Genomic DNA, 72,089 nt, shown 5'->3' with positions numbered 1-72,089 from the left:
CTGAGTGGAGGATGTTCCGACTCAGAGAGTATCAGCTGATGGATTTTCCAGCAAGGAGTGGCCAGGTCCCTGGGGTCAGTGAGCAGCCTAATCTAAGAGCAGATGCTCTGGGGGTAGAAGAGCGTTCTCTGCGCCCCATGGGCCCAGGTAGGGTGATCAATTCTCCTGGTTTGCCCAGGACTGAGGGGTTTCCCGGGACACAGGACTTTCAGTGCTAAAACCGAGAAAGCCCTAGACAGAGCAGGACAAGTTGGTCACCTTATTCCCAGGACTCTCTCTGCACCTCCCCTCACCAAAGCCCCATTCAGAACTCTCCCCAACTTGCCCTGGAATAGCACAGATTTCAAGCCCTCAAGCTTGGATTTCTTGCCTAAAGCAAAGGTTGGCAATGTTTCCAAACCAATTGCAAATACTGTCCATTTGTTGAGGGCTTTACAGTATGCAGAGCGCTTTCACATACCTCAGCATGTTCAGTCTTTAGAGCAATCTCAAGGTCAGAGAAAAGACAGCTGTATTAGGAATGCTTTATGTTGGAAGAGACAGAAAGCATGACTTGAGTGGCTTAAGCAAATAAGTTGTATTTTTTCCCCAAAACAAGAAGTCCAGAGGTAGGCAGCTGCTGGGTTTGACTTAGTAGCACAGCGAAGTGAGGGTAATTGCCTACAACTCTCCTGGTCTTCCCTCATGGTTGTAAGATGGCTGCCAGAGCTCCGGGCATCTAGTTGCATTCTAGGCAGGAAGAAGGGTGAAGAAACAACACCAGCAGAATTCTGCTTATGTTTTTTGGCCAGAACAGTGTCACATGGCCACTCCCAACTGCATGGCCATCACGTATTTAGCTTTCTAACCTCTATAGTAGAGCAAAGTAAGGGATGAAAGGCTTAAGAATGGTTTTGAATGAGTTACCTACAGTATCTGCCACGATAGGAAGAGAAGACCATTTACTAGAGGCTAGAAGAGTCTAGAATGACTTAGGATGTCATGGAGCCCAGTGGTCTCAACACTTTGCTGCACATTCGAATCACCTCAAGATTTTTTAAAATAATGATGCACAAGCCAAACCCCAGACCACTTAAGTCAGAATCTCTGGGAATACACCCTGGCATTGTTATTTTTAAAGTTGCCCTAGTTGACTAAAATGCACAGCCCATCCTCTAGAGCTGCTCTGTCCAACATGGTAGCCATGTGGCTATTGACATTGACATTAATTAAAATTAAATAAAATTTAAAATTTAGTTTCTTAGTCATACTGTCTATATTTCAAATAGTCAGTAGCCACATGGGGCTAGTGGCTACCATATTGGAGAGCACAGATATAGCACTTTCCATCATCATAGATGATGCTGTAATTGGATGGCTCTGTTCCAGAAGAACCTGAGGGTAAGAGAGCCTGTTAGGAATCTCAAGGCCCCTTAAATCTGGTCTGGCTAAATGAGGCAAGCCAGATGGGCCTGACCTGGAGGCAGTAAGAAAGGGTGGTCAAGGGCATGAACTGTGAGACCAGACAGCTTAGGTCTCAATCCCAGATCCCCCACCTACTGGATGGGTGACCTTGGACAAGTTACTTATCCTCTCTTTCTCCATCTGTAAAATGGGAGTGATAACAGGAAAGCATCTCCTGGGGTTGCAGTGAGAACTCTGAACTGACTCACGTACCGTGCTCAGAATGCTGCCCTGACACATGCCACCTGCTGTAAGTGCCAGCCATCACTGTTATCCAGGAGACCTGACAGGTGGCCAAATCCCCCAGAGGGGCCCTCGCTGGACACACCTGCTGTGTTGCCCCTCAACCCTACTCAGCACGGCACCAAGGCTTCCTGACTGGGGCCCCGATGCTGGCATTTCCATGCCACCCCTAACTCTGAGTCTGATCTTCTGGTGCTCAGCTGGTTGGCCCACTGCAGTCTCTGGCGTGTAGGGTGAGTGAGGAAATGAATGAACACGTCCCTGTATTCATTAACTGAGTATAAGCAGGCCCTTTGACTTGTAACTCGGTCCTGGGTGCAGCGGCTGCCTGCCGAGGTATAGCGGAAGGAGGGGCGGGCTGTGTCGTCCCGGCAGGTCACTGGGCCTCCTGAGCATGTGGCACAGGGTCTATAGAATTAAAGGTTCGAGCCAATACAGAGTACAGCCCCTGAGAGGCATAAAATCTCTGAAACACAGGGTTTTCCCTCCTGGGGGAAAATGAAACTTCCTAACCAGGGTGGCTGTGTACGCATCTTCTTCCCAGGTTTCTGATCTCCCCGAGGTGAAATGAGACTCCTATCTCAGCGCCCAGAGCTGCCCTACACTCCAGCCTTCCCTGTCCCCTCCATCTCTCCAGGCTGTGTTAACCGTGTCTAGGAATGGGGTCCTGGAAGGAAGATGTCATTTACTGCACCAGAAATGATACAAGATGCCCCCCCTCTGAGCCAAATGAGGGTTCCCAGAGAGTGGGGGATGAAGCCCCCCAAACAACCCGCTTCCCAGGGAAGGAAGGACATTTTCAAACGCAGCAACCTTGAGCCTGAGCACATCTGCTCCCCGAGTGCGCATTCCACAGCCTGGCAGACACGCCGCGATGGGTCTCAGTCATTAACTGGCTGTCAGGTTCCTCAGATGATGGAGCTAAAAATAGCGCGCTATAGATAGAACCTTCTCCCACGCAGGCAGGCACAGGCTGCCAGTGGAAGTGGGGAGAAGGGGCTGTGCGGATCTCTCCCCTAAAGGGAGGTTCGTGCCCATCTCCAGCCCCGCGCCGCGCTCGTGGGCAATGTCCTGCTTCCTTCGGCAGCATCCCTCCCTCACGACCCGCAGATGGGCCCTAATGTTCCAAATGCGCACTGCCGGGCGGGGCGCACCACGGTGGGGTTCATTTGTATGCCGCAGCCTGGATAACAGTGATACGGCCCCGAACACTCCAAAGAGACGGCGCAGATGAAACCGGCGCTGCTCGCTCGGCAGGCGAGCTATTTATAGAATCCAAATATCAGCATTTTCCACCCATTTACACAAAGCAATTTCAGCCTTTTCAGATGAGAAAAGTGCAGCCCGGATCGTCATTCATTCCAGTGCTGGAATCACATTTGGGGCCAGGAAGCCCTGATTTTACAGGAAACCTCGAGGCAGGCTCAGATTAAAGATCAATGGCAACATAAAATGTAGGCTGTCATATTTTCGCTGTGAACATGTCCTGGTAATAAAAAAATGTTGTTTTAGTAAATAAACTCGGGGAGATGCATTGCCGACTGTTCTTTATCCCCGCCGACCTCACCCTGAGCGCTTGGAGCAAAGGACTGAGAGGGAGAGAGACACACACACAGGCATACAGTGCGAGTCCACAGCAGAGCTGCCAGCCGCCCGCCAAGCCTCTAACACGCTCTTCACCTTCAGAGCCAACGCCGCGTGCTGGGTACTTCACTGCTGAGATGCTCACTTTGCTGATTCTCTCGAAAAGTGTGAAATGCGTTTCTTAATAATGATGAGGCTGGCAGTCGAACTGGCTGGCTAGCAGTGCAGATCCTGGGGACAGATGGACTTGGGGTCACGTCCGGGTTCTGCCACAGCCTAGCTATGTGATCTGGGAAGTTACCTAATCCTGCTAAAACTGTTTCCTCACCCGTCAAATGGCACTGTGGTCCTCTCTCTCATTGGACAAAGGTCCTTGTACTTTCAGACCCATGCCCTCCAAACCCATCTGGCATTTCTGACACCACCCCCTGATGTGACAAACCAAAGGCAGAGGGGAGCTGCCATTGAGTTGTCTATTTTCCAGGTGCCATCTCCTCATTCTTTGCTTCCACGCCAACTCACCTTTCTCCTCACTGTCCAAACCAGTGGTTCTCAAACCATAGGGTACCATCAAAATCATCAGGACAGCTCGCTAAAGCCCAGAGGGCTGAGTCCCACCCCCAGTTTCTGATTCCATAGGACTAGGGTGGGGCTGAGAATTTCCATTCTTAACAAATTCCCAGGTAATGTCAAATGATGTTGATCTGATCCAGGGACCACACTTTGAGAACCAACAGTCTAGAGAAACCAGTATGGAGGGCGAGGAACTGGGAAGTTCTGCTCCAATTCATCAGGTCGTATAGAGTCTCAATGCATTTAAGGTCTTTAGGGTTTGCTGAGCCCGGACCTTTGAAACACAAAAATAAAGATATATTTAGAAACTGTGATGAGTGCTATGTAGGAAAACTCAGCATATCTTGAGAGAGTACAGGAGCCCTGGTTCAGGATGAAGGACTTTCTGAGGACGTGACAATGGATTCTGAGAATGAAGGTGCATAGAATTAGCTAGAAAAGGAGCCAGCAATGAGCCTTGCCGGAAGGGGTCCCAGTAGATGCCTTGGGAGAGAAGTGAGAGTGAAGGAGAGACTGCAGTAAGGATGAATTTCCAACCCAAAGAAACTAACCACCAGCTGTGGTCTCACTGAGACTCACTGACAAGAGGTCAGAAAAGAGGCTCAGACCCTTGCTTTTCACCATCTGTCCCTGCCATTTGCCCCTCCACTGGGCCCCCTCCCACCTGCCCCAGCACCATCAAGTCCTGCGGCTGGGTGCCCTACCTTTCTTGACTGTTCTCTTCATAATACCTTGTTCCACTTGTCGACGGCTACATAATAACCCTCAACATTTAATTCTCACAATTCGATTGGTTGGTTGGTTGGCCGGTTGGCTGGTTCTTCTGCTGGACTCACCTGGGCTCACCTATGCAACCTACTCGGCTGGCAGGCAGACTGGGGCAGCTGGGCTGCCCCACACCCCTGCCTTTCCACCATCGCCCCGTGGCCACGTCGTGTGTGTGTGTGTGTGTGTGTGTGTGTGTGTGTGAGTGTGACTGTGTGTACACACTGAGGTTTGGGGATCCCCAGGGCCATGACCTCTCCTGAGGGCAGCCTTTCCTGAGCCATGATCACCCAGTCCAAAAGGTCCGAACTCCATGTTTCCTAGCATATTCATGCCTATCCGGCTATTTCTAAAGCTCCCTTCTCCACCAGCAGCCATCAGGGAACAGAAAAGCAAAGACCTGGGTATGTGAACTTTTCATTCTCCCTCTGGTGCCATTTTCCTCCATGACCCCTTGGGGTCAGAGAGGTGGGAGAGGGCTTTCCCTCTCCCTTATATCTCCGCTCAACTCCAGCTAAGCCTTCGTGATCCATGCTGGTCGCTGCTCTGTTCCCAGGGCCCAGCACAGTGCCTTGCACACAGTGGGTGCTCACCAAGTGCGTTCTGGAGGAGTGAATGCCTTTGCTCCCTTCCCTGACTCTGATCCAGGGGTGCCAGGCCCATTACCCGCCTCGCCAGCTCTCCTTGGCAAATCCTATTTATCCTTCAGACTCCAGCACACACCCACGTTTTCCAGGAAGGCCTCCCGTCCCCTCCAGCAGTCGGAGTAACTTGGGGAGGTCCTCTTTCTTCCTCGGGTCTCTCCCCTATCCCCTGACTCTCTGTTTAGAAAGGTTTTGTTCAGCTCTGTGCTAGAGCGAGTTGCCTATGCATCCTACTCCCATTCTAGGTGTTTGTTACATGTCGATGGGAATGGGAGACATTTTATTTTGCTTTATATTTATTCCCCTTCCCTCTTACCCCCATCTCCAGTGGCCAGCACCATGCTTGGCACGTGATAGGTGCTTAATGAATATCTGTTGAACTAATAATAATTATTATTATATTACATATATGTATATATACATTATATATACTATATATAAAGTATATATGTAATATTATATTTTATTTAATATATATATAGTATTTTATGTATATATATATATACATTATGGATGTGTTATATATATTATATATACAGTAAGTCCCCTACATACGAACCTTCAAGTCGTGAACTTTCAAAGATGCAAACGTGCATCTGGTTCCAGCAAGGAACGAGAACCTGTGCCGTCAACGTCAGGCATGAGTGAAACTGCAGCTTGCCCTCCATCTCCTATTGCTGACGATCCTTCAGCTCTACCATCTCCCACCTCCTCTCCCTCCTCCAGTCAGTAACTCTTCTTGCCTGTTCACTCGATGCCAGCCCTGTATGCCGGCTGTTGTACTGTACTACTGTACTTTTCAAGGTACTGTACTGTAAGATTAAAAATGTTTTCTTTATTTTTTGCGTTTGCTTGTTTTTTATGTATTGTGTGAAAAGTATGAAAAGTATTATATTTGTGTGAAAGTATTATTTGTGTGAAAAATGAAAAGTATTATAAACCTGTACCTATTACAGTACAGTACGATATAGCTGATTGTGTTGGTTAGTTGGGTACCTTGGCTAACTTCATTGGACTTACGAACAAATTGGACTTATGAATGGGCTCTTGGAACAGAAGGTGTTTGTATGTAGGGAACTTACTGTATATGCACTATATATATCATAGATTCTAGTTACAATGAATGCACCTCCATTCCAAGGACAGTTACTACATTCTTTGCATGTTAACTCATTCCATCCTCCCAGCCGCCTTGAGGGTTGCCCCAGGCCATGCATTTAGTACCAGAAAGAGCTGGGACTCTAGCACTGGAGACTGTCTGGTTTTAACAGTGCATGCCAAGGAAAGCGTATTGGCTATTTGGGCTCAGTAAATCCAGGAAGGCTTCTTGAAGGTGGAGGTAGATTCCCTGGTCATCTAAAGGAGAGGAAGAAGTTTTCTTGGTGGTAATGGACAGAGAAATAAAAGGAAGAGTAGGAAGTCCATGGGCAAAACCATTTGCTTTTTTTCTGTTCCTCACTCATCAGGCCTTAAGTCAGCAAACTTGAAAGAGGAACTGCTCTATTTGGTTCCAGGGAAAGATGGTTCCACCGAACATTATCTTGATATGCTGACTGTACAAAGCATCATCAGTGCTGGAAAAGGCGCCCCCGTCTTGGCATATCAGACCTTTAGTAAGAGTTCACGGTCAGTTATCAAGGTGAATTACTTTCGCGTAGGTATTCAGTGAATGGCAGAAACACCATCCACTGTAGCTAAAGGGTTCCTTCTCCATCTGCATAATTCCCCATGCTGTCAGTCGGCGTGACATATGTGCGCCAGGCCTCTCACCGCCATCTGGCAGCCTCTTTGACATCGCAGCTCCCCCTGCACCCCCGACCCTGCCCTCCATCAGCAGCGGGTCCCAAGACAAGACTGTCAGTAAAGCAAGATCAGGATGTATGGACGCCTCAGCGATGACAGCCGTGATTTAGCTGCACCAATTGCTTTCTGACGTTTCCATAGCTCTTCCCAGCCTTACCTTCGTGGCTGGCCAGTGGAGAGCTGCAGGAGGCAACAAGCAGAAATTGAATTTTCCACAGTGCACTTATGTGGGAGGCTCATTCTTCAGTTCTATAGGCAGCTGCCTGGGAAGTTTCCAGCAGCTGCCGCTGCCCTCCACGCTCTGCCCTGGCCAGCCGCCCTGGGGGGAGCTGACCCCACCCAGGAAGGGCAACTTGGCTCTGGGGACAGGAGAGTAAGAGTGTGCTCTTCTCTGAGGCTACTGGAGGGGGTGTCTGGAGGCCCTCTCCTGAGTTTCCTGAGAAAGCCCGGGAGAATTTCCCATTTTGTTGACAATTTGACCACACAAAGACTCCCAAGGGTGTCACGGTGAGTGTTGTGGGAGAGACACCTCCGCACCCATACTTAGCCAACATCAGCGTGCACGCCGGCCAGTTCTCTAAGTCCCTCAGACAAAAGCATATTTGCCCATGGTGAGGTTACACAAGAATCAGCAAGGAGACATTCCCTTTGTCGACCTGACATCAGAACAATAGGCTGATGTGCGGAGACACAGGGGAAGTTAGGGTGCCAGACAGACTGGTTATTTGTTTTTCTGTCACCCTAAATCCTCTTCCTCTGTTTCACTCTAACACCTTTGACATGTGTAACATGACCTGAGAGATGGCTCCCGAGTTTTGGTGTGTAAAGGAATTTTCCTGATGGCCTTGTCAAGACCTGTCTAATCTCCGGCGGTTCTAAGTTGCTTTGAGGTGAGCCCAGAAAAATGAATTTTGAACAAGTACCATGCGGGGCTCTCTTGTAGGTGGTTCTCAGCTGTCGTGCAAGAAATATGGTCGCTACACGCAGTCCCTTCCTCCTATATCGAATCTGTCCTTGAGGGAGACGACAGGAATGCCAATTATGGGATGTTCCTTGCTTCCCCCTTTCCACCCCTTAGACATCGTGTCTGCTACCAGGACACATTCCTGTGGTCTCCCTCCTACAGCATGACTTGCTTCTCTCCCAAAGCGGGTGCCCCCCTCACCAGGTCATGTGCTGGGTCTCCATGTGAGCAGCGGTAGAGACAATGCTCTATTCCTCTTCATGTCCGAGGTTGCCTAGCATGGCGGTGGGCTTACTAAATATCCTCGAGCAACGACATTACCTGTGTATTAAGTACTCACCTTGCTTCAGGCCCTGGGCTAGCTGCTAATGAGAAGAAAGAAGGTAGACAACAATTTTAACCCAAATTGATAACAGGGACTAATAGTATAAAGCATCAAACCTATTAGATCTGCAAAGACTGAAAAAGGGAAAAACTCCGGTTTGCAGAGATGAGGCGAAAACCTGACAATATAAGTAGGATTGTAAGTTGGCAGGACCATTCTGGAGGGCAATCCGACCCTATGTGACTAACATCAAAATCTCTATTCCTTTCGTCCTAAAATTCTAGTTCTAAGAACTTTTCCCAAGGAGACAATAGAATAAGGACACAAAACTGTTCATTTAGGTTAGTCCCCAAACATCTATTGAGAGCATACCGTACACAGGGCATGAGCTAGGGAGCAGGCAGAGTGTAAATCTAACAGGCAGGGGGATGTGTGTGAGAATGGGTCCACGGAGAGTCGCCTCAGCAGGGTTTATCAAAGCAAAAGGCCGGCAGCAACCCAAGTCCATCCAAGGAGGGCTGAGAGTACACTGTGCTACAGCCAGAGAACTGAATTCTAAGCAGCCCTTTAAAATGTTGCTGTGTGTCTATAGTCATTGGGGGAAGCTCTCGGTGACATCGCGTGAAAAAAAGCAAATTGGGAAACGGAAGAAGTCTCACTGTGTTGAGTGACACATAAATGCCTACACAAGTACATACATAGAAAAAAAGTGTCAAAAACTTCACTGCCAAACGTCAGAGCGATCAGAGGATTTGTTTCTGGTTGATGGAGTGTTTTGCGTTCTTTCGACCCTTCTGTATTTACATTTTCTACAAGAGCATGTACACAGAATGCAAATGTTATCTCTGTAAACAGAATGAGTGAATGAATGAATGAGGAAAAAGCAACATAACATCAGAGTTCAACAAGAAACTAACTTCTGGGGAAAGCAAAATAGCCTTCCCGGAAGGCCTGGTGCCCTCTTATACTCTCCCGGTGAGGATCTGAGCTCCTGGAGGGTAGGGACTGGGGCTGGCACAGGGCAGGTGTCCAGCAACCGTCTGTGTAGCTGTGTGGCTGCTACCCTCCTGCTGTGTCCCAAGGTGAAACGCTCTCCCCTAGGAAAGCTTCACGGGTCTCCTCTCATTTGACAACTGCTGGACTCTGTGACCTTCCTAGGCCTCTTCCAACTCAGAAGCTGAAGCGGCTGTCAGCCCACAAGTGAAATCAATCCTGGCCCGACGTCGGGCTGGGAGCTGGCCCGCTGGCCCTGGCCCTGGGCTGTTGTTTCTTATCCGCGGAGGCTCCGTTGAACTGGCCAACCGACGGGGCACAGCTGAGGCCGTTAAATCTTCCCCAGCAATGCGTGTGCTGTCAGTATTATTCACAGTAGCTTGCGTCCCCTGCCCAAGACCCCTTTTCCCCAAAGATACCCTTCCAAGCCTGAATCATGGCTAATAAACCCATACCCAAATTGATCTCACAGCTGTTCTTCAGATGCCGTGGCCAGCCCCTCATCAGAGCCAAGCTGTTTGGACCTGCAATAAATAGGGGTGATTTTTCATCTGGGGCTTGTCATTGGTTTCAGAAACTGTTCTCATTCAGCAAAGGCCTTATTAACACAATTTTTTAGAGCAGTTTTAGGTTTACAACAAAATTGAGAGGAAGGTGCAGAGATTTCCCATACACCCCCTGCCCCCCACCCACACATAGCCTCCCCCATGATCAACATCAGTTACCAGAATGGTCCACTTTGTACCAAGGATGAACCTACATTGACATTGTAACCACCCAAAGTCCGAAGATTACTTAAGTGTTCACTCTTGCTGTTGTACGTTCTGTGGGTTTGGACAAGTGTCTAATGACATGTATCCATCATTATAGTATCATATAGAGTATTTTCATTGCCCTAAACATCCTTGGTACTCTGCCTATTCATCTCCCCCCAGCCCACCACCACCCCTGGCAACCACTGATCATTTTGTCTCCACAGTTTCAGCAAAGGCTTTTCAGTGGAGCCAGGAACACATCTTGGCAACATCATATCATGAATTTGGAAAACTGGCTTTCTCCTACCAACGGATATACTGGCCAAAAAAGGCCCCTCAGTCTAACATAGTTTGGTTATTCCATGGCTGTATGATTTGCTCATGAGAAGGCAAAGAGGACAGTGAATGGCCCCTCCCCATAGCTTCCTTCCATCGATTGAGGCACAACTTCAAACAACATGGCGCCGATGTGAGAGGGACCTGGAAATCAAACACCGCTAATCAACTCAGTACTAGGCAGTTGGAGAGAGAGAGGAGGGGTGATTATTTGGAATGAGGTATCTGGTGGTCCACGAGGACAAGAGCTGCAGACCACTTAAGGACAGCAGTGATACAAGTCCTAGAAGCGGTAGCCACAGTGGTGAGAGAAATAACAATGATAATAACAAACATTTGTGTAGAGCTTTGCCCTTTACAAAGCATGTTTCCATACATAATCCTATTAGCTTCAGTTGAAAAGACAGTTTTTCCCTTAGATGCAAAGCACCCAATGGCCATTGATCCATCCATTCATTCATTCATTCATTCACTTACCGACAAACACTTACTGAGCTCTCTCCTAGGTAATCGTATTAGCCAGGGCACTCCAAAGAAGTGGAACTTATAGGATATTCATATATAAAGGGAGATACTTATATTAAGGAATCTACACATGATTATGGAGGCTGGCTAGTACAAAATCTGCATGGTGTACCAGCAGGCTGGAGACCCAGAAGAGCTAATGCTGTATTTCAAGTCCAAAGACCACCTGCTCGCAGAATCTCCTTTTGCTCAGGGGAGGTGAGTCTTTTGTTCTATTCAGGCCTTCAGCTGATTGGATGAAGCTCAGCCACATTATGGAAGACAATCCACTCTAATCACTGTCGCCCGATTTAGTTAATCTCGTCAAAAAAACACCTCACAGAAACATCCAAAATTCTGTTTGATCAAATGTCTGGGCACTGGCCCAGGCAAGTTGACACAGAAAGTTGACTTAAAATTAAGTATCGTGGTAATGGAGGCACTGAGCTGAAGAAGCCCAGCCCTCAAGAAGATCAAAGACTAGTAGGGAAGCAATAGTGTGTGCTAGAATAGTAGTACAAAATAGAAGGCAATACGTGCTATAAAAGAGACACAGATAACAGTGCTAGAAATTGAAATATAACTCCTTTGACCATGGGAAGGAGGTAAAGGAGCAAAGAGTTCACAGAAGCCTTTCTGGAGGAGGAGAATTAGAAGTGGGATCTTGAAGGATCTTGAAGAATTTGGATGGGTGTATATGGAGGAAGGATCCTGACACTAAGCAGGTGGGAGAGCATGAGCAAAGAGAGATATTAGAATCTGTTCAGGAAGCAGCCAGGAATTGAGTGTAGTTGTGGAAAGAATTAACAAGCGATATGACAATCAACCGAATAGATGAAGGCCATTGCACTCTGTTGGAAAGTGTTCTCTCTTGTCCCATTCCACCTTCCTGTTCACTGTGGTCTGACTTATTTCTCAGCACAGTTATGGTTGGCCATGAGCATGGCGGGCTGTGGAAGGCAGGCATCTACCGTGTTTGCCCCAGCATCCAATAAACCCTACCCGTGGCTACTCTCAGGGGAACCGCTCACTCCCTTGTGGATCTCCAGCCCATACTCTTCAGTTTGAACTCTACCACTGGCTTTGACATGAACCATGGGACCCAGTCCTGAGCCAATCAGAGCCTCACACTCTCAGGGCTAGAGTGACTGGTTAGGAATGAACATGTGACACCACTGGGGCCAGTGGTGTGAACTGGATTTTCACGCTTTTATTCTCACCATGAATATGAGGTGATAGAAGTAGAACTAACATCCCATGGAGTCTGAGACTGGAGCCCACAAAGTGGTGGGCAGAGCACAGAAGGGAGAGAAGATGGGTCCTTGTACCTTCAACTACAGCCCACAGAACATGGAGGAGGCTACTGCGAGACAGAGTGTGAGCCCAGGGTCCATAAGCATCTGGAGATGATTAAAATCCCTGATAAGAATATTAACAACCACTTGCTGAGCAGTTACCATGAGTCAAATGCTAACATATTTTGTCTTATTTATCCTCTCAACCCTGAAAGGTAGTTACTATTATTCCCCATTTTATAGCTGAGAAAACAGCCTCAAAGAGTTTCAGAAACCTCTAAAGGTAGCAGTAAAATCGAGTTTCAAATTCAGGTCTCCCTGATGTTGAACCCCAAGCTCTTGGCACCTTTGTGGTTCAGAAACGCCTGGGAAGATTTTAAGAAATTCCAGAAACCTAAGCCAATCCCTAAAGATTTGCACCACTTGGTCTGGAGTGGGTCCCGGGCATTGATATCTTTTCAAATCTCCCGTGGTTCTTACTCCTAATGGGAAGCTGGGAGGAAGAACTATTGCATGAGATCACGGAGACACAGTTCCTATTTCTGTAAAGTACTTTCAGCCACTTGCACAAAAGCATGTGACCTCCCAAATTCCCAGCAACTCAGGGCAACCCTCAGCTTGACTAAACATCGCCATTTGGATTACACGATCCAGTCACCCCTGAGTGATAGAACCACCATCTGACCTAAAGGCTGCAAATGAGGGGTGGAGGGGATGAGTGAGGCGGGAGAAGAGAATGCTCCTTTCCTTTTTTAATGTGGCCTTTCATTTTTAGAGAACACGCTTTACAGGACTAATGAAGTATAAAAAGTAGCCGCAACGAGAAGAACTCAGGGATATTCGCTCCCGGCTTGTCCCAGCCATGATTCATGCTCTGTTCCACTCCTCTTATAAGCACAAATGTCCCTGTGATGTGCAGGGAACAGTAAACACAACTGAGCCCAGCACACACACATACCACAGTGAGGGCCAGGAAAGGGACTGGCTAAGGCAGGGCACAAGCCTGTGCTCCACGTCTAGGGGCTGTTTGGTTTTTGAGTTGTTGGGCGGGGCGGGCAAGGGGGAGGTAGGGGCTTGTTTGCTTCTTTTCCAGGGTTGGCCAAATGTAATCATTTAGGACTTCCTTTCTGAACATTCTTCTTGCTTTAAAAAAAAATTAAAAAAAGATGCCTGGACTGCAATTTTGCCTTTATGGCCTCTCCCATGAGATCAGCTTTTATTTCAAAAGTAAAACCCCAGCACAAAGGGTAAGGAGCTTGCAAACCTTTTGAGGATGGCTGTATAGCGCGGGCTTGCATTAAAATGCTTCTGCAACTCCTATATTATGAGGAAAATGCCTTTTGCACTTGCTCTAAAAAATCTCCAGTTTCCTTCTGATTTTATGATCCTGTGATTCTCTCATTTCTAGCACAGTGCCTAGCACATAGTTGGTATTAAGCAAAAAAAAAAAATTATTTTGAAGGAACAAAAGCAGAAAAGAATGCTAACTGACCAACTAGATTCATTCCTTCTTCAACAGCAAGACACTGCAGGGACTTTGGTATTACATGAAATGATTATCGAACTTTTGAATCTGGATGAAACATTTCATTATGGGGGTAGAATTTAAGAAAAAAATGCAAATACAAAACGATCCCAAGTTTGTTGTTAGTCTCATAATGTGCTTCTCAAACAAACAAAAAAAGCTTAAAACTATATTCAGAGGGAAAAAATCAGAATAATAGGAATAGTGCTGGGGAGAATGGTATCTATTTCTAAAAGACAACAGAAGGATGTTTGGGCCCAGGACTCAGCTTTTAAGACTTTCCTCTCAAACTGGTTATTAATCAGCATTATTTGGCTTTAACCAAAGATGAATCAACCTGTTTGGGCTATATAGCCAGAACACATTTCACCTTCTTGTCCAAAAAGCTATCATGGATGCCTTTGATAAATATTGCACAAGATCAAGGTCCACCAGGGATTTAGCATTTCCCAAGTCCATATTAATCCATCCTTAAAAGATCTGAAGTGGTTTAGCATAGGGAACCCATAATAGTACTCAGTGATCACTCTTTTCTTCTATAAGCATGCTCAAACTAATAATTTTATAAGTGATGGTTGTCACACTAGTCTGGAGTTGCTACAATTCACCCTTTTTTCCTTAAAAAAGAACTAGAAAAACTCTCCTCATCCCTGACTCTCTCCCCTATCAGTTTTATGGCCATGTCAGCAAGTTGTTTAGTGTCATGGGGTGCAATTTAATTGAGCCTTGGGAATGGCACTAATTTAAAGTAGCTCAATATACTCTCTCTGTCCTCCTGCTTGTAAGGATCCTTTCACTCCTTTCCTGAACAGTTGTTTAAAGGTGAGCCTTTCCGAAGAAGCTAGAAGTAAACTAAGTGTGGTCACGGTCTGTTCAGGGCTCCCACATATACTAACATTCTATATAATAACAGCTACATTTACTGAAGAACATACTGTGTGTTCAACATTGTTCCAAGGGCTTTACTCACAGACTCACAGTGATTCTTGGAACAACTCAATGAAGTAGCTATTAACCACCTTGTGCGGATGAGAAAACAGAAGCCCAGAAAGGGTGAGTAATTTCTCCAAGGTCACACAGCTAAGTGGCAGAGCTGGCATTCAAACCCATGTCCTGAACCACAGTGCTACACTGATCTGTCCATTCTTTGTCACTTTTTCTGAACTTAACTTTAAAGACCCTTTGTAACATTATGGAATATGGGAGATTATTTTCAGTTTTCTATTAATATTTTTTGCATCAGATGAGTAGTTGTTTTTAAAGCCCATTTAGGTCACTCTAGCACCACTGTTTGGTCCTGACTTTATGGAAACTTAGCCTTCCTCCCACCAGCCCCCTAGTTTCCCTGCCTCTTTTGAGGTCCTCCTGGCCAAAGCCCCATCCCTGCTTTGCCCATCTCAGCTCATCACAAACAAGGCTGCTGCCCTTCTCCATCCTTCACCAGGAAAGCCAGTCAGGCTCCTTTCCTGCCTCCTGATTCATTCCCCATCAGTCTTTTCAGGAGTCATAAGCCCAGACTAAGACGATGGTAGAGACGGAAATCTCTTCCCTGGAAGCGTCATCCACAAGGAAAGACTTGGTGTTATGGGTTGAATTGTATCAGTTCATATGTTGAAGTCCTAACCTCCAGTATCTCAGAATGTGACTTTATCTGGAAACAGGGTCATCTCAGATGTAACTAGTTAAGATGAAGTCACACTGGAGTAGTGTGGGCCCTAATAGATTGTGACTGGCGTGCTTATACGAAGAGACAATTTGGACACAGACACACAGGAAGAATGCTGTAAGGAGGCATGATGATGAATGCAGCGATCGGGGTGATGCGACAGAAGCCAAGGGATGCAAAACGCTGCCAGCAGACCACCCGAGGCTGGAGGAGGGGCATGGAACAGTCTTCCTCAAAGCCCTCAGAAGGAACCAACCCAGCTGACACTTTGATCTGGGACTTCCAGCTTCCAGAATTGCAAGACAATAAATTTCTGTTGTTTAAGCCACCCAGTGTGTGGTACTTTGTTACAGTAGCCCTAGGCAGTGAATACACTGGATATCAAATAATAGAGAGGAAACGTGGCCATCCCAGCTAATGAAAGTCTCCGACTCCCCACTTAGGTGTCCCTCTCTCAAGAAGCCTTCACGGACCCCCTGACGGTGGTCTACAGAAGAGAGGATGGCCAGGGGATGGGGTTGAGAGACTATTGTGCTATAAGTACCTTTCCTTGTGGTGCTTTTGGGTGGAAGGATTGTGAAGCTGGGAGGGAATAAAGTGGTTTACCAGGCTCCATCCTGCCCCCACCCCAGTCCGGGTGAGTTGTTCCTTATCCTTCCCCTGTCCTCACTTCCGGACTGAAGCAGGACCCCGCCCATGTGGTATCTGTACCATTGTATCTGTACCATCAACTGCGGGCTTGGCCCACAATGCATTTCTGTCAGGTGGATGGATGGGCACCTGTGTGCACAGAGAGCCAAACAGCTAAGAAGAAGAAGGAAGGCAAGGAAAAGAAGAAACAGAGTACCCTTAAAAGCAGGATTTTTTTAAGTGGGGAGAGAGGAGGGAGGAGGACAGAGATAGGAGAGAAGGATGAGAAGGGTGTTCTCATTTTTCTCAGGCGGCTCCACAGTTTCTTACCTGAAACTCCTGCAACCAGAGGTTTTCCATATTTGGGATTCTGGGGGGTCTTAAGAAAGGTACGATGGGGCATAGTCGTATTGGGGCAGCATCCTGTACAAAAACACACTGACATTTCTGCAGCAAAAATAGATGACTAGTCACACAAAGTGGGATAAAGGAAGATTGAGAAGAGCCCCACATAGTTCAAGTCAGATTTTTTTCAGCTTTAGGTTTTCCAAGGTTTGGGGTTGAGAGTAATGTTAACGGAGTGTGGCTCTGTGACGGAGCAAAGCCAAGCTGAGACGCAAATCTCTGCTCACCAGTCTCATTTCTAGGAAGGGAAGTATTCAGACAGAGAGCCTTTCCCCAGCCGTTGTGTTCTAAGGTCACAGCCAGGGTGAGTTTGGGGTGCGGGTTCCCAAGAACTGTTGGGGACAAACCATTTGTTCAACATATGAAAAGATGTTGCTTTGTTCTCAGTCAAAGCCAGTTGGAGAATGAGAGGCAGGGAGAGAAGTCTTCTCGTTGAAACTTAAATCCTTCCTTTAGTTCCAGACTCCTTTCCACCTTTTCCCCACTAATAAGCCACATTTTCCTTTGTTCTCCTTTTCTGGGAATAGTTCTACAGGCATCTCCCCAGCTGCCCAGAGCCCTGCTGTCCCAAGCTGCAGATGGTCTGGGCAGTGTCTGGGTGGAACCAGATCCGTGGGGCCTCCAGGGCAACACCTGGGACCTGCTGAGCAAGGAGAGTTCTCCCCTCCTGTAGGACGTGTCCTTGACCAGGCCAAGCTTACTCTTGAATAACTCAAGGCAGCTGCAGAGCTATATCCACTGTCACTTAAGGATCTCAAGCTCGTCCAAGCCTGATTTTCCCTCTGTCTCATCAACGTGTGAGGGTTAGAATAAGGCAGAGGAAGAAAAATAAGACTCAAAACCGGGCAGGTTTGACTTTCCGTCCTGTCCTTGCTGCTTGCTTTGTGACCTTAGGCATGTGACTTACTTCTTTCTGAATATCAGTAACCCCCTCTGTAGAAGGGGGAAAATGATGGTCTCTTGCAGGGTTGCAGTGAAGATTAAGCCAGATAACATATGATAATATATTTTTATAATATATGATAATATATATAATACATATATAATGTGTAATATATGATATAATATATGATAATATATATTCATTCCTATGTTTGCTATTCCGTGAACCATCTAGTAACACTTCTTGGGGCAAGTGGCTCACTGTCTCCGAGGTGATATGAGGGGGTGGAGGTGATGGGGTGGGAGGACTTGGAAGAGTTTTGGAGCAGGATCTCAAGCTTTTCCTGCCCTGGTCCATATTCCCCAAACCTCAGGCAATTCCACAGCTTTGGGGACTCTCCAGGGACTTATCTTGGAAGGTTGTCCTGGATTTGAGGCTGATTCCTGCAAAGACAGTTTGATTTCAAAACCACCACTTCCAAGATGTCAATGATTCAAAACAGTCCATTGATGCTCCCACCAGCTCATCTATAAATGGTCTTGCTTATCTGGCCCTGCCCTGGTACAGACACTCCCCTGCGCCTGGGCACATCTAAATTGGACACAGCCCCTGTTATTTCCAAGTCAGGTGGTGCAATGGTTGGCAGTTCACAGGGCCCTCAGGAGAACGAGGGGAATTCAGCCAGCACTGATCACTGGAATTGATGCCTGGGGCAGCACAGAGGCCTCCTCAGCATCCCAGATTCCAGAACCTAGCCATGTTAGGTTAGGTCTGGAAAGACTGACTGCACACAGTCCCAATTGTCTGTGCTGTGCTCTTGGCTCCTGGTGTCTCTCTGTGGAGTCTTCATGGCCCAAGATGGCTGCTTGAGTTCCAGTCATCACATCTGTGCTCTCCTTTCTTCCCAGGTGCTTCCCCAACCAGAGTGGCCATTACTGAGTGCATGCCTTACTGATATGTGTGGTGATTTTAAATATGTCCACAGATTCTATGACACTCCTATATAGAAAGGTAGAGGTCTAAATTTGGGCCAGTATTTGTGACTCACCTGTAACCAATAATATGCAATGGAAGAGAGACAGCGTGACTCAGGTCAGAAAGGTCATGCAGCTTCCAGATGGTACTCTAAGGATGCTGGTTCTTAAGAAGTCTCACACCCCAGGACCACCATGCTGAAAACAGTATTGATATGAAGACCATTGGACGGGAATAAGAGGGCCCAATGCCAGCTGAGTGGCTTTCTCTCTTTAGCCTCTCAGCAGGCAGCAGGGCCCACTGTTAAATGGTGTCGGCTCTGGAGGCTAAGTGCTGGGATTCACATGCTGCTTCGTCCACTCACTGGCTGTGTGTCCTTACACAGGCCACTGTACAATGGGAATATTAATAGCCCCTACCTCATAGAATTGGCATGAAAATTAATTTGGCTAATACATGTGACAGGCTTAGAATCATGTTTCACTCAATATTACCTTGTTTTCTGTACTTCATAGCACTGATTATTTCCTGGAATTATTGTGTTTCATCATTTGTGGTTCTCTCTCCACTAGAACGGGAGCATACAGGGCAGGTTACCACATGTACCATCCTCACTGCTGTGTCACCATCACCTGAAAGAGTATCTGGCACACAGCAGGGTCTTGTATCAGTTTAGCTGCATGTAACAAAGGAACTCATGATAATAAGAGTTTTAAAAGGTAGAAGTTTATCTACCTCTCATGAAAAATGTCTGCAGGTGTGCAATGTAGGGAAAGTTTCATGGCACTGTCATCATCAGAGGCTCAAACTCCTTCTACTTAGCTACTCCACTAGGCTTGGTGTGTCTACTTCATGGTCAAAGACGGTTGCTTGAGCTCCAGCTATCACGTCTGAATTCTGCATTCAGAACAAGAAAGCACAGACATGTGTACTACTTCTTCCTTAAGGAAACTTTCCAGCAGTCCCACACAATAACTCAGCTTACATTTCATTAGCCTGACCTTACTAGGTGGCTACACTGAACTCCAAGGCAAGCTGGGAAATTTAATCCATTGGAAAGGTGCCGTTATTCCCAGTTAAAGTCAGGGTTCTAGAGGAGAGGTGGGAATACTGAGAAGAAACTAGCTCAGTAAATCTCAGACAGATAAACGGTCCAGAAAGGGCCTCTGCCCTTTCTGACTGTGCCATGGGGAGTCCCACTGAACTGAAACGCCAGTTGACCTGTAATTTTTGCCAGCCCTGCCTATATAAGACTGACTGAGTGGGAGTGGGAAGGTGGGAGGCTGGCTCTGGAGAGATGGATGGGCCAGGCAAAAGCAGCTCCTCTTCAGTCTGCAGCACCACCCGCCTTCCCCTATGCAGGCCCCAAATCACTGCCAGTGCAGCCCCTGGGCTAGAAGGCATGACTGGCCGGCAATGAAGCTGTCTGAAGGGACAGCCAAGGACAGGGCTGACCTTCCTCATTTGTACCTCCCAGGACTTCATCTGCTTGGTTACCAATGGTCCTCACCATCCACCACTGCAGGATGCAGAAGGTCACCTTGCAGCATGGTCAGTGCAAATGTCAGGAGTCCTCTGGGTGCGGGCCGAGATTCCCACTGACGAGCAGGGAACCTCAGGCCCAAGAGGACAGACACCCTACTCGGCCTCTTGGGTCTCGAGAGCCCTGCTCTCGCCTCGACCTATCCTTCCTACCTCAAGGGTGTAGCATCATCTGAGAAGGTCTGTCTATGGAGGCTTCCAGAAGCAGGTGCCAAGTCACAAGCTTCTGCTTCTGAAGAGGGAGAGCAGAGAGCCAGATCTGGGCAAATCTAGGCCAGGTTGGCACATGCTGAGCGGACAGACTCGGCATTTTTTCCTGGATTCAGCTCCTCAGCTGCTTTCTGTGCTCACAGGCGTCTTCTTCCTGCTGCCCTCCCAGCCTCCCGTGGTGATGCCGGGGCCCCGCAGAACCATGACCCCAGTCCTGGGGCTGAATCCTCTAGGTGCCTGGAGCAAAGGGTTGCCAAAGATCTCAGTTTCTTTAATGCTCAGGAATAAAAGGTGCATATTCAGCTAATAGGCAATTCCCTCCCCACCTCACCACCACCATCAGCATCAACATCGGTCTCTTCAGAACTTGAGCTTGGAGGGGAGCGCCAGTGAGACACAGAACATGAAGTCCACCTGCCCTGGAGGAGTGCTGACCCCGGGCTAAGCACCGCGCTATGCCCTTGACACCTATTATCCTGTTTCATCTCCTCCTCCATCCTATGAGGTAGAGACCATGGTTATTATCCCTATTTTACAGATGAAGAAACTAAGGCCGGAAAGCAGAAGCTCCTTATCCTGATTTTGTCAGCAGGCCAAACATGCAGCCTGTTTGCATTTCGTTTGGGTCTTTCTTGTCACCACGAGTTATTATTTTTTAAAGGTTTATCTTTGGCTTAAAAAAAAAAAGTATTTCTGTCCTGTGGACATATCTGGATTTCCCTTTAATACACAAATTTTCATTAGGACCAGGTGTGGAAAAGGCTGAGGTTGTTTGAGAGAGAGTAGAATCCCCTATCAGTATATTTTGGGAGGACAAATGGTTCCCTAGAATGTAGCATCATCAAATTATGACACCTCCCATCCACTGAGGGCTAATTGTATAAGTGATTTGCTAAACACTTTACAATTATTGCATTTCATCCTCTAGTCCCTGCAGGTGGAAATCATTATGACTTTTCCAATCTTGTCATTGACAGCTCTGAGGCTTACCTAGGTAATCTGCCCGAAATTACATGCTTAATAAATGGCAGAACCAGCTCTAAAAGAGGGTCAGCCCACCGTGGCCCATGAGCAAAACCGAACCAGCCTCCTATTTTTGTGTGGCCCATGAGCTAAGAATAGTTTTCACACTTTTAATGATTGAAAAAAAAATCAAAAGGCGAATATTTCACAACTCTTAAAATTATATGAAATTCAAATTTCAGTGTCCATAAATAAAGTGTTAATGGAACACAGCCATGCCCATTCATTTACATATTGTCTGCCGCAGATTTTGAGTAGTTGCAACAGAGGCCGTGTGGCTCACGAAGCCTAAAATATTTACTACCTGGCTCTTTACAGGACAAGTTTGCCTATCCCTCTTCCAAAGCACAGGATCTTAATCCTTGTTCCAAAGTTTCCAAGAAAGCTCCAAGGCCAGCATCAGAGCCCTGAGTGCCAGGGTTTCTAGACCCTCCTACCCCTTGGAATGAGGCCAGACAAGCTATCTAAATCACCAAACCTCTCTGGGGCTTAAATGCAAAAATACACATCATCATTACGCCCTGCCCAGCTCCAGAGACTGACAGCAGATGAAAACAAAATAGTGTACGTGCAAGCATTTTGTAATCCGGAAAGCACTCTATAGAAATGGGCAGGATTACTAAATTATTTGATGGGAAGAAAGGAGGTTGGCATGAGGAAAATAAGCCAGTTTGGGGGAGGGGAGTTCTGCTTTGCTTTTGCATGATTCGTTAATAAAACAGAGCAAACCTGCTAGAAATGGCCTTTGGTGTAAACCCTGTGCCCCTCGCTCATCTAGCAGTTTCTTTGGCCCTGCAGAGAGGAATCATCCCTCAAGCATCCGTATTCCTATTTGGCCAGTGTCTCTGCCCCAGAGAAGTGGCTTACCTGGCCTTCCCAAGTTTGACCCACTTCCCAAGGAGTGGGCTTCCTCCCCGGGGAATCTCAAGGTGCTAGGAAGACTTCCCTATCCCCACATCCTCCCTGTTCTTTCTGTTCACTGATTTGCAAAAGATCACAGAGATTCATTTCTATCTTTATTCCGAACTCTTTAAAACACTTGTTTAAATATTTCTGGAATAGGCTGCCGTTAAACCCTACTGTTTTTTTCTGTAGTGTGAACAAGTCAGTTGATCACTGGACCAACAGATATTTACTAAGGTCCTCCAACGTGCCGAGGGAGGAAAATATAGTACGTAGATCGATGACCCCCAGGAAGGAGGCAATTTGAGGGACCAGCAGGGGAAGCTAGGAGGGTGAAATTAAAGCTGGTACCATCACCACAGTACTGAACCAACTCCATTTTCCGAAGTGTCTAAGCAAGTGAAAGGTGGAGAGGAAGGTACAGCGAGAGTTCCTGAGGTAGAGAACAGTTCTGTCTAATAGAGAAGATTAAAGGTGTGAGGCACGTCTCGAGTAGGAAGGGATATTTGGAGCTGCCGCCTGGTAGTTCAGGGGTGGGGTCCACTGCTGCAATGAACCCCCTCAGCCACCTACAGGAAACCTGCTGTCCTCGGGGCTCTCAACACAAAAGCCAATCTGGAACCCGACGGCAGCCCTGCTTGCCTACACCCCGACCCGCCCAAGAGTCCCTGCTGGCACCGAGGATGCCTGATGCTCAGCCGATCTTTTCAAAGTAAGAGGCAAACAAAACTGTGTGCAGAATTGGATGTTTATTTCCACCATCTGCGTGGCAATACAAGTTCAAGTAATAATGGCATCCGCTCTCCATCGTATTAGGGAACCATTTAAACATCCACAGCCATTTACTGATTATAAACACACACTAAAAAAAAAAGCGGCAAGTGGCATGTGGCCCCGCACCTGCTGCCTTTGTGTGTCAGTCAATTTCATGCCTAGGAAGCACTGGGCTCCATGGGAATGGCTATACAAGCAGTTTGGTTGGTTGTGGATTTTCTTTTTGTTTCCTGGGGAACAGCATAAACCAAGTTGGCCGCAAAATGCACTTGCTGCAAATAGATGGGAATAAATGGAAAATAGACAATGATCATAAATGCAAACAAAAATGCTGAATTTCCTAAGGTTAAAATGTCCATTTGCTTATAATTAGTAGATTAAAACTAATGAGTATTTTTACTGGCTTTCAAGAAAACTTAGCAGGGGTCACTGTGCAAAAGGCTCCTATCTCCCACCTGCCACCACCTCCACCCCAGAAGGTTTGAGTCACCAGGTGATGACAAATAGGGCATAAATTGAACATGGTGAGAGCAGGCATGGGAAATGGAAGGCACAAAGAGAAACTGATGCATTTCACAAGGGAAAAAAAAGAAAGTTTACCCAAAAGCTGTGACAATGTTTACTAGATCAACTTTTTATCTTGCAAAGGGTTTCTTCACCTCCTTCAGACCTGCCCCTGCCCTGTCATAGGCCAGTAGGTGGCTCCTGCCTCAGTTTTGACCTTAATTAGCTGTGTGACTTTGGGTAGTCAGCCATTCTCAGAACTGTGTTCTTACTGGGGAAAGCTTAAAAGGGGGAATTTCATTTCCAGGTTAACTTCTTCAAGGAGAGGTTTTGCTTTTGTTTTTTGTTCTGTTCTCTTTTTGTTTTTGTTTTTGGACAGCTTTCTAGCTAAAAGTACTTTCTGCCTTTATGGTGTAAAGGACCAATTTACTGCCTATGAACACATTTTTTGGAGGGGGGAACACTCTCTCAGCTTTTTATCTGGTCAAAAGCCCCAAGTACTTCTTAAAAGTTCCTGTCTCTCTAAAGTGGTCCATGAGATACATCAGACATTCTTCTCATTGAGCGTCACACTCAGCTCCTCTGATCCATCCCAGAGGGGGGCCCTGTCTGCCTCCCTTCTCCTCTGAAAACTGGTTTTGAGATGGCACTCAACCTTCCACTGCTCATTAAACCTGGCTGGCTGGAGCCCAACACAATGACTCAACTAGCCTTCTACACATTTATTTAGAATAAGGGTTCCCTCTATATATCTAGAATGATTACCCCCACTGCCTTATAGGCTTAATCTAATTTGGGGTTCTAACTCGCAGCCTTATGTAAAGGAAGTTAGCATTGAAATTGAATTGTTATACACGACTATGGACTGAAGTCCATTTCTTATGATAACCAGTGAAACCTGGAGCAGGTCAAATGGGAATTTCTCCAGCATCCTGGAAGATCTTTAGGAGCCCATTTGGAGTACATCCTTCATAAATCCAGTATTATTAATCCATGGGAAAGTCGTTAGAAAAACACCATCTCAAGCCTTCTTCTCTCTGCACTTGTCTAATTTTCTCTGGTTCCTCAAGCCATCTGTTTCTCACCTCTTCTCCCTTTTCCACTAAAATCTACCCTTAGGGGATCTTATTTGGATCATGACTCAAATGTAAAAAAAAAAACAAAAAACGGTAATTAGAGAAATGAACAATGATAGCATATTTGATGATATCAAGATATTATGTTAATTTGGGGGGGTGATAATAGTATTGTGACTTTTTAAAAAATGAGTCCTTTACTTAGGAGATCCATGTTGAAATGTGAGCTACACCTTGAAATGCCTGAGATTTGCTTTCAAGTAAGAGGGTGGTAGAGGGGACACGAAATTGGACTTGACAAGTGCCAAAGATGAGTGATGAATACTGGGCCTCATTATATGGTTTGCTCTACTTTTGTATATGTTTGAAATTTTCTATAATAAGTTTTCTTTAATAACCCACTCTTAGGGAAACATCTGATAAACTCATACAAACTAAGATGTCACTAACTGATAAGGATAAATAGCAGTTATCTATTTCCTGATGTATCTACACTTTAACAGGAGAAAGAAAGACTTAAGACAAAGAAATGAATCCAACAGTGGCAAATACGACGGGAGCAAAGGGGAGAGAAGGGAGGGAAGGGGCCACAAGGAAAACAGCCGCTCGAACCAAGAACTCTGAATACAGTTCCAGTCTCAATTTTCTTTTTTTCCATCTGACCTAACAGGATTTAATCAAGATCAGGCCAATAAACACAGCTACAGTTTTTCAAATTGAAGTATAGTTGATTTACAATGTTGTGTTACTTTCAGGTATACAACAAAGTGATTCAGTTTTATATAATATATTCTTTTTCAGATTCTTCTTCAGTTTACAAAGATGTAAACTTGGGAGCCACGATCGGTCATTCTACTATAAAGTCATTTAAGAATAGGGCTAAATATAATAAACTGCTATGCTTGCAGGTCTGCTGACTATACCAAAAACTTTGGTCAGATAATACAATTGATGTGGAAGTCACAATGAATGAACTTTCTCTGTACATTTTTGCTGGGTTGTGATCTGAAATTTCAAGTACATAAAATAGATAATGCACTTTAAATATGTTTCTTAAAAAGAATACTCAAGGGGCTTACCTGGTGGTGCAGTGGTTGAGAGTCCGCCTGCCGATGCAGGGGATATGGGTCCGTGCCCCGGTCCGGGAAGATCCCACATGCCGTGGAGCGGCTGGAACCGTGAGCCATGGCCGCTGAGCCTGTGCGTCCGGAGCCTGTGCTCCGCAACGGGAGAGGCCACAACAGTGAGAGGCCTGCGTACCGCAAAAACAAACAAACAAACAAAAAAACAACTCAGGTGTAAACACAAAACAAAAAGAAACTCATAAAAATGAAAGTAGAAAAATTCTGGAAAAAGAAAAAAAAGATCGTCATCTAAAATCAAGTACATACTTTTTAATTTCCACTGGAGATGAGCAAAATTCATTGATGACTCCCTCTCAAAAAACATTCTAATAAACTAATGAAGAAATTTTAATTTTTGAAATTTAATTTAAATCTAGTACAAATTGGTACATTATAGCTTTATGCACACCACCATAGCAGTTATTAATGGCAAGTGCTATGTTTTAGGCACTGAGTTAATCACTTTACTTGTTATCTCATTTAACTCTCAATCCTATAGGATTGTACCCATTTCACATATGATGAGACTGAGGTTCAGAGAGGTTAAATATGTGAACTCACATGGTCAGTAAGTACCAGTGCAGAGATCTAATTCCAAATCAAATGAGAACTACATGTAAAATTCAGATAGTACAATTTAAAAATGAAATTTGCTGAAGAAGGAAGTGACACTATTTTATTTTTAATTAAGGTGTTGCCTTTAGAAAAGATTCAATACTTCTAAGCCTCCAACTTTCTATAGTCAATAGATCCTTTGGGAAATGGTTGCTGTTTTTTTTTCTTTTTTAAATAATCTAGCCTCCACCCCCGTGACTCACGATTCTCATTATAAAGTATGCCTTTTCTTGCTGATTTCTGGGCAAGTCGATACTGTTGACTGAATCAAAAAATGGGCAAGTAATTTAATGTTAGTTATCTGTACTTTCAAATTGTATCTGGAGCAGTGATTAGGTAAAATAATATAATGCACTATCAATGATCTATTAAAAATTTATTTCATGTAATAAATTATACAATTTAGTTTTATTTATACATAGTCTACACCAAAAGTATTTTTGGAAACATCTTTTTCTTTCAGTGTAACATACAGGTTAGCAGGCTGACACCAGCTTCAATTCTAACAGCTAAAACCCCCCACAATTAAACATTTATATGTATAAATATGAAGAACATAGCCTTTCCTCACATTTCTCTAAAAGTTAAAGTTGATACCACTTGATAAAAACAAGACCATATAAACATTTCCAGATTTTGCTTAAGGTCTTAGATTGAACTGTAGAACATTAGGTCGAAAATTATAACGATATATTCATTAGCCTTGAACTCATCATCTTACATGTGTATGTTACCATAATGGCCAACAAAGAGCATGCAAGTAAAAAGGAAGGCACAAAAGGAAGCAGTGGGTAAGTCTTAGACCTGTACACTGAGTAGCCACAAGAGACAAATAATCAACACAATTTGACAGACAAGGAAAAAAACTGTTCACTGGATTTCTTGATGTTATACGTTAACAGCATATTCAATTGTTTTTATCAGATTATTCAGAAGGTATCAAACTTCTGAAATGATCAAACTTCTGTGTACACAAATTCAGTTACAAAATGAGGTCAGCCTCCTGAATGCAAAACATAACAAAACCATTTAAGGGCTTGGCAGAAATTAGTCCATCTTAGACAGTGGGAAAGAAAACCCAACTTTCATATGCACCAAATGTGGATGTATTCAAAAAAATTTCTCTGAGTGTATTATCAATGAGACTCATCAGGGTGTGTCATTGTCGTCAATTGTTGGCTATTTTCCTCTATGAAAGAACACAAGAATTTAACTCATGATGAGCTACTAATTCAATATTAAAGTAACATTGCTGGTTAAAAAAATTATCTTTGTTTTAATTTTAATTTTCCTAAAACGTTATCATAGCCATATAGTCTAAAAGTAAAAGCACATCCCATAGCTCAGACCTCAATTACAGTTCTTATTATAGTGGTTAGAGAAACAGAACCACAATAGAGGTATGTGCTATGGCAAAATATTAGAAAAAACTTAAAAGTTATCATTCTGCATATCAAGTGCCTATTGGCTGAACATAACTGTATTCAACAGTTCATATTCGGACACCTTGTCAACTAATGCAAAAAGCTAAATAAAAAGATTTATAGTTGAACACAGAGTTCCTAAGGCTAGTATCACACAGAGGGAGAATTTGTCAGCAGAGAACTTAGGAGCCAAATTGAGAATTGGATTTAAAATACCTTTCCCTGCTGTGTGTATAATTAGTAATACGTTCGGTGACCTAAAGAATATTTCATGTTATTCAATTTTCTTTTCGGGGCAGACTACCACAGCCCAATGACTTTAAAAACCAAACTCCAAAATTCTACCTGATAGTCTTAGTAAGGGCAGTCGGATCATAAAGACAGAAAAGGACATCTTAGTCACTGACTGGAAAAGATATCATCCGTTGCCCCTCTGCCCCAGTACGAGAATAACTGAGGCCAATTATGAGGATTACCAATCATTACTAGCAGGCTAAAATAAATAACTGTATGCTTTTTATACTTATATGTGGAGATGAGAGACAGCAAGTCAAAGGACACTGGGGTGGTGGCAAAGGAAAGCCTCAATATGCAGAACCTACAACATCCCTTCAAAAATTCTTGTGACTTCTCCGACCTCAAGGTCAAATTGAAACCAGCAGGAATAGAGCTGGAATTCCAAAACCTCTGAAAAGAAAGGACTAATAAAAAAAACTGCAGCTGATTTTTATGCACCAGGAATGAAATGTTATAACATATCTATCACTCACATGTGGGTTCATGTAATTTATCTTCAATTAGAATTATTATCTATTCAGCAGCTGAAGCCCAAGAACTGCTGATACACTGCAGATGAGAAAACATTTGCTGGTCTCTCGGCTCTGGCCTTTTTTAAACTAAATGATGATCCCACGATATAGATCACTCGTTCTAGAAAACAATCTTGGCTTACGTGGACGGTATGCTGCACTGCCAGCATCTACATCTGCAACATCACTTCATTCCTTTTCACAGATTCGAGAGGGTCTATAGCAACTCTTCAGCTTATTAGTTCTACAATTCAGTCTCAAATTCACATTAAAAAATTATACAATTTTTTAATCCAGGATTTACCCCTTTGAAAGAAGTTATTATAGCTATTTAAAGAACCCAGACACTTCAAATATCTGAACCCCAAAGATACAATAATTTTAAGGTAATCTTTACAATATTTGTAATTAAGTACTTTATCTCAACACAGTTGACTTCCAAGGTTGTCAAGCCAGTGTCCAAAATATTCTAACTTACCCGTGGGAGTGGCAGCTGTCTGAGCTCACATTTAACATAGTTTACAATGCCAAAACAATAGAGAAAAACACCATCCAGAAAGCTACGTGGCATTCTCTACTGTAGTGTTTTCAAAAGTTCATTCAATGCGATATCGGTAACTATTTAATTAAAAAAAGGGTTCCATCTTTAGATAAGGATACATTCAAACTCGAATAGAAGGAATTCTTAGAAACTTTAATATGCCAATAGGCAGGTTTGCAAAGTCCCCAACTTATTTGTCGGTGGAACCTTTTATACCCATGAGCATCTCTTAGGAATAAATGCTCCACAGAGCAAGTCTTGAGAAATACAGCTTTGACATCTTGGTGCATTCAGAGGCTTCACTAACTCCTTAGGCTATGAGACATCAGTCTATTTTTTAAAATTAACAACAAACGTAATAGTTATAGCCAGTACATCTGGAATTTCAGACTCAGAAAGTAAGCATATGGGCAATGAAAAGGGAATACACCTGTTCTTCATACTCCATCATTTTCACCTCACCAGCAAAAATATGTTCAGAATCCCCATGTTAACCACTCTTAATGGCAGCTGTGCAAAACACCTGAACAAACCAACCAAATATACACACTCCTTGAAGCAAAACAATGGAATAAAGTTTTCACTTTCCCAAATGGAAAAATGCACACATGCCATATTAACAATTTGTAATTACATATTTAGAAATGGTAACCTCGGTTTTCACTTAAGAATCTATATGCTGTGGAAGCAACCTAAGTGTCCACTGACAGATGAATGGATAAAGATGTGGCACATATATACAATGGAATATTACTCAACCATAAAAAGAAACGAAATTGAACTATCTGTAGTGAGGTGGATGGACCTAGAGTCTGTCATACAGAGTGAAGTAAGTCCGAAAGAGAAAGACAAATACTGTATGCTAACACATATATACGGAATCTAAAAAAAAAAATGGTTCTGAAGAATCTAGGGTCAGGATAGGAATAAAGATGCAGATGTAGAGAATGGACTTGAGGACATGGGAAGGGGGAAGGGTAAGCTGGGACGAAGTGAGAGAGTAGCACTGACATATATATACTACCAAATGTAAAATAGATAGCTAGTGGGAAGCAGCCACATAGCACAGGGAGATCAGCTCGGTGCTTTGTGACCACCTAGAGGGGTGGGATAGGGAGGGTAGGAGGGAGACACAAGAGGGAGGGGATATGGGGGTATATGTATATGTACAGCTGATTCACTTTGTGATACAGCAGAAACTAACACAACACTGTAAAGCAATTATACTCCAATAAAGATGTTAACAAAAAAAAATCTATATGCTGTTTAGTTGGTAACATTTATAGAGCTACCTTCTTTGAAGTACTACTGAATAATTCAAGTTGCTATGGAAAACTTCTCTTTACTGAGGAGTTCTTTTACTTTAGAGAAGTTTTTAACAACCTCAGCACTACTGACATTTTGGGCTGGATAAATCTTTGTTTTGAGAAGTTGTCTTGTCCATCGTAGGACGTTGAACAGCACCCCTGGCCTCCCCTCACTAGATGTCAATAGCATCCTACTAGGTTTCACAATCAAAAAAGATCCCCAGGGGCTTCCCTGGTGGCGCAGTGGTTGAGAGTCCACCTGCCGATGCAGGGGACACGGGTTCGTGCCCCGGTCCGGGAGGATCCCACATGCCACGGAGCGGCTGGGCCCGTGAGCCATGGCCGCTGAGCCTGCGCGTCCGGAGCCTGTGCTCCACAACGGGAGAGGCCACAACAGTGAGAGGCCCGTGTACCGCAAAAAAAAAAAAAAAAGATCCCCAGAGAATTCCCTGGTGGTCCAATGGTTAGGACTCCACGCTTTCACTGCTGAGGGCGAAGGTTCCGTCCCTGGTCGAGGAACTAAGATCCCACAAGCCATGTGGCATGGCCGAAAAAAAAAACCAAACAAAAAAACCCCAAAAATATCTCCAGCTGTTACTTAGATATAAGAAGCCAATCATCCCCAGTTGAGATCCATTTCTGTTGAGCAAAAATTAAAGCTTACACCTTGACCTTGACTCTGCTTTCCTGGGAAATGTCCATTTTCCAGGCATTCTGTGACTTACACATATCAACAAACATCTACTAATTAGTAGCATTAGCGATCTTTCTAAATTCTGTGTGGTCAGAAACATAAGTAATTTGTGAATGATAGAGAATGGTCAGAAGAAAGCAGTCTACACATTTCAAAGAGAATTAGAGTAATGTGTAATTTTACTATCATTATATTAGTAAGAATTATCTGAATCATAATGTTTATTTGGCAAATATTTAACAATTAGAAAAACGCTAATTGTACATTATAACCTGTTAAGGATAATGATTGAGGCAGTCTAAGAACAACAAATGTAACAATCGTCAATGGCTAGCTCAGACCATGTTCTATTCCTTGACCAAATATTCTCCATGAAATTCTCAATTCAAAAATCTCAAGTCTTGTCTTTAAACTGCTAGCTTATACGGTAGCCTCATCACTTTTTTAAAATTATCACAAAGAAACCCTTCACATGTCATCAGGAAGAATCCTGGCATGTGCCAAGAAGTACATTATCTGGTTTTAAAGCCATTTCTTCTATAACCACATCTTCAGTTTTATCATAATTGTCAACTCCAGATACATCACTCTCTTTACTTTGTTCTTTTCTTACTGTCTTTAAACACTTGTCAAGTCTATTTATGAACAAGTCCACATCCTGTGTCTTCATACCAATGGCTGATGCGGCATTGAGGTAAGCACAAGGGTAATTATTTGTATGTGACATAAAGCCTCTGAAAGTGTAGCCACTCACAGTCTGCACAGACCCAAGAGGCACAACCCTGAAAGGGAAAAGATTTACCAATTTAGTATGTCTGGTGATGTTAACAGAGTATCACCCATAAACAAAAGAAAGCTGTGTTACTAAGCCTTACACCTGCTTAGTAAGAAGTTTAATAACAGCCATAAATCGTAGCCTATGAAAACAGACTGCAGCCTTAAAATAAAATTATACAGTGCACTTCACATAGGAAGTACTACCTGATGCTTATCATTTACTTATCTTCTATTAAAGAGCTACAAGCTCTAGGAATCAAAAACACCTTTACATCTTCAAAAAGGTAAAAAGAAAGTTATTTCTGTTTTTGTATCAAATACCAGAATCTGATTTCACATATACACACTTTAATGGAATATTTAAGTTTGTAAATCAAACCACTTTGATTAACTGCCGTGTATCGCCTCAAGTAATCAATAGACTAGAATTACATCTATCTGATCACATTATGCAATGGAGGGTTTTAAAGCCAGGATCCAGCAGAAATTACATAACTGCTTACAGTGGGTTGATGGTCAGCAATCATTAAATTCAGCAATGGTACATGCATTTTTAAAGCTTGATTTCACTGTCATACTTGATATAAGCAGATTTCTAACAGTACTCTTTTTTTTTTTTTAAGAACTCAATTAAGATCAACCTAAACATAAAGACAAATAGTGGCAACACTAAAAAGCAAGGCCAAGAAAACCATTTTAGAAGTGTCAAAACTATGCTGCATATAGATATAGCTCATCAAGGTAAAAGGTGAATTAATCTAAGATGTTTTTCCTTTTAAAAAGTTGTTCTTTGATGTGAAATCTCTAACCTCTGGTAGTCAGAGAGAAATTCTTTAGCAGGAGCACGTAAAGAAGAGTACTTAGAGCAAGGTACTTTTCAAGTCATTTTTCTCTGACCTCATCAAACATAAAATGAAAAATGAAATTCATCTTAAGCTATGTACATATAAAAGCAAAAAGTAGATTTTTCAAAGGCAGTACTTAGACAAGAATTGCATAGCGTTTTCAGTTTGGGAAATGGACTTTTCCTTAAAAACATTTTCACTTAAACTTAGTAATGAAGACAACTTATTTCTAACACCATAATGTGACACCACTGAAGATAATCTAACAAAGGAAAATAAAGACAAAAATTTGTACAGAAGGGTAATGAACTTTGTTTTTATATGTCTATTAAAGCAAACAAGATTCATATCTTTCCTGTGACTATTTCACGTTCCACAGGTGACTGACTATGTGACAGCCTTGTAGATTCTCTACCTCATCATTCTTTTCCTCCACGATGAATTCTCAGGTGCAGTTCAGCACATACTTGGGGGACTTATTGTTAAAGAAAGGTGCTTTATTAGAGTTAATTTTAAAAAGTGAAATAAATCTAATCCTCTTTTAAACATACTTACCTGGCTCCAGAAACCTGTCTGGTAAAAAGCATGGAGCCAAGCCGAGTGACAGCTTTGTCACAGTGTTTATCTAGTGTTTTAAGCGTCATAGCTGAAAAAGAAAAAAGTATTCCAGTGAGCCTTGGTTCACCAGCACAAAACCACTTAAGAAACAAACAATCACAGAGACATCACTTTTTTTATTGTGCTAATAAACATGTAACATAAAATTTACCATCTTACCCAATTTTTAGGTATACAGTTCAGTGGTATTAAATACATTCAATCTCGTTACACAACGATCATCACCATCCATCCCCATAACTTTATCTTATAAAACTCACACTCTATACCTATTAAACAATAATTCCCCATTTTCCCCTCCCCCTGGCAACCAGCATTACACTTTCTGTCTATGATTTTGAGTACTCTAAGTACCTCATATCGGTGGAATCATACAGCATTTGTCTTTTTGTGACTGTCTTATTTCATGGAGATATCACTTTTTATTCATTGTCACATGGCACCATTTCACTTTAATGCATTTAATATATTATCGTAAGGATTTGTTTCCATATCAGATAAAAATATGTTAACATAAACATGCTCAGAATCAGAAGAGAATTTCCATATCACCCTTCCAAAAAGTGAATTTTCCAACTAAATAAATGGAACAATGACATGGATAATATGACTTACTATACTAGATACTTTACAAATATAATCTCAACCATTTTTAACAACTTTGTATGTGAGGGATCATTATCTCTACTTATAGACAGGGAAAAGGAAGTTAGAGGCTAGTACATGGCAGAACTGGGATTCAAATCATACCGTATCACCTTCTATAATATCTACATAGATTATAAACCAACAAAGGACTGATTGGGGTGATTTTATTATCTATCAGTGGCCAAATGGTTTTCCAAGGAAGCCCATTCCTGAAAAAGGCTTCAATTACAAATTATTATTTCCTTACCTTCCTCAGATATACATGAAATATGAACCATATTATACTATATATATTCACAAATTAAAAGGGGTAATCATGAAGTGTAAAAGTTAGTTAAATGCACAAAAGTCAACATTCTTTTTATCCTGTTTAGTAGTCCTTGTACTACATGACAAAATGAAATGATCATAAATACAGATTTCTCTAACACAGGCATACTCAAGAAAATAAATAATAACAGCATTAAAAATTATAAGAATATCTTTAATGTTATGGTGTTTTGTTAACTGGTAGAAATTTTAAAATATTTATATAGAGTCCTTATCAGTGACCAAGTTATTTTGGTGAGAAGCAAGAGTTAAAAGTATTATTTTCCATATATTCAGTATAACACTTAACATAGATTTGAATTCTTTCAGCGTATAGGTTTTATATTAGAAATACATTACAGCATATTGTCACCTTATCTTTGATAAAGGAGGCAGAATGTACAGTGGAGAAAGGACAGCCTCTTCAGTAAGTGGTGCTGGGCAAACTGGACAGGTACGTGTAAAAGTATGAGATTAGATCACTCCCTAACCCCATACACAAAAATAAGCTCAAAATGGATTAAAGACCTAAATGTAAGGCCAGAAACTATCAAACTCTTAGAGGAAAACATAGGCAGAACACTCTATGACATAAATCACAGCAAGATCCTTTCTGACCCACCTCCTAGAGAAATGGAAATAAAAACAAAAGTAAACAAATGGGACCTAATGAAACTTCAAAGCTTTTGCACAGCAAAGGAAACCATAAACAAGACCAAAAGACAACCCTCAGAATGGGAGAAAATATTTGCAAATGAAGCAACTGACAAAGGATTAATCTCCAAAATTTATAAGCAGCTCATGCAGCTCAATAACAAAAAAGCAAACAACCCAATCCAAAAATGGGCAGAAGACCTTGGAGCTCCAATGGCACATTCGGTTAGCATGCGGTACTTATACAAAAATGGGCAGAAGACCTAAATAGACATTTCTCCAAAGAAGATATACAGACTGCCAACAAACCCATGAAAGAATGCTCAACATCAGTCATCATTAGAGAAATGCAAATCAAAACTACAATATCATCTCACACCAGTCAGAATGGCCATCATCAAAAAATCTAGAAGCAATAAATGCTGGAGAGGGTGTGGAGAAAAGGGAACACTCTCGCACTGCTGGTGGGAATGTGAATTGGTACAGCCACTATGGAGAACAGTATGGAGGTTCCTTAAAAAACTACAAATAGAACTACAATATGACCCAGCAATCCCACTACTGGGCATATACCCTGAGAAAACCATAATTCAAAAAGAGTCATGTACCAAAATGTTCATTGCAGCTCTATTTACAATAGCCTGAAGATGGAAACAACGTAAGTGTCCATCATCGGATGAATGGATAAAGAAGATGTGGCACATATATACAATGGAATATTATTCATCCATAAAAAGAAACGAAATTGAGCTATTTGTAATGAGGTGGATAGACCTAGAGTCTGTCATACAGAGTGAAGTAAGTCAGAAAGAGAAAGACAAATACCATATGCTAACACATATATACGGAATTTAAGGAAAAAAAAACGTCATGAAGAACCTAGGGGTAAGACAGGAATAAAGACACAGACCTACTAGAGAATGGACTTGAGGATATGGGGAGGGGGAAGGGTGAGCTGTGACAAAGCGAGAGAGAGGCATGCACATATATACACTACCAAATGTAAGGTAGATAGCTAGTGGGAAGCAGCCACATAGCACAGGGAGATCAGCTCCGTGCTTTTGGACCACCTAGAGGGGTGGGATAGGGAGGGTGGGAGGGAGGGAGACGCAAGAGGGAAGAGATATGGGAACATATGTATATGTATAACTGATTCACTTTGCTATAAAGCAGAAACTAACACACCACTGTAAAGCAATTATACTCCAATAAAGATGTTAAAAAAAAAAGAAATACATTACAGCATTTATAAAGGCTGACTAAACTTTTAAAATTTACAAATTAGCACTGTAATGAAATTAGAAACATCACTGTAACCAGAAAGAATTCATACTCTTTCTAGAAACACCAGCTTCCCACTGGGGATGGTTCAGAAGTACAATTTTGTTTTTAAGAAAAAAAATTACCTAAAGATATGGGGTTGTGAGGTGTATGCAACACTCTTTCATTGTAGGCTTCTGACAGCTTCTTTAGTTCGTTGGACAAATATGAAAACATTTCCTGCAACAACAAAATGTTACATTTAAAGAAAATCAAATAAATACTCACTGCAACTTGCTAGATTTAATAAAACAACCCTGATTGGTGTACAGTCTATGCTGTAAATTAACTCCTTCATATGCCCTAGGAGCAATTCTTTTCCTTTGCCACAATATAGAAAGATTTAAAGCTGCCAGAATTATCAGAAACCACAGGATTTAAAGGTAAAGAACCAGCACATTTCCTGCTCTGGGGCTATCACATATCTGTCACAAATCCTCCAGGGCTACCAAATCACAGAACCTCCAGGGCTACCACTCTAGTCCAAGCAGCCATTAACCTCTCCCCTGGACCACAGCAATAGATTCTAAATGACTTCTCTGCCTACTTTCCCACCCCTCCAGAGGCCACAGTGGTCTCTCAAAAACATGAATCAGATCATGTCCCTCCCAATGACTTCCTCCTGTAAGTGTTAAAAAAATCAAACTCTTCATCCACGTGATACACCCCAGCCAACACACCCAACTCAGTGACAGTCATTCCCTCCACTCACTATATGCTAGCCACATCAGCCTCCTTTCCAATCCCTGAACATGTCAGAACCTTTGTGCCTGTTTCCCCTGGACTTGGAAAGCTCTTCTCCCAGATGATGCCAAGAGTGGTCCCTTTTGTCACAATGTAAGGAGACCTTTCTTTATTACTTCCCTGTTAAAGTAGCTCTCCGACTCTGCCCACCCGAACTCCCAATCTCCCTCCAACACCATTACCTATTTTGGTTCCTTCACTATACTTATCACAGTCTGAAATTTCTCTTTAATTTGCTTAAATAAATATTGCCTATGACTACCTATTAGAATGGAAAAACTCCTTGAAAGCAGGGACTTTCTACCTTCTTCACCACTGCTTTCCTAACAGCAAGAAAAACGTGCCAGACTTTTAGTATGTGCCAGACTTAGGAAGAGGCAGTTTAAAAATGTACTTCCTTTAAATATTATAAACTTAAAATTAACAATTCCCTTAACTCAATTAAAAGAACACAGCATCTAAAAACTAAAAATTGTATTCTTGATCCTACTCTGAAAAATAGTGTATACCCAGTAGTAAAAAATAAAAATACATATAGTTTACAAGTACAAAATCTCATGTGCACGTGTATGTGAGAATTTAATAAACCTACAAATAAATATTAAGTTGGCAACTGTTTGACCTAAAATTGTATTTTCTTCTCCTAGGAAGCACTTTAAAAGTGTTGAAACGAAAATCTGCCCAAGTGAGTCTGCAGCTGAACAAAACCCATTTGCACTGACCTCCTCCAGCCACAGTCAAAACATAGAAACTCTAATGATGCACCGAAGAGCCAAGGGCCAACAGAGTAGCCAAGTGGAGACAAGAGGAAATGATACTTCAACTTCAAAGGCCACATAAGCGGCTTCAGTTTTCTCTAAGGTGAGGGTTGGATAGTCTGATCCCACAGTGAGACCCAGAGTAGCTTTTTCATTTCTAAAGTACGTAGTAGATGACTAACTCCAGCTTTTGTTAGGTAAAGGTTTTAAAAAGAGGGAAATTCTTACCAGGTTTATGAATTATTAATGAGTCTCCTTAAGACCACAAACATTTTTATCCTTGTCAACACAGTATATTTTATATTCTGAACTAAAAAAACTTTAATAGTCATTCTTAAATTTTTAGGATATTTTATAAGATCAATTCTCAGCATGCCAGAATGATGAAATCTTAGATCACTAAAATGTACTGATTCTTTTTATATTCAAAAAGTTAACGCCCACATCTGTCATACTGAATGAAGCTATAAGTAAACATACTGTTATATGTAATAAGTCTTTCTCTTTTGTCATTAAAAAAAGTGTATAGAAATCCTTAAGGATGCATATGTTATCACCACTTGCAGAAACAGAAAAAAGAGTAGGCATCTTTTCTTAGACATATAAAGATTTCCTGGCCCCTCCTTCTTAAACTAATATTGATGTTCACTTCAGAAGGTGAAACAATAAGAAAATCAAATGAAATTTAAAAATCAAGAGTTTTTCCTGCAACTGAAACAATTCATAATCTTTTAGTACCACACCAGAGTTAATGAAGAGTAGAATTCCTAGGTTTCATTTATATTTTCATCTACTATGAAGTAACTAGGTCATAATTTAAATGCTCAGTGTTGGGAATTCCTTGGCAGTCCAGTGGTTAGGACTTGGCACTTTCACTGCCGAAGGCCCAGGTTCAATCTGGTCGGAGATCTAAGATCCCACAAGCCGCATGGCGAGGCCAAAAAGAAAAGAAAAGAAAAGAAATGCTCAGCGTTGTTTAAAAAAGGAAAAAGGAGTCACACATTTTAATTTAGATATTAACTGTTGATTCTTCTTCATTATATTAAACACCAAAGTCTTAATCTGCATCTAATTCTTACTCTCAAATTCATTAACCTCTCATAAGCAGAAACAAATCTGATAACCAGGAAATGCCTTTTACAGACTCCTACATTTTCCCCTACATTTTCCCCCCTAACAACAAAAAAACTTATTTCAATTGTGAGGGCCAATTTCGAATATTATTCTATCTAGTCATGGCTGCCACAATAATCACCAATGCAGTCACACTTGTAGTGTGAAAGGAACCTGATGAGTAATTTGTCCTTAATTTGTACTTAGCTATTTCTTAAAAAGAAAAAAAAAAGAAATGTTTCCTCAGTAACACCCCTAGAGGGTGCTTTTAAATTTACTAATGCATACGTGGCTATTAAAAAACAAATTTTCCCAATGTTAAATTTCAATATTTAACAAATTAGTTCTAACCAGTTCTATCAATGACTTGCTAATGCCACTACAACTGTAGCTAACATTAGGATAAAAATCTTCAGACTAAACGTAATACTAACTCAATCACATATCACTAGTAAATGGGAGTAAACAAAAAAGAATATATTAGTGAGTCAAGTTCACATCCATCCGCAAATATTTTTAGTATCTCTACTCCATATAAAGTGTTATGACAGGTAATCCAATAAGCAAAGCAGTTTACAATATCTTAAAGCTCAATGCACTGAATCCTACAGTATTTCTCATATTAAGGTCCTAAATGCTCTCCCATTGATATCACTACATTTTAAAAATATCATTTAAGAGACTGTACCACTATTTCCTACACTATTTCCTACACTAATACTTAGCTAAGCAGTTTTTATCTGATATATCAAAGGTACTCCAGAACCTGCACTATTTTTTGCTACAGTTAGATCTATAACTGACATTTATTATAAAATACTTCCGTAAAGGGAGAAATTTATAAGCACCCCAAGCAAATGTATACAGAAAGATCTTACTTAAAAGAAATGAAATATTATCGATTTTCTATGTCTCTTGTGCTGTATTTAACTTAATTTTAAAAGACTCTTCACTAGAGATAAACTGAACTGTATACCTGAATGCTAATGTCAGCTACATTTCTAGAAAAAAAATATAAAACCTTTACACCATAATTCAAGATGTTAATGGAAGAGAAGCTGAATTATATTAAGCATTATCTTTCGTATAGTCTTTTGCAAATTGATTTGCAGTTGTGAAGCCCAGCATCTAGCTTATCCCTTCCCATAACCCAAAGATGTGCATCATTCACTAAGTTCTAAAGAAAAAGGTCTTATGCTTATACTGCTTCATATTACAGGATAAGATAAAAGAGAACTTCACATATTATTACAATATGCCTCATAAGGTGGGTAATACAAAAAAAAGGAAACATAACAAGTAGTCTGGTATTTCATTGATAACATGGAAGGTTGGATGGACAACGGACTGTTGGTATGTATCCACACACACAGATGTCCTTAAGTGAAGACAACGGTACTAAATGAGGGATGCTGCTATCTATAACCGTGGCCAGGCCACAGTGTCCAGGCATACTCCTTGCATCACAGGCTAAAGCACTGCTTTCAAACTCTTCTGTTGAAGCCCCATATCCAGGCCTGAAATCTGACACTTTTGTTGAGATTCAACTACTCTATTTTCAGGGCTGCAAATCTTCTAAGTTCCCAAACTTAGCTTTATTATAGGATATTGTTTGAAACTGTATGTCTTATGTTCTCCAAGTTTCAGCTAACAAATTCCAGCCACAGGAGCAGCCAGTCCTCTGTCATTCCTCTTCTGAGCTTGTCCAGTTCAGCAGATAGTTGCAGCAATGAATGATTATCTGCCTGCCCTGTCCAGCAAAGCACTCTTCTAAAAGTAAAGCTAAGCAGAATTATAATGATCTTCTCCAGAACCAAATGTGAAGAATGAACGTCTAAGACTGATCTTTCCTTCTGCATAGAGCAACTCAAAGAAATAATTTCTTCAATTTTCACCCCTTTTCTTAAAGGCCTCTTCAGTTAAACTTCCTGGTCACTTCTCCCCTCAATGAAGCAGATGTGTTGATCAGGAAGGGGCTAAGAGCAAAGAGGTTCAATTCACACCCAGAGTTCCACTCTCTTTGATCCTTTCACCCTTCAAAAAAAAAAAAGGCTTGAGAAGGAATGGCTTCAAGCTGAGTTCTTGTCTTCCTCTACTGTGAAAAAGATAAAGCCTTTTTGGAAGATGTAGAGCTAGATGAAATAAACTAAAAATATCATTGTGGTGAATAAGGGCAAGGAATAAAAAAAAAAAATCCTAAGTTGTCTTTTAACACTCCTTTTTTAGTAGGCAATAACACCAATAATATAAAGAGGAGCTCTCAGTGATGGTATATAAATAGCTCTGGCTGGAGCAAAATAGCTTTGCCTCAGCTTCTCCAGAGCTAAACCAATAAACTATCACGATTAAATTTTCACAGTTCAAAAGCAAGTCCATTTAAACAAAAGAGGCCTTTACTTCTGCAACAAATCCAATAAAAAAACAATATTTATGCTACATATATGCAATTATGGTTTATGGAGGACATCCACATTTTTCAACAAAAAGACTTTCCTGTTGAATGAAGTTGTTAAAAAGCAAACTTTATGCTCTTACAATGATAGCGTTCTCAAAGTTCTCAAATGAGCATTTTTATACTCTGACATTTACTACTATAGATAGTCTCTGTTCTAAATGAATTCTATACAAAGAATTTTAAATAAAACCAATGAATACATTAGAGCCTTTGGGGTTTTACACACCTCTACTAGATAAGAACAGAGGTCAGGAGATTATCATTTTTATGGCTCAAATGCTTAGCACACAGCAGGTAAACACTTCCACAACAGTGGATGGGTGACCGGAAGCAGTGGCAAGAGTGGGAAGACAGAAAGTGGAGAGGCTTTAGCATCACCGAGACTTGGGTTCTGGCACTTATATGTGCTCCTTGGGTAAGTATACTTGTTCTAGCCTCAATTTCATCTGTAAAATGGGGATAATACCTACCTCAGAAACTGGCTCTGAGTAGTACATGAAATGAATAATGAATTCATTATAATGAAAATAATGAATTCATTATAATGAATATAATGAACCTAGCAGAATTCCTGGCATACAGCAGACATTCATAAAAATATTAGTTTCCTACCCACCTACTTTTCCCTTAGCCTAAAATAGTTTTCAGGTTGAAATAACTAACATTAGCTAGCAGGACTCCTACAGACACATGCTAATAACCTGCAGCTATAATCCTATTCTTGTCCTGTCCCTGTTCATTTCACTCTACACTATCTAGATAAAGGGAAAGAACAAAGTTCTGGATGTTACAAAGCGAGTTACCGCTTGACATCTAAAATGGAGTCTAATTCATAACACTAAAAACATAAAATTTCCCCACAAAATATTTACCTGATGATTAATAAAGGACAAAGTCACAATGAAAAGCAGAGCTGGGCAGCCTACTCGATCCATTCACCAGCTGAGCTACATACTGCTGCAGGTCAGTCTCAAAGAAGGTGGATTTTCATTCTTGCTAAGCAAAATGTACACCTGCATGGGCCTTTGGTATCACCTAAAAGTAGCTGAAAATTTTAAAGTCAAACCCTAAATGTCAATGGTCAGAAGAAGCATGGCATAAAAGAAATTCTTAGATTCCAAAAAGATGACAGAACACCCCTAATATCAACAATTCCAAAATCCTTAGGGGTAAGAAAAAGTACTTTTGGAAGAGGAGTATCCACTAGGGAGGAAGCCCTACTCCCAGAAGTACAGTGCCTGTTACATACAACAGGTAATCACCATTTTAACTTACTCCTTTTCACAAGTTTTCAACTATATCCATATGGAGAAATGTCTCTATAAGAACATCTAAGTCACAATGGAAGTCAGTATCAAAATGTTATTTACTTTCTGCCTAATTTTATAGAAAGATACTTATTCTGTGTAAAGCAAGAAAAGACTGTACAACAGTGGACCTGTGTGTTCCCAAATGCCCTGCATTAGTTCATTCTATAAACATCTGATGAGCGTCTACTACATAACAAGCAAAGGATGCTAAGAATAAAGGGATCAATCGGCAAACTCCAAAGTAGGCAGTAATCTACTACACTACCCAAAATCAAGGATCAAGTTTCACTTCAGACACCTGATGGTAATTTTTTAGGGATGTGCATTCAAACAGTCAGTTTAATTTGCTAATTAAATAAGTTTACTATCAAATTACTCAAGACTTATATTAGTTTATATAGCAAATATTTAATATTATTAGCTATTATTATTTACAGTTTCAATTCAAGAAGAACAAAAACAGGAAAAACTAAATAGTATGTTTATTTGATATTATAATAACAGCATATAAAAATTAAAAAAATTTGCATCTATATAATATAGTTTTAAAATGTCTAACTTAAAACTCTGTGTAATGGTTTTATTGTTTGAGCTACATATTCTATTTATTTAGTTTAAAAATGAAATTTTAGCCAAACCTGCAGACTGATCAATATAAGGTAAAAAGTAGCTACGGTATAAGAAAAGATTATAACTATGACAACTAAAAATACCAGAAATAAATAGAAAACTAACAAGTTATATTTTCAAGCTTTGATATTTGCAATATTTGTGCAGTTCACCTCAAACTCCATGAAATATTATCTATGTATAAGTATTAAAATGCTATGATATATTCCCCTCCAAGTTTCTGTTACAGATACAAGTGACCTGTGTGCCCCAAAATAATGGGTTTTAAACTTGGGTGTGCAGGGAAGTTTGGTTGAAATGCAGTGTCTAAGCCCCACTCCAGACCTACTGAACCTGAACTTACCCTAAAGGAAAGTGATCTAAATCACAAAATCTCCAACAATTGCACAATACTTTGCTTTCCAGACTCAGTCTAAAATACCCTTTAAGAATTCTACACTTACGTTAGTCATCAATTCTAGCCTACAATTAAACCATGGGGGCCACTTAATCAGTGCACGAGTTGCATTTTCATAGAATAGATGTCACTTCTTCTAGTGACACTTGACCCTGTGAGAGCTGGGCTAGGTGCCCCAGCTAAGGTTAGGTGATACATGCTCTCATATACTCTGCTTGTTCTTTCATAACTCTCATCAGACTTGTAATTATTTATTTAATATGTAGATTTCCCCGACTACAATTTCCTTAAGGGTAACAACTATGTCAGTCTTGTTTGTAAATTTAACCTTAGGGCCTATGCATAAACATTTCTTTGCTTGAATGAATGAACGAGCAGGGGCCAATGCTGCTCAGGTAATGTGGGACCAGACCACAAAGGATCACGATGGATCATAATGGGAGGCTAAGGAGTTTGGACTTTGTCTTACAGGCAACCAAAACCCAAAGCGGAATAACTTGAAGAAAGGTGCATTTTTAGAATATAATCTTTTTTTTTTTTTGGGTCACGCTGAGCGGCTTATGGGATCTTAGTTCCCTGACGTGGGATTGAACGTGCGCCCTCGGCAGTGAAAGTGCACAGTCTTAACCAGTGGACCAAAAGGGACTTCCCCATTTTAAGAATATAACCTGGCACTGCTCTACAACATAACAAATTAGAGTAGACCAAGACTGGGGATCAGGAGAAGAGTTAATAAGTTATTGTAACCATCCAGGTGTGATATGGTAAGGGCTTTAGTTAGGGAGTTGTGGCAGGGACAATTGAAAAGAAGAAATGAATGTTTGAAACATTATGAAGGGTATAAGAGGAATCAAAAGTATCAGCATTAGACAAACTATTACATACAGAATGGATAAACAACAAGGTCCTACTGTATAGCACAAGGAACTATATTCAATATCCTGTAATAAACCATAATGGAAAAAATATGAAAAAGAATATATGTATAACTGAATCACTTTGTTGCACATCAGAAACTAATATAACATTGTAAGTTAACTATACTTCAATGGAAAAAAAAAAAAGAAGTATCAGCATTAGAAATCTAGTTTAAAACGAAAGAGGTAATTTATTGGTCATATAACAGCCAGTTCTACAAGCAGGTAAGGCTGGATCCAGAGACTCAAATGACTCTCAGTTCTGTTTTCCCTCTTATGTTCTCTACTCTAAAGAAGGCTTTCTTGGCATGGCCAGAAATATGGTGGCTGAGAGTCATAAGATTACATCCTTACAGTTTACTATCTGCAAAGCAACAGACATAACATCTCTAAATGAACTATCATATCTGCTGGAAGGACTCTATCTCCACATGTCCACCTGCGAACGAGGCTAGCCAGATCACATGCCCACCCCTAAGAAAGAGGAGAAGGGACCCTGTGATTGACAGTCTCACCAGGACCACCTGGAGTCAGAGACGGAGTTCCCCAGCAACAGTGGTTCTGCACAAGCAAATAGTGTATATCTAAAATACAACTGAGCTTTTTTGGCCAAAGCTGCTAAATGTATTATTGCTTTTGCATCCTCTGGATATTAGACCTAGGTCTTCAGATTTATAGCTATTTAAAGTAGCTACATTGCTACCAAACTACATTATTTACCTATATAAAAAAAAAAGTACAGTTTAGAGGTTTTAAGAGAGAGGATCAGAAGACCAACTGCCTAGATTTAAACCCATGTCCCACAATTTACCTCATACATATTACTTCTCTGTCACTACGTTTCCTGTGAAAATGAGGATAACACTTCACAGGGCTGCTGTGAGGATTAAATGAATACATGACAAAGTGCTTCAAGGAGAGCCTGCCACATGGTAAGTGCTCAATATTAGGGGCTATAACTTCATATATATACATAAGTGTATCTACACATATATGGTATCTGCTAGATAACACAAGCCCTCCATTGAAAGACTATGTTAAGAATGATTTTTACATGAAACTTTTCTACCCAGTAGTCAAACCTTAGTGCTCACTCTACCTGACCTATCAGTGGCACTGGGCAATCACACTTCCCTCCTTGATACACTTCCTTCACTTGGCTTCTAGGACTCCATGCTCTTGCTTTCCCTCCTTCTCAGTCTCCTTTTCTGGTCTCTTTCCTTCTCCCAGACCTCTTAATGTTGGAGTGCCCCAGAGCTCAGTCCTCACACTTCTTTTCTGTTTAGACTCATTCTCTTAAAATCTCAGCTAATCTCTTAGCCAATTAACTCCCCCAATTTTTTATGTCCAGATCAGCTCTCTCTCTTAACACCAGACTCGTATCGTGCTCCATACCTACATCTCTACCTAGACATCAGAGGACATCCTGATTTCAACTTTGTCTGAAACTGAACTCTTGGCCTTCCCCTCCAACCCACGGGCTTCCCCATCTCAGTTAATGGCTCTTCCATTCTTCCAAATGCTCAGGTCAAAAATCTCAGAATTATTCTTGATGTCTCTCTTTCACTCACAATACATTCATCTGGAATTCCTGTTGGCTCAATCTTCAAAAGAGAGCTAGAATCCAACCACTTCCATCACCTCCACTGGCACCATCTAGATCCAAGTCAACATCACTTCTTGATTTCTGCAAAAGCTCAACTTCTACCCTTGTCCCCCTAATTTATTCTCAACACGGTAACCAGAGCGATCCTTCAACCAGAGGATCCTTCAAGGATCCTTTATGTCTTTCCTGATATAAATCAGATCACGTTACTCCTCTATTCAAAACCCTCCAATGGTTCTCCATCTATCTCACTCAGAATATGAGGCAAAGACCTTTTATGGCCTAGAAAGCCCTCCATGACCGGCCCACCCCCATTACCATCCTGACTTCAACTCTCACAACTCTTCTTGATCACGCTGCTCCAACCATACTGGCCTCTTCTCTGCTTCTCAAACGCACTGACTCGACCCTGATTCCTGGTACTGGCTTTTTACCTGAAACACTCTTCTCCATCATGCATGTATACTCCCTCAAACTTCTTCAAGTCAACTCAAATATGTTCTCAACGAGGCCTGCACTAACCACATTTAAAAAATCAATCCTCACCACTTCCCCCCACACATCATCCCCAAGCCCCCCTTGTTTTACTTTATTCTTTTCTTCCACAGCACTTTCAGCTTTATAATTTATGTATTAAACAAACATTTATATTTTATGTGATTTGTTTATTGCTGGTGTCCTCCATATGAAATGCAAGCTCCGTAAGAGCAGGTATCTTTGTCTATTTTATTGATTGCTCTATCAACATTATGTGCCTGACACATAACAGATGCTCAACAGATATTTAGTAAATTAAGTATTTACTCAATGAAACTCATCCTACACTCAACTTTATCTACTTTGAGTTTCAAAGAAACACACTAGTCCATACTGTAGACCATGCTACTTTAAATGGGCTTGTCATTGTTCAGATGGGGGGTGGGAGGGGTCAAAACAGCTTAATAGGGGTGGAAATGGATAGGAGGTACCATGAAACTGAAGAGACCATCATCTTAAAATTTTCAAACTTAAAAAAGTTTGATTTATAAATTACCCATATGATTTGTGCTGGATTACTAAATTACAGGCCAATTCCCATGATTATAATGCTCAAGGCCCCAAAAGTAGCTGTTTTATTTCAGGAAATATTCTACAATCTTTTAGAACTAGAAGTGGCCTGAGATAGCAACTGTTTCTTTCACAAGTAGTGAAATAAAATCTGTGAGTTCAAGAACCTTTTCCATAGGGAAACAACTAGTGATAGGAGAGCTAAGACTCCCTGACATCGGATACAACTCAACTCTCATACAGAGAGATAATGGCTTTCCGCATCTATAAACAGTCTTTATCTGTCATACGGAGAAGGGCCCTTGAAAGATTCTGCTGAGGTTTTCTCCTGGCCAGGACAAGATGATTACTTCTTGGAGTTTATCAAACTGGAGTGTTAGTCTAATCATTTAAAATTTCTTTTCAGGCATAATTTACATATAGTACAATTTCAGGTGTCCACTTTTACCAATTTTGACAAATATATACAGTCATGAAACTACTCCCACTATCAAGATACAAAACATTTCACTGCCATTAATAGTCCCCTCCCCCAACCCAAGCCTCTAGCGTCCAGTGATCTTTTCTCTGTCCTGATGTTTTTTTGCCTTTTCCAGGATGGCATATAAATAAACCATATAATATGTAGCCTTTCAAGCCAGGCTTATTTCATTTAGTGTAATGCATCTGAGAGTTGTTACAGTATTGCATATATCAGTAGTTTGTTCCTTTTTATTGCTGAGTATGTACATACCACAGTTTGTTCATACCCCAGATGATGGACACTTGAGTTGTTTCCAGGTTTTGGCAATTATGAATAAAATCACCATGAACATTCTCATAAAGGTTTTTGTACAGATACAAATTTTCATTTCTCTTGAGTAAACAGCTAAGAGTGGGACAGCTAGTTTATGTGGTAAGTAAATGTTTATAAGGAACTGCCAAAGTGTTTTCCAAAGTTGCTGTACCATTTTGCATTCCTATCAGCAACATCTGAGAGTTCTACTTGCTTGAGATCCTTGCCAGTGTTGTCTGTTTTCATTGTTTGTTTGTTTGTTTAATATTAGCCCTTTTCCTAGGTGTGTAGTGGTATCTCACTGTGGTTTTAATCTGCATTCCCCTAATGACTGAGGTTGAGCATCTTTTCCTATATCACGTAAATCTTAAGAGATGTCCTAACAATGGAAAGTAAATAATTACCTTCCTATGCGTTGAATTAGTGGGGAGAAAGGGACTAGGGTAAAACAGGGCACAGAAAATGTTAAACTTCTGTTACATATTCATAAGGCTGTTGAGAGGATCCATCAGATGACGTACATGAAAATACTTTAAATATGTAAATTACTATTATATATCTAAGGGGCTGTAATTGCTACAAAGTGTTAGAAAGTTATACAGATACAAAAACTGCACCAGGGGCCTCTAGCTCTCCCAGATGGGAGATGAATAAAACATCTTAGTCTGATCTGCCCTACCAACATTGTCTGTCTACAATTTTGGAGTTGCCCCTGAATTAAGCTAGTTTTTAGTGCTGGAGACAAAGTCCAATTTTTTTTTTTTTTTTTTTTTTTTTTGCGGTACGCAGGCCTCTCACTGTTGTGGCCTCTCCCGTTGCAGAGCACAGGCTCCAGATGCGCAGGCTCAGTGGCCATGGCTCACGGGCCTAGCTGCTCTGTGGCACGTGGGTTCTTCCCAGACTGGGGCACAAACCCATGTCCCCTGCATCGGCAGGCGGACTCTCAACCACTGCGCCACCAGGGAAGCCCACAAAGTCCAATTTTTAAGCACAAATGTCACTTTTCTTTTCATAATCAACACAATCAATGAGTTCAGCATTCTAATAATGCCAAGGGATGGACTTATTATTTTAGAATGAGAAGCTGGCCAACATCTGACCTGGTTCTTCCTCCTGCAACTGACATGTCACACCTAAACAAATCTTCAGGCTTACAAAACTAAAAAGAAAAAATGTGTCCATTTGTCTTTTAAGAGCCTCTACCTATAAGTGATAAATGAATTAAATTTTACCGAAATAATAAGAATCCCTGATGCAGGAGTTTCTTAAGACAAAAACAAACACAAAAGCAAAATTCACTTTTCCAAGATTCCTCAGGATATCTGAATAGACAGGATAACAATGATTAATTAAAAACCATCCAAATCAAAGTAAATCCCCTAGGACTTTGCTAGGTATCTACATCCCAATGTGATAAACCAATAGACAAAAACACCAATACTTTGGAGTACTGTTTTAGTCAACAGTATTGTTTACACCTAACGGGAAAGCTTACCTTTCTTTCTTTTAATAGCTTCTTGTAGCCATTCGATCCAAGTGATAATAAAGTAATAAGGACATCTAAAGAAGGTGAAGCTGAAGCTCTTCCTGAAATAAGGAGGATAAGTTACATTCAGAAGGGGAAAAAAGCTTTGTAAATTAAGATTTATTACAGCAGCCTATGTACAAATGGATTTTTGTTTGTTAGTTACTTTTTCTGAAAAGCAACTGATTTATTTACCTGGATACATCTTGCTTATTTCCTGAATGAAGGAATCATTAAAGCCAGCAATTATAGCGCCACCTACTGGAACCATAAAATTTTTGTCCAAGCTCTGAACGAAAGCGTCTATTCTACCAACCCGAGCCCCCTAGAATGGAATAAGATGTAGTATTACATATTTAGAAGAAGAGACAGCAACTGCTATTAATAAATACCATTAAAACAATGCAAAGAAACAAAAACCAGATGAAAGATTTTTATTTTCTTTGTACCGATGCCAGTAAAATATTTTTAAGCGTTAAACTGAGTTTTTAAATGCTGTTCCTTATAGGTGGAAGAGCACTTTATAGTTACAAGCTGCTTTCACACATAAATCATTTAATTTCACACCAAGCCTGTGAGGAAGGCAGAGTTTCAGTATCAGTTCAGGTGGGAACTACACTGAAACAGAACTTTTCACCTTAAAATTGAGTAAGAGAGAGTGAATGTCTCCCATGCCTTTCATCTGTGCTCTTCTATTTGACAATAAATAACAACAGTGGGTCCTACAACTATTAAGTAATTTTAAACACCCTCTGTGAGTTCACGAGTGGCCACCATAATCTAATGGACTGTAGCCACCCATGCTGCCAATCAATAAGTTATACATTAAGTGCCTCTCTTTGATGCTTGGATAATCTACTAACCTGCATGACCACTTTAAGCAACAAGCTCTGCTCCTACCACCACTTGGATAATAAAGGAGAAAAGAAAAATTTTATTTTTAACTTCAACTAATGGAATTGTTTTGGCATACTCTTGGCATAAGAGTTTCTACGTAAGAGTTTCTACATAACTTATGTTTCCTAATGTTATAATCTTAGATGATCTCATTCCACTGCAAATGAACTTCAAGTGAAAATCTAGTATTCTGGTGAAAGACGGAATACTTGCTAGAAATGTAAAACTAAGCTCTAGTCCCATGCGACATAGTCTATAACCTTCTGCCTAATGTGATTCAATTTCCTCCTCTTAAAAACTAAGATACTATCTATCTAAACTTCAACTAAGATAGTTTTTTTCTTTATCTGTAGCCACAGATTTTCAATCTGTATTCACAATCTACATTCCTATTAATATTGTAACACTATTTGACCTTCATCCTCCCACTTTATATCCACATCCATAGCTGAGGGAGAATAGAAGGAGCAGATAGAAGAGAACAGAAGTAGACTAATCTAAGAGGCCAGATCCAGGCCATAGGTAGAAGCAGCAAAAGCAGAAAAGGGAAGGGGCACAGACAACTTCGGAGGCTATCGCATGATTGTTTAAATCTTAACCTTCCCCTGTCATTCTCCTTTCTAACTTCCTCATAAACTATGATCAGAGAAAATCTCACCTTATCACAGGAAAACAGAGAGAAGCATATGAGACTAATTGAATAAATAACTGAAAACCATGCAAAGTAGCACATAAAAATAAAGTGGAACAGTCAGAGTTGCCTTTTTATTAACACTTAAGTAGTGCCCGAGGTTTCCTGAGAGAAATCTGAACCTAAATTAGGAGGAGTACTAAGAGAGCAATCAGTGCACCAGACTTTGCTAGAACCCCTTCATCACTAAAACACAGAAGCATTCAAAGGGTAGCAAATTCTGTGGCAAGAAAACAAACAGGCTGGACCCAACCTCAGGAACTGTGTATAGACCTCATTCTCCACACTAAAGTCTGGGGCCATTAATGAGGAGGAGAGAAAAACACCAGAAGGCTGGAAGGGCTTAAACAGAATAGGAAACACAGGAGAAGTAAACGGTTGCCATTTATCAGTTCATCCATTCACTCATTTATTCAGGGAACAAATATTTGGGCACCTATCATCTGCCGAACATTGTTCCAGGTTCTGGGCATAGCAGCAGTGAATAAAACAGATCATTGTTCATATAATAATTACAGCCAAAATTTACTAAGAACTTACTATGCATCAGGCACTGTTCTAAGCACTTTACATTCTTAACTCAGTTAACCAATGCAATAGCTATCTGGGCAGATGCCACAATAATAGCTATTTCACAGATGAGAAAATTAAGGCACAGTGAAATTAAAGTGACGTGCCCAAGGTCAGAAATGCAGTTAATAGCACAGCTGAGATTCAAATCCAGGCAGTTAAAGCACCTTACTGAATGTCACCCAGGCAAAAACCTAGGTAGTCAGGATGAAGAGTCCATGTTTAAAAAATAAAATATTGGGCTTCCCTGGTGGCACAGTGGGTGAGAGTCTGCCTGCCAATGCAGGGGACACGGGCTCATGCCCCGGTCTGGAAAGATCCCACATGCCGCGGAGCGGCTGGGCCCATGAGCCATGGCCGCTGAGCCTGCGCGTCTGGAGCCTGTGCTCCGCAACGGGAGAGGCCACAACAGTGAGAGGCCCGCGTACCGCAAAAAAAATAAATAAATAAAAGTAAAATATTATTCCTATGGCATTTCCATCCTTCCAGCAACTCAGGCCAAAAGTCTTGGAGTCCCTGAATCCTCATTTCCTCGTTCCTTGCATCTGGTTCATCAGCATACCGTGTAAGATCGACTCTCAAAATACATCTGAATCCAACCATTTCTTAACACCTTAACAGCAACCACCCTGGCCCATGCCACCAACGCATCTCATGTGGGCTACTGCAACAGCGTTCCCCGTTTGCCTTCCTACAGGCCATTCCCCACAGCGCAGCCGTCACACGTCACTCTCCTGCTCAAAACCCTCCAATGGCTGATGACCATACCAAGAATAAAATCTCAAATCTTTAACACACCTCAATTAACACACCTCAAATTTCTTTACGACCACTGCTGCTCTCATTTGCCCTGGTCCGGCCACGCTGGCCTCTTGCTATTCTTCATGCATTCCAAGCACATCCCGGCCTCAATGTCTTGGCATTTGATGTTACCTTCTGTCTGGAATCTCTCCAGAGAGCTGCCCAGCTCACGCCTTCATAACACTCGGGGCTCTGCTCAAATGTTACTTCTCAGAGAGGACTTCCTGGATCACACCATCTGATACTCCTCCCCCACAAATACTAGAGCATTTATCAAGACCTGTCATCCTTATTGTTTACTGTCTGCTTCTGTTCCATGAGGGTAAAGATTTTGTTGTATTTACTACTGCATCCCCAGTGCCTACCCTGCTGCCTGGCACATCCGTGGGAACCCTGCAAATATCTGTTGAATGAACTGACAATTAGGTCTATGAATAACTAGTATAACACCTACTTCTCTCAAATTCTCAATAAACAAAACTTGCTGCTTCCCACACTTGGGGAGCTTTACAATCCTTAATTCTATGTATTTTTGTGACTCTACTACAACCCTCTCTATTAACGTGTCCTCACATCCATATTCCATGAGTCTCCTAAATTAGTCAGTTTAGTATATGTCAGAAGTATAGGTTCTGCAAAGCTAATTTCCTGGGGACTACATATGCATATCAGAATGCTCTATATGCTCAGCATTGAGTCATTCTGGGACATTGCCCTAAAAAAAAAAAATTCTGAAACATTTTAGTTATACCTCTTTCTTCATTATTTGCTTGATTATTATAATACTATCTTCTCAAGAAAGCTTCCCAGTTTTAGTACTTTGATTTTTAGACGAAGATAAAGGGATTTGGAATCACACTGAACTATATGGGCCATTTTGCAGCTTGGGACCTTAGGCAAGTCACTTAATACTTCCGAGTTTGTTTCCTCACTTGTAGAATGGAAACAATGAGAAGTACACCTTAAACTGTTAGGATTAAGTTAATAAACTTTACAAGTCTAGCAGGGGGCTTCCCTGGTGGTGCAGTGGTTGAGAGTCCGCCTGCCGATGCAGGGGATGCAGGGGATACGGGTTCGTGCCCCGGTCCAGGAAGATCCCACATGCCGCGGAGCGGCTGGGCACGTGAGCCACGGCTGCTGGCCTGTGCATCTGGAGCCTGTGCTCCGCAATGGGAGAGGCCACAACAGTGAGAGGCCCGCGTACCGCAAAAAAAAAAAAAAAAAAATCTAGCAGGATGCCTGACACATGGTGCGTATGGGTACTCAGTAAATGGTATGTACAACTGATAAAAACTACTGAGATAAATTAAAGCTAATTTTAATTTTTTAGAATGTCATGAAACAACTAGCACTGAATAAGACCCAAGTATTTATTTGGCTGAAAGCAATAGGGACACCATCTCTTTTTGTGAGGGCCAATTTTTATGTACTGCTTTTTTTTTTTTAAAGAAATGTCCATTCTAGAAGGTAATACAGTATCTGCAACAATACAACAGCTACCTTATAAAAATTCATTTACCATCTTATAGTGTTATTTTCTGGTTAAAATTTTAGTAAAACCACCTCACGAATTAAGAGAGGTGATGACAAAGTAGGGTATTCGTGATGCACAACTCCATGGGCAGCTTTCATATTGTATCCTGGAGCTTGTTTTCATTTAAGAGTCTTAATCTCTTCAATTACACCACCAAATTTTCTAGTATTCAAAACTATGTCATGAGCACCAAAACAATGAGCACTGCTGAGTTAAGTACATAACATATGGGTAAATGTTAAGGAGCCATTAAACTGATCAATGAAGACTTTATAAGCATGTGGAGAGTACAGAAATATAATCTAAGTTTATATTTAAGTTTAAAAATTAAATATGCTTTTGACTACATTTTAGAAAGTTAATACTAAATGTACACAATGGCTATAACCATGTAAAAAGCAATATGTATATGTATTAAAGAAAGAGAAAAAAGGGATACACAAATTATTAAGGGTAATTGTTAGGGTAACAGGGTTATGAGTGATCTTCTATCCCTTCCTCACTTTTCTAAACTTTTAGGAATGCTAGAATATCTGACTTTTAAAAGAATTAAGGCTGCTAAAAATTAAAGAGGAGGAGAAAGGAAAAAGGGGAGGAGGAATAAAAATGAATCACTGAAATAGTATGTTTTTTCAAGATTTCCAGCATAGCTAACTGTACAACCTTCCTCTGCTACCATTCAAATTAGATATAATCTAGTCTGAAACTGTGATAAGCCTTAAAAAGTTAAGGAATAATGCAAAAGGATACCAAGGAAACAGTAAATGGTCTTCCTCAAAGGTTTTAAGAAACCCTCGAATACCATGCATACGACCACTCCACCTCTGGACTTCTTTTGTTATGTAAACTAATCTATTTCCTTATTGATTAAGCTAATTTGGGTTGGGTTTTTGTTACTTGCAGTCAGTTACATACTAACTGGTACAAACTTTGAGTAAAGTAATTAAGCAAATCAGCTAATACTACTGTATAAACCATATTTATATCAGAGATAATACTAGTACTCAAAATAACAAAAAAAATGTATGAGATAGGATCTACAGGGCTAAGGAGCATTCACCACCACATGGCAGAAGGCCACAGATAATCTGTGAATAACTCTTATCCACATAACACAAGTCACATGTGTGTCAAAACTGAATATTTGACTAACATCATTATGCACGCAAATCATAAAATTCATATCACACCCAGATAATATCTATCCATATCCTGATATAGTGTGAATAATTAATCACTGTAAGTAAATGTAATACATCCTCTATTCATTCAATTGTTTGAGTAACCAATTATTGAGTGCCCGTTATGTACCAGGTACTGTCCTAAGTATTGAGGACATAACAGTGAACAAAACAAAGTCCTTTCCCTAACAGAACCTTAATTCTAATCACTACCAATAAGTAGACAGTAAACGAACATCATATCAAATGGTGACAAGTGCTATGGGGAAAAAGAGCAAGAGGCCATCAATTTCAAGAAGCACCATTACTTTACATACCACTAGGTAAGAATAAACATTGCCAATTAACATTATAAGACACCTCAATTTCAGAGATATAACATGGAAAAATGTGTACTTTAAAATCAATGAATATGGCAAAACAGAAAAAGAGGGATAGAAAATGCTGGCAAGGAAGAAGGTGCTATTTTAGATAAGGTGTCTGAGAAAGTCTCATCAATCTAAAGAAAGTCAGGTAACAAGCCACGCAACTCTCTTGAAAAGCAACCTAACAAGAGGTATGAGCCGGAGTGGGGTGCACACGGGTAGCACAAGAGAGGAAGAGAAAGGAGGCAAATGTGCCAGGAGGGTGGGTAAGAGGGAGAGCAGCAGGAAATGAAATCAGGGAAGCTGCAGATGCCTGAGGACACAGAGCCATGGCTGTGTGGGATGGGACTCTTACTCTGAGTGGGACTCTTACTCTGAGTGGGATGGGACGCTCAGACATGTTTTAAAAATAAGAATCTAAAACAGATGACTGGGATCTAGGTGATGCTTATAAAAATAAAAAAAAATACAATCACAGTTTTTAAAAACCTGCCAACTCCATAGTTATATGCTAGAATGTTTATAAATGAAGTCATTTTCACTAATCAATATAGTTTTAAAAACACTATAACCCACTATATTAGAAAAATGAAAAAAACATTGGCAATGGAACATTCTCAGAAAGTTAAAAAAATAAGCTACTAAAGTACTTCCATGTTGGTGCTGACCAAAACTATAGTCCAATGACACTAGCAAAGAATAATGACTTTTACTGAGTGACTGCTGGGTGCAAATTTCTAATGCTCCATGAATTAGAAGATGCTAGATTAACCGTTTTTCTGTATTAGGTTGTAAGAAACACAAAGTAATAATCCCAAATATGTTAAAATCCATTTTCCCCCGACATATCTTTGGAAACTCTCTTACCTGCTGAATGAGGTGCATGCACTTTGAAGACTGCACTCCATACGCATTGTTAACTATATGTGGAATGTCATAATTAGCACAAATCACAGCCAGTTCTTCTAATCTATAAACATATTCAACAGAAAGACATATTCATACTCTGTCTTAATAAATTACGAGAAAACGTTTTTAATTTAATAGTTATCCTTAAAGTATACTAGGGGAAAAAAAAGACAAACTGAAATTTCTACAGCAGTATTTTGGCATATAGTTTGGCACCTTGGAAATGCATAGCAGGCATTTAAGGATAAACTTGAAAAAGCTTTTAAATTAATGTCACCAATAAATAAGAAAATGTGTATTTAGAAAAATCTTACATAGATAGTAGCTTTTAAATCACCTGAAAATTTCCTATATAAAAAGCAAGAAGCAGATTATTTATAAAGACCTCTTACAAGGTTGATATGCTCATTTTTAAATGCTTTCGGTTGCTTATCATCCTAAGCTAATATCCGCAAAATAATCAGCATATCTTGAAATGTTAAGAAATCTCACATTAAGCATCTCATAAAGTAAAAAATACATTTTCAAATAGACTTTAATGTATTAAAAAATACAGAACATTAAAATATTTCAGTACCAAAATAACATTTTCCAACAACTTGGATACTAAAGAATCTTTTAAATAGCTGCTGGTTTTAAATTCACTCGTACTCCTTCATTTGACACTCCCCATATTAAAACAATCTGAGAGTCTAACTTTATGCAAAGTAAGGTAATAAATTTCAATTAGAGTGTAATAAATGATGTTCCTTTGCAAAACCAAATAATACTTGTGACTGAAGTCATCTCTAACAGAAATGTCTTCAAACTATGAAGCTAAAACTAAATCCTATGGTTTGATAAAATTAATTTTTAAAAAATGTTCTGTCTACAGTATAAAAAATCTGGAAGTAAAGCATTTTGAGAGAATAAAAATTATTTCTCAGATAAATGTACTACAAATATATATTATATGGTTTAATTATCAACTTACACAGAATACATTTTCCTTTTTTAGTAGCTGTGCATTAATATGTTTTTAAACTACAAACAGAACTAACATTATTCTATTCAACTGTCAGAAGTTTTCAATTTACTTCCCTAAAAGTTTTATGAATTAAAAACTTATTTTATCACTCATTTTCATAAACCTCACAAATCAAGCAGAAAACTAATCAGGTTTTGTTTTTAACAAAATGGACCTTCTGGGATACACACAAGTATTTTCTTCATAAAAGGCACTTTCACATGTTTGTGTTCTAATGAAAGTATTCCTTGATAACAAGCTTCCTTGAGAGTAAGGCAGTATAATAACGTAAAGTACTATTTTTTTTAAATCACTTGAGTAGTTTTAAATATTCTGAATTGATCAAATTTGCTAATATTTTCATTGTGTATGAGAAAGGCAAAGAGAAGCAGAAAAAATATTTTCCATGTGAATCAGATTGTATTCTAACTTAGAAGCCAATTTAAGGTGTTTCTCAATTTGAAGAAATGATGCTCTTCATTTTTTTAACATTTTCTTTGATTTTGCCCCACAATACTCTCTGTCCAGTTAACTAATAAAGACAATATATATGTTCAAATTAAGACTATAAAGGAATTAAACTTAAAGAAATCAAAATGTATTTTTAAATTTAATAAAATCAGAAATTCAAACATATTACTAATAACTGAGCATCACCATTTTCCTAAAGTTCACTCTAATCAGAAACATTCATTATGTAACACCACCAAAAAATAGTATATGAGAATTCTATTGACTGAAAAAAAAACTTTTTGATTTTTTCCAAAGGAGAAAATGCATGTAAAATGTACTTAGCACTATACCAGGCATACTGTAAACATTCCAAAACAGTTATTCAAAATGATACAGATGGCCAATGGGCACATGAAGAGATGCTCAACATCGCTAAGTATTAGAGAGATGCAAATCAAAAAACTACAATGAGGTATCACCTCACACCAGTCAGAATGGCCTTCATTAAAAAGTCTACAATTAATAAATGCTGGAGAAGGTGTGGAGAAAAGGGAACCCTCCTACGCTGTTGGTGGGAATGTAAACTGGTACAGCTACTATGGAAAAGACTATGGAGGTTCCTTAAAAAAACTAAAAACAGAGTAGCCATAGGATCCAACAATCCCAATCCTGGGCATATACACAGACAAAATTCTAATTCAAAAAGATACATGCACCCCTATATTCATAACAGCACTAGGTACAATAGCCGAGATATGGAAGCAACCTAAATGTGCATCTACAGATGAATGGATAAAGATGTGGTCTGTATATATAACAGAATACTACTCAGACATAAAAAAGAATGAAATAATGACATTTGCAGCAACATGGACAGACCTAGAGATTACCATACGAAGAGAAGTCAGACAGAGAAAAACAAATACCATTTGATATCACTTATATGTGGAATGTAAAATATGATACAAATGAACTTACAAAACAGAAACAGACTCACAGACACAGAAAACAAATTTATGGTTACCAAAAGGGAAAGAGGCTAGGGGAGGGATAAATTAGGAGTCTGGGATTAGCAGATACAAACTACTGTATATAAAATAAACAAACCACAAGGTCATACTGTATAGCACAGGGAACTATATTCAATACCCTATAATAAACCATAATGAAAAAGATACAAAAAAGAATATATATATATATGTATGTGTGTATATATGTTATATAGATATATACATATACATCTATATGTATAACTGAATCACTTTGCTGTACACCAGAAACTAACACAACACCGCAAATCAACTATACATCAATTAAAAATACGTCAATTAAAAAAAAAGTTAGTCAAAATGAAACAAAAACAAAGATATCCTCAAGGATAAATAATTTAACTAATACAAATATTCATATGGTGTTTTTAGAAATGTAATTTATTTCAACCACATTAAAATTTTTCTAGATAGCAAAAACATCAATGAAGAAAGACTAAAGATGCTTATTTAATATTTAAATACAAATTTAAAATTTGATTGATAAGTAATGAATAAACAACTAAAGCATATGCAACATGATCTGAAAATAGAATCCAGACTCATGAATGAAGCAAGGTAAATTTTCAAGAGCAGGGTTTTAAAATTGTCTCTTAAAGTCTGCCTATAGTAAAAGCTAACATGCATTAATTACTGCCAAATTATATGACTCCATGAATTAAAATCAAAGTATAACTTGATGCTATGAAAATAGTCCAAAGCAATAGTTTTTTTACAAATTATTAGCACTTCTGTTCAAAATGTTAAAATGAAACCAACAGTTGCTGTCAAAACTAGAAATATTTATTACTATACCTAAGCCTACTACATTTTCAGAATAAAAATTTGCAGCCATCCTTCAGAAAAGCAAACGTTTGCCTTTTTAAAAAAAATTTTCTTAAATATCTGCATTTTTCTCAAAATGCAAAGACAATTATATACCTAACTGTATATCTGGGTTAGTCTTGCAATTAAAAAAAAATTAGAGGACAATAATTCTAAAATTTTCTCTTTAAAATCTGTTAATACTGATAGTTCCTATATATGAAAACTAATTGTAAGATCAAAGTGGAGATGGCAATAAAAACAAGTAGGTAAATCCAAAATTTAGCTTAGAGATTTCTATTAAACAATAAGGAAAAAGATGCAAAATGTCCAGAAACATAAAGAAGAGCAAGAAAACAGAGATGCTCTGCATCTACTCAGGTGATAAAAGGATCTCCACTTGGTACTAGTTATTTTTCCTTCTTCTATATCTAATTTTTATTTTCCCAAGCCATTATGTTGTTTCTTCAACAGTCCATTCACGTAGTATTTACTGCCAAATGTTATTTAGGCATCTTTGAGAATTAGTATAAGTGCATTTTATGTAAAAGACTAATGAACACTGAAGGACAATATTCACAAATCATTTACCTATCAGGCACCCTTGGAGCAAAACAGGATGTAGTAGAATGAACACAAAGAACGTAATCAGGCCCAAGTTCGTGGACTTTAGCCTCCACTGCTTTCAGGTCTGTGCGTAGCTCGTCACCTTCTAAAACGTTCTCTATCACCACAGGCTCAAAACCTAACCAAGTCAACCAGAAACCAAAATGTTAGTATAAACTGAAATAAGGGGAGATTGTGGACTCTAGGAAGCAGTGCTATTCTACACAAAAACTCTTAAACATTTATTCTAGTCAATGAACCCTTCTCTAATAATAAAGACCTGGCTTAATACCAGCATGAGTCAAAGGCAGGTCAAGGGCTTCCCTGGTGGCGCAGTGGTTGAGAGTCCGTCTGCCGATGCAGGGGACACAGGTTCGTGACCCGGTCCGGAAGATCCCACATGCCGCGGAGCGGCGTCTAGACCACAATTAGGACTACAAATCTATTTAACATTTTGATATGACATGAAAGACTAATTTTGGGAAGTAAGGAAGCAAATGTTAAATAGAGGCCTACAAAAGTAATAAAGACTCACTGATGACAAAAAGGGTCACTTAGCCCAGTTCAATTTCAGTCCATAGAAAAGTAAATCTACTCATTCTCTGGCAACATTTAAGTTTTATTTTAAATTTCTCTTTATTTCAGAGATGAACAAAAATAATAGCTCAAGTATTGAAACAAATCACAATCATCAACTTAATGTTTTACCTCTAAAGAAAAATACAAGACATTTTAGTAGACCTATCTCATAGCTTACAAAAGCCTTCTATAATTTAAATATAAAAATTGTCTTGCACGCGAGCTATGTACTCACATCTTCAGTCTTCTCAAATACCAGATCTAGCAGCAGGCTAGATTTGTGGATTTAAGAGCTATGAGGGATTCAGAAACCATTTAGCTCAACTCACTCACTTCAAAGATAAGGGAGTCAAAGTTTAGGAAGATTAAGTGCCTTCCCCAAGGTCACACAGCAATTTAAAGCAAAGTTACAGGCAAGCAGTCTTCTGTTTTAGAATCCACGTCAAGTTGTCCGCATTCTATCTACAGAAATATAAAACTTCAGCCACTATAAAATCATCAATTCATATACGGTGGTCCACAGAACTCTAGGTTTCATATCTATACAGCTATTAAAACAAAGAAAATTTTACTTAAATAAGTAACTTCCTAAGGACAGTTAATTCTCTATTATTTCTCAAATTCTCTACACTCAACCCTATTTTTGTTTTCAAACAACTATGATGCAAGTTTTTGGGTTTTTTTAAGAATACAACCATCTTGCTTCCTAAGAACATAACACAGTCCAAGTCATAACATCATTTGGAAAAAGTTTACAGTTTTTCAATATGCCAATCTTTCTCTAAGTTTGGTTATCAGTTCTTCGGTTAATAGTTTGCAAATTAACAGACTTGACAGCTTTATGCCACTTAAAATAAACCTTTTAAAAGTCTACCCATTTCTGCTATATGTCCTTATGAATCCCTTTACACGAGTTTCTTTAGGATTATTTATGCAGTTTAATTACAGCCCAATACTGTTCATTTCATACAACAGACTGAGGCCATTTAAAAAATAACTTTAAATTCTCAAATTCAACTTGACCTAAGCAAGCCAAATACTAAAATACCAACTTAAAGTTTTTGTCTCATCTATACTCAATGATGCCTGTATCCTCGTACTTTGATTCATGGTAATTATTTACGTGTACTCCACTCATGTATACAGAACAAACATTCCTGAAGCACCTCTTATGCTCCAGGGATTATTGTTGGGCATTTCGTATGTCATCCCACTTAATTCTGAAAACAGTCTTCTGAGGCAGGTAATCATATCCCCATTTTAAAGAATAGGGACATACGACATAACACTTCCATTTCTTAGAGTGTACTGAAAAGAATTCAAAGCAGGGACTCAAACAGGTATTTGTACCTCCATGTTCATAGCAGCATTATTCACCACAGCCAAAAGGTGGAAGCAACCCAACCCAAGTGTGCACCAGTGAATGAATGAATGAACAAACAAAATGTGGGATATATATACAATGGGAGTCCTAAAAAAGGAAAGAAATTCTGGCACATGCTATAACATGGATGAACCTTAAAGACATTATGCTCAGTCAAATAAACCAGTCACAAAAGGACAAATATTCTATAATTCCACCTATATGAAGGACAAATTTATAGAGACAGAAAGTAGAATAGTGATTGCTAAGGACTGAGGGTGGTGGGGAGGGGAGAGTTACTGTTTAATAGGTAGAGTTTCAGAGGATGAAAAAGTTCTGTAGCGAGATGGCAGTGATGGTCCACAACAAGAGGAATGTAGTTACTGTCAAGGAACTATACGTTTATAAATGTTTTGTTAAAAGGGTAAATTTTGTTATGTATATTTTACCACAATAAAAAGAAGGAATAGGAACAGGTTTAGTTTCTTTTTCATTTATCTAGCTCTATATAAAAAGTTTGAATTTTCTGTGACATTGAAAAACATATATGTTACTTCTCTTCTTTTACCTGCAGTGATCATGGATTTAAAGCAGGACTTCTGGTCTATTCGTGGCCATATAATGTACTTTGCTTTTGGTCTTTTGTGTCGTAATGTTAAGAAACACAGGGTTAGACTCATACCAGTTGCCATCGGAACTACAAAGCAGTTGGTCACTGTATGGACACCTACAAATAAGAAGAAAAACAGAAATTAGTTATTCCACTAACAAAACAGCATGCTTCTTAAAGAAATGATATACTTCTATCAAATAAAAAGAGTTAACAGACTTAGTGCTTATTCTTCTGCACTCACACTCAGGAAGCTCACTGCTAAATTCATCCTCCAGGCTTATGGCTCTGATTTTCTATCTTATTCTAAAAGTTTTATATATATATATATATATATATATATATATATATATATATATATATATATATATATATATATATTTGTCTTTTCAAAAGCCATTTTATACTCTTTTTGGAGAGAAGCATTAATAAAAGAAATTAGGCAAAGGTTTGTGTGACTGGTCAGCCAAAAGTATTATGATTAACACAGTACATACCAGCCAACTTTATGATGTCCAGGACCAAAGAATTGGTAATTTTGTTCAAAAGGCTAGAACCTGCAGCTTTGGGTTGCACAGCAGAAATATCACCCGATCGTCCAATTCCATGAATGAACCTAAGCAAAAAATGGCCAAAAACTGGACAAAAATATTCAGTGTTCTAAGTAATCCACTGTATAAGTATACAAATACAATAACCAAATAAACACTATACTTGACTATTAATAATGTGAAAATATCTAATTAAATCAAAACAAATTCATCAAGTATGCTGTGGTAGCTAGTCTTCATGATGGCCACCATCAATTCCTTTTCTCCCTATGCCCATACGCCACTGCCACACCAAGAGATGGGGTCTAATTCCTCTCTACCTGAATCTGGGCTGGCCTTAGTGACTTGCTTGGTCTGGAAGAATCTAGCAGAAGTGATGGTCTGGAACTTCTGAGCTAGGTCATAAGAAGCCTTATAGCTTCCATCTGGCCTCTTGAAGGGTTTGCTCAAGGGGAGGTGGGGGGCAGGGGGTCCTCTCTTCAAAGCCAGCTGCTATGCTGGGGAAAGCCCAAGCCAAGCCACTTGGAGAGGTCATCTGAGCTCCCAGCCATCTGAGTGACTCAACTTGGATAAACTGCCCAGTTGAACCTTCAGACGACTAAACTCTCAGCCAACACCTGACTGTACTACATGAGAGACCTGAAGCAATAATCACCTGCTGAGTCCAGGTAACCTGTCAGAGGTAACAGTAAATGACTGTTTTAAGCCACTATGTTTTGAGGTGGTTTGTTATACGGCAATAGAAAACCAGGATATATGCAACATTAAATTCTCTTCTTTCTTCCCATTTCCCTAATCAGAGCAGTGAGCTAACTTCTAACAGGGATGAGCTGATGTTTCAAATACTGCCTTAAGTTTAGAAGAAGTATATACTCCTTGAAAATTAGTGTGCAAATCCACTCATTTTAAATTTAATCATGTTATACACTATTTAAAGATACCTCTGAATACACTTCAAAATCAAAAATCTGTTTGTCATTTACAGTTGCCTAGATCAGAAATTCTGCACACTGGAATTATCACAGAACACGTGTCACACTCTATTACCACTGCAACCTCACATACTAAGCATTTTTTTACATATATTATCAACCATGTTATCACCTTATTTTTAACCATTAGTTTTTCATCCAGGTCATACATTCATATCATTAGTTTTGACTGCAATAGTTTCGGCTGAAATAAAATTCTACTATTCCTAGGAAAATTTCATCATGATTTAAAATCATGGAAGACGGGAGTTTTAAAGAGTTTACCTATATTTCACAGAAAGGTTGGAGAACAGAGAAATGATCATATTTGGAACCACTAACAACTAAATGGTTATCAGAATTGATGAAAAGCTTTCTGAATAATGCAAAAGAAAAAAGTGACTTAATAATCTAAAATTATAATATACCTTTCCTACATCTACTGCAACAAGATATTTATAAAATGGGATTCAGTTTAGATGCAGATGAATGACGTTAAAGTTCTATAAATATACCATTCTCTAAAAAAACTTGCCATGTTAGAAAAGAAACATGGAAAACTATAAACAACCTTAGCATATTTTAAACTCTTAACAACCAAATAGGTTTATTAGGTTAAACACTCTTAACAGAATGTATAGACAGTACAAACATTCTTAACAGAACGTACAGCCAGTATCCTTAATCACCCAGAAGCTGACAGGGTATAACCACCTCATATTAGAACTTTTACCCTATTGTCCTGAAAAGCACCTACTCAGGTACATTGTTTCCATCTCCCCGTGGCATCTAGTTCACATGCCCATTTAAACAAGAAGTAGGTTACAAACGGACATTTTATAATTTAATATCATTAATACTGCTATAAAACTATTGTTTTTAACAAAAAAAAAAAACTATTGTTTTTAACAAAAAAAAAAAGAAAAAAGGAAAAAGGAAATACTTTGTACTTAAAAAAATCATACCTGTAATGTCGCCGAGCAACTAATGCAGATGCCACTCTCCCTTCCCTTTCTCCCACACCACAATTGCCCAGGAAATTGTTGCTATCCATGATTGCAAGTTCATGTAAAAAGAGTTCAAGTGTACTTTCATCCCAACCATCCTCTGGACACTTGCCCTTAAGAAAAGAAAAAAGAAAACAAAAAAAGTCTTATGACTATATTTAAAAAACCATCATTCCCCAGAACCCTACTTCAGTGAACTTTAAAACTTTTCCATGCACATTTTACCATGCTCCTTGTTTTCTAAAATTCAGACATAAATTCAGCACTCTGAAGAAACTCTGAATAGGCAAAATGTTTGTGTTACACTATATTACAATTATCCACACGATGCTGTGAGAAGTGATGATAAATACAATGAGATTACTCAGGTTTAAAGTTGCAGTTAAAAGTAACTGAAAACGAATAAACCTTATCTTCAACTAGGATTTTTCACACCAGGGTGTTAGAACTAGGGTTGTCAAACTTTAGTGACATTAAAATTCAGGATGCTGGCAAGAACGAGACCTGTGAAGTTCCTCAGCAACACCTGCTTCGAGTTAGTATATCGTAGTTTATAAATATCATGTGTTCCCCAGGAGTAGTGAAAGATGGAAGACACGAACTTTGCCCTATCCGCAAACGAAAAAGTAAATCATGCCGGCCTTCCCCTCGCTTCCCCAACCCGAAGTTAGGGAAAAAAAAAAAAAAGGGCTCGACGTTCCGAACTCCCCACATCCCCTAATAACACTCTCTGGGGTTTTGCCAGCATTGGCGAGGCTGAGAAGGAGCTGAGCGGCGCAAGCCGGCATATGGCATGCCCAGCTGCGAAAGACTCTGGGGACAGGGCTCAACCAGCAAACACGAGCAGGTGATGCAGGTCCTGGAACTAACAGGGGCGCTGGGCGGAGCCGGAGCCTGGGGGGCGCGGCAGCTGGGGAGGGACCCGAAAGCTCGGTACCTTCTCCAGAAGCAGCCGTATGAGGTGCTCGTGCGAGCGGCGGGCCTCACAGCCCTGCCGCACGTAAGCCGGCGACACCAGCCGCTCGCCCGCCGCGAAGCTCTCGCGGTTCATGTCCGCAGTGGCGACTACTGCCGGAGAACAACACACGCCGGACTCACTCCGAAACCAGGAGTCGACTCGCCGCCTGGACGGTACGGGAAGGCCTTGGGACAAACATCTACGACTCGCTCTCGCACATGCGCAAACCGCTCCAAATAGCGTGCCAGGAGCGGAAGCATTTGAGCATGCGCAGAGGCGTCAGGACGTTTGGCGGGCTTCAGGCAGTACAGAAAACGAGCCCCGCCTCCCTGCATCTGATTGGTCCAGTTAAACACTAGTGTGCCTGAGACCGTCTTGAAGGAAGGACTTTTCTTCTGTGAGGAGGGCCTGAGGAGTCAGAGCGAAGTGCGTGGCGTCTCTGAAGAAAACATTTCCGAAGTTACTCTGTGTTCCACTCTTGTTGAATGATGAGCTCTGGGAGTCTGTGCTTCAGCCTTACTCAGGTCGTGTTTCTCAGATTCCTGAACCGTTTATCCTTACCCTCATACATCTCAACATTTACAGTTGCCTGGCAACCCCATTTTTTTTAAATTTATTTTATTTATTTATTTATTTTTGGCTGTGTTGGGTCTTCGTTGCTGCGCCCGGGCCCCCTCTAGTTGCAGCGAGCGGGGGCCACCCTTCGTTGCGGTGCGCGGGCCTCTCATTGCGGTGGCCTCTCCTGTGGCGGAGCACGGGCTCCAGGCGCACGGGCTTCAGTAGTTGTGGCACGCGGGCTCAGTAGTTGTGGCTTGCGGGCTCTAGAGTGCAGGCTCCGTAGTCGTGATGCACGGGCCTAGTTGCTCCAAGGCATGTGGGATCCTCCCGGACCAGGGCTTGAACCCGTGTCCCCTGCACTGGCAGGCAGATTCCCAACCACTGCGCCACCAATGAAGCCCCCCCTCTCTTTTTTTTTGACCGCACCACCTGGCATGGGGGAATCTTAGTTCCTCAACCGGGATTGAACCAGTGCCCCCAGCAGGGGAAGCGTGGGGTACTAACCACTGGACTGCCAGGCAATTCCCTGGCGACCCCATTTGAAATAGTGGTGCCCCACTCCTTTTCTCCTTTGCATTACAGAATTTTTGGTCATAGCACTTATCATTCACCTCCTGATATAACAGACATTTGTTTATACACACACACACACACACACACACACACACACACACACACACACCTATGAATGTAAACTCTCTGAAAGGCAGGGCCTTGGTGTTTGCTGCTATACTCCACGAACACCTAGAAAAGTGCCCAGAATATAGAAGGGGCTTAAAAAAAATTTTAATACTGAATTAATGAATTAGTTTCACTATTCAACAACCCAGCCCTAGGTGCCTGAGATACAGAAATGAAAAGGCAGATTCCCTGCCTTTGATTTCCTCCTAATCTTCCCTTTAGGTGAGCCTACAGTAATTCCTGAAATCACTCTTATCTACTGGTATGCTGGGGCCCACTTGCACTGGTTCATACTTGCTTGCAAGAGCTGATTGTTAAAAAAATGTTCAGTAATTTTGTGATTTTACAATTAAGCCAATTGTATTAAAAGCAAAAGTAGTAAATAGTCATCACTTCCTAATTATTTTACTACATTTTACTATTAGCTCTGCTCTTGAGATTATTTACATCTGTTGTACCTGAATAGTGGAAATAAGATATATTGGCATCCTACTGCCCATCTCTTTCCAACTCCCTTTTTTAGTGTTATCATGTTGGTAGCTTGAAACTGGCTGTGGTAGGAGTATTTACACCGTGGAAATCAGAAAACTCTACAAATCCGGCTCTTACCTTCCCCCCATACACCACTCCCCTAGGACTCAGTTGTTTAACATGTACCAACTCACCACTATTCCTACTGCATGTTCCCAGGGCATCCTGCCATTTTTCAGCCATAGTGCTTGTCAAATTCCATTTCAATTGTTAATGTTTTGCCTTCCTCAACTAGACTGTGAGCTCCTGGTTGACAAGGGCTATATTTGACATCTGTGTTCAAAGCACAGCTTGGAACACTATGTAATAGTCGTTCAACAGCTTCCCCTTGCCAACAGCCTCCAATCAGAGCACACCTGAACCCTTCCTCTTTTTCACCATAAAGCTTTTCCCTCTCCCCTGCCTGCCTCTGAGTCTGCCAAATGCAAGTGGTAGTAACTAGGTCTCCTGCACTACCAAGTTCTGAATAAATAGTCTCTGTTTGTTATTTGGATGGTCTACGTTACTTTCCACAGTTTTCCTGAAGACTCCACTGAGACACGGACTGCACTGTCCATCACCATGGACCCCAGCCTTCAGCCAGATGAGGTTCTCACAGAGACCGTAGTGCCTTGCGCCTTCTTGCTGTCAAGTCTGTGCCAACATGGTAAGTCAGTGCTGAATCTGAGCTCCACTATTTTTGTGTTGAGTTCCTCAGCTATTTATTCTAAGTGTGGTACCCAGGTTTTGTTATTGCTTCCGATTTTGTTTGACATCCTTGGTGGAATCAGACCATTCTTTTTCATGCTTTTTGGTTCTCTTTTGTACTTCTGTTTTGTATTGAGCTGTCTGAAAGTGTGGTCATAAGAAGAAGAATCATGGGGTAGAACACAGGCATAGGCCCTGTAAGCTTGTTGTTTGAGCCAGCCTCACAGACTGATGAGTTTGCTGTTCTTACCAGACCGGCATACATTTGGACAAACTTCGTTGTGAGTCACCAGTAAAACTGGATGAGGTTCTCCTTTCCTCTTGATTTTTTGTCCTGAGAGCTTGCCTTTGATCAAAAGGGAGTTCACTCTAATTTTCCACCTGCCAAGGGGCACAGATTGTTGGGTCTGTGTTCAGAGGGGTCTTGAAACATGAAGAGAACAAACATCACTTTGAACCAACCATTGCCAGCTCTCCTGAGGTCATCAAAGCTTAAAACCTCTCCTCCTCTGGGAAAAATGGCTGCTGCTTATGTGTATTTTTATTACAATCCTAATACTGGTGCCTAGTTCTCTAAATGGCGTAATGTCAGCAGTGGGTATTTGGGCCTTCAGTGGCCACTCTGGGGAACATTTGACTTGAATACATATTTTATTTGATAGGCACATTAGAAAAGAAAGGGAATTAAGATTTCTCAGGCCCAATGGGCAGCTGTGTTTGATTAGTATGCAGAAGCCTCCAAAGGAAATTCTGGTTCGAAAAGTATTTCACTAAAAGATTCTGTAGCCAAAGCCAATGAGCAATTTAACAAACTATTTTTTTTAAGATTTTATCTTTTTTAAAAAATTATTTATGTATTTATTTTTGGCTGCATTGGGTCTTTGTTGCTGCGCGTGGGCTTTCTCTAGTTGCGGTGAGCGGGGGCTACTCTTCGTTGCGGTGCACAGGCTTCTCATTGCGGTGGCTTCTCTTGTTGCAGAACATGGGCCCTAGGCGCGCGGGCTTCAGTAGTTGTGGTACATGGGCTCAGTAGTTGTAGCTCGCGGGCTCTAGAGCTCAGGCTCAGTAGTTGTGGCACACTGGCTTAGTTGCTCCGCGGCATGTGGGATCCTCCTGGACCAGGGCTCGAACACGTGTCCCCTGCACTGGCAGGCGATTCCTAACCACTGTGCCACCAGGGAAGTCCCAATTTAACAAACTTAAGCAACAATAAACTAGACTCCTTTCCTAGTAAATCCTCCTCATCCTGTTGCCTCCCTACATCCAGATGTCCCCCTTCTTCCTTGTCCTTGTGATCTCATCAACTCTTCCCTTCTCTTCCTCTTGTCCACACCCCCTCCCTACTCCCAGAAACTCTCCTAAGAGTACAAAATGCCAGTTGCCTCTAAGATCCACCCCTCCTATGAGCCAGATATATGGGCCACTGCATAATTTAAACTTTGGACCCAAGATGAATTAAGAGCTATAATTAAGCGTCTCTGCTGCCATATAAGACCAGCAACTATTCATAGGAGCATTTTAAATTAGTTTGGGTGCATATGATTCAGGGTTACCTAACCTATATCAACTTGTACACATGTTGGTCAGAACCTCAGAACCTCAGCTAGATCTTGGATGGCAAAGCTGATTGGATTGACCCAGAAAGGCATCTACAGAATCTCTCTTTCTACAATACACCTGTCCAAAAAAACGGATCTAAAATATATATATATATTTGAAAAGCAGGACAAAGTCTCCTAAAAGTACCGTAGTATCCCCAAACATTTCCAATAAAAATTTATTGTATGAACCATACAAACAGAAAAATGATGAAAATATAGGAGATTTCCTTGATTTTCTAGTAGAAAATACCTTCTGACAACACTCAAGAGTTAATGAAGGTGCCAGTTGTAAAAGTAGTCCTTACATCTCATCTTGTCAATGGGGTTAAACCGGAAACTAGAAGCCTAATTCAAAAGTAGAAATTAGAACGGGAAGTAGCTCCTTTGCCTGAACTAAAACACCTGTCAGAACATTTTGAACAGCTCTAGATAAGCTCCAAAATAAACTAGAATCATGCAGACTCAGCAGCTAGATGGCCCACTTCCCAAACAACTATTTTTGGCAAGGTAGATATTGTAAACAAAAAGGACACTGGAAAAAAAGAATGTCCCATCCTATAAAAGAAAAACCAAGATGAAGAAAATCCCTCAATTCTGATCTATGGGGGTGCTCTGAAAAAGGAAAACACTTTCAATATCCTGACTTACCCTTAAACACTCAACTTGAATAAATATAGATGGTCAACCTCATCAATTCCTGGTAGATAGGGATGCTACTCTTACTGCATTAAACACCATCTTTGCTCAACCTCTTCCTCAGAGTAACCATACACACAAGTGACAGTTCTTTCAAATAACCCACAGATATTTCCTATCTCCCAGCCCTTAGCTGTAACACTTGAGCCCTTGAATAAAAAACATTCCTTCCTGCTCTGTGATACCACCCTGCAAATTTAATAGGGAGAGACTTACTTTGCAAATGGAATTGTAATATTAAATACACAACAGAACGACTATTAGAGTTCCAGAGGACTCTTCTATTCATAATCAAGTTGTGTCTGTTCTAGATATACCTTTGCCTTCTCTATTATATTTGATGCATACCCCAGATAAAGCTCTTGACATCATACATGACATTCTATGACCTTAAAAGTCTCCTGACATAGAAAACTAATTAGAGCAGTAAATAGATCCCACCAAATATCCCCAATATCCCTTGAAGCCAGAAACAAAGGAAGGTTTCAAAGCTGTAGTTGAATGCCTTATATCCAAAGGTCTTCTTATATCCTTCACTAGCCCTTGTAACACTCAGTAAAGAAACCAAATGGATAAGGATATCAATTTCTTCAAGACCTCAGGACAATCAACAAAACTTATATCCCTCACTTCCCAGTGATACCTAAGGCAAATACTATCTTGGCATCAATTCTACCTGAAGCTACTTGCTTTACTGTAGTGGACCTTTGCTTTGTCTTTTTTGATGTGCCTCTAGATCACATCTAGGACAGTCAATACCTTTTAGCCGTCACCTGAAGAAGATAACGGTATTCCTAGACAGTCATGCCCCAGAGGTTCACTGAAGCCCCCTCCTATTTTTCTCAGTTCCTCAAACAAGTCTTAACAGATCTAAATTTCCCGTGTTATTAAGTTCTGATACAATATGTAGATGACGCCTTACTTTATTCAAAGATTAAGAAAACTTGAAAAAGGATTCCATTTACTTGCTCTCAGTCTTAGAAGAAAAGGGACAAAGTTTCAACAGATAAACTGCAGTTTTTACAAAGCACAGTCCATTATTTAGGTCATGGGATATCTAAGGAGGGGAAAACGCTCTCTCTTGATAGACAAACAACTATTCAAACTTACCTTAGACCTCTCACA

General features: G+C 40.5%; 1 protein-coding gene across 2 annotated transcripts; it reads right to left on the bottom strand.

Annotated features, from left to right (window-relative positions):
• Positions 1-22,750: 22,750 nt before the first annotated feature.
• On the bottom strand, positions 22,751-66,445 carry SEPSECS (Sep (O-phosphoserine) tRNA:Sec (selenocysteine) tRNA synthase). Of its 2 annotated transcripts, XM_060012737.1 has the most exons (13): positions 66,190-66,445; positions 65,211-65,365; positions 63,221-63,339; positions 62,682-62,840; positions 60,157-60,310; positions 56,212-56,314; positions 49,501-49,630; positions 49,276-49,367; positions 36,115-36,208; positions 33,035-33,125; positions 31,530-31,639; positions 25,423-25,595; positions 22,751-23,035 (listed from the first exon to the last, which is right to left on the bottom strand). In XM_060012737.1, exons 1-13 carry the CDS (start codon positions 66,301-66,303, stop codon positions 22,922-22,924), a joined length of 1,608 nt encoding a protein of 535 aa, XP_059868720.1. In that variant the 5' UTR covers positions 66,304-66,445; the 3' UTR covers positions 22,751-22,921. The 2 variants fall into 2 exon arrangements, with proteins under 2 accessions (XP_059868720.1, XP_059868721.1); XM_060012738.1 differs by lacking the exons at positions 22,751-23,035; positions 25,423-25,595 and having other exon boundaries at positions 26,280-31,639; positions 66,190-66,430.
• Between the last annotated feature and the right edge of the window lie 5,644 nt (positions 66,446-72,089).

This window comes from Delphinus delphis, chromosome 5 (genome assembly GCF_949987515.2).
Source record: "Delphinus delphis chromosome 5, mDelDel1.2, whole genome shotgun sequence".
In the NCBI taxonomy this organism is placed as follows: Eukaryota; Metazoa; Chordata; class Mammalia; order Artiodactyla; family Delphinidae; genus Delphinus; species Delphinus delphis.
Note: the sequence above shows the minus strand (reverse complement) of the source record. Positions and strands in the feature narration are given on the sequence as shown.

What these genes read in the sequence shown, in the direction of transcription:
- SEPSECS (XM_060012737.1), bottom strand. Translation starts at nt 66,303, where the DNA reads ATGAACCGCGAGAGCTTCGCGGCGGGCGAGCGGCTGGTGTCGCCGGCT. An exon ending in AGCTATTAAAAGAAAGAAAG is followed by an intron (nt 36,209 to 49,275) that starts GTAAGCTTTCCC and finishes TTGTTGTTGCAG; the next exon opens with GAAATGTTTTCATATTTGTC. An exon ending in AGACAGGTTTCTGGAGCCAG is followed by an intron (nt 31,640 to 33,034) that starts GTAAGTATGTTT and finishes TTTCCCTTTCAG; the next exon opens with GGTTGTGCCTCTTGGGTCTG.